Here is a 69,796-nt window from a genome sequence, read left to right as displayed (position 1 = left end):
CATCGAACGTAAAAAATAAATCAGATAATAATAATGATAATATGGAGTTAGAACAAAAATAAGGTTGTTAGTTGGAGGAAAAATCAGACAAGCATAAAAAAATGAATTCATCGGCGTAAAACAAGCTTAAGCTAATCGTATGACATTATTTGGCTGACAACAATTTTTCATTTTGTCAACAATTTTCTTTTTGGACAAATCATGCAGCAATTTGTCCCAGGACAACAGCATGATGACAATTGTATTTTTGTTTGATTTTGGTGGAAACAGAAATTATATGATCGTAGAGAAATAAAACAAAAAATGTTCTGAGTTAATTGTATTTTTAATCCTTTTAATTTGAATTATGTTTAATTAAGATTTTTTAAGAACTAATTTATAAGTGCATGATAAAAATATAAAAAAAATAAGGTATCCCACATGGAGAAGTTCATTATTTGAATTTATTATTTTATGAGTTGATAGGATAACATAAACTTATCTTACATGTTCATTAATTTGAAAAAAGTTATCCTACACGGGGAAGTGCATTATGAACAAATAATATAAAATAAAAAAAGAAGTTACATCTTCAACCTTTATTTTATATTATTGAATTTATTTTTTCCATTTGTATAAACATTACTTCCTTCGTCCCAAAATAATTATTGTCTTATATTTTTTTACAAAAATCAAGAATAAGTAATAAATAGATGATAAAGAATAATAATTTTATAAATAATTTTGTATCGTCATTAATTTATTTGTAAATTTTATTGTTCACTATTAATATTATAAGATATATAAATAAAAAGATAATTAATATTACAATAAAAAATTAAAATAATAATTATTTTGAAATTTTTTTCTCTTACACGATAACTATAATGAAACAAAAAAAATACTTACTATGATTAACACCACCATCATGTTATCATTCCTGTACATCATTATCATTATAATGACAATCATTACTACTATTATCCTTATATGTAATTATGACTACCATTATTTCCAACATCAGAATATGTAATTATGACCACCATTGTTCACATATTTAATTATATTGCACTTCTTCTGAATAATAAGGTTTAGTGTAACACTTACATACGAAACAAGATGAACCATTATACGGATTGGGTTTCAAACCCAAGATAGAGCAGTTCATAACAGGTCTTTATTTTCATCACAGTGCAAATATTCTTAACTTCAATAAAATTAACTTCTGTGAAGAATATTCATAGCCCTCGATCAAAACAAGACCAATAAAAGAGAATTACGGATCCACTATGTTCACATCAAATATCTATTAGTATGCAGTAAAAAAAAATCTATTAGTATTGTAATAAATCATTAAATTCTAATGTACGTACAATTCAACTAGCTTCCCTAAACTCGATGTACATCCCCCACATGTCTAGTACCCTAGGTCAATGGTATGCCGACATACAATTTTTCCACATTACTCACTATCAGCCCACAAAATATTATTCGTAGAACGCATTAGGTTTATGGAATTTGGAGGTATCTCACACAATGTGGTAACTGCTCGTACAATGAACCTTGCGGGTTCATGGAATGGAAAATGATGAATGGTCTACGATGCTTTACTTTTATTGGCATTAATTTGCAGTAGTATGCCAATCCAGTTTTCAATTCTGATACTGCAAATTTAAACCCCAAACGTATCTGCAAACAAGGGTACGTCAATATCATTTCACACAGGAGTTTCCATTGATACGGTCATAGCACAATAACTACAGTGATCAATTGCAACTAAATCTCACGTGCTAATAATATAGCTGCATGCACCGGCCAGGCTACTCTTCACCAATTTTTCTTGCAAAAGGAGTTCGTTCAACCACATTTAAAGCCAAAATAAACTTTGAGAGATAGTTAAGGTTATCAAACTCGAAAGTTTACATAAACTCTTAAGAATTTTATAAATTCGACTCATGAACTTAATTAGTAGATTCGTAAGAGTCCATTTCATATAAAAATAATAATAAAATATTTATAAATAACATATCAATTAAATATTTCAACAATATAATAAAGTAAAATAGTCAATTGTAAATTTCACAATACTTAAATAACTAAGTCTAGTAATGCATTACTACTAGATAATAACCTGCAAATATTATAGTAGTGGTAAATCATTCTCATGGAAGGTTTGATGTTATTAAAGGCGAGAATTTTTGTATTTGAGAATAACACACTAATTCAATGTATGTTGAACACTAAACAAACAGAAAACAACCTAAAATGACTTACACTTTGGTCTAATTTTTTAAACTTACTTATTCGTTGACTCGGTTGTACGATTGAGAGTCTACCGAGTTTACTTAGAGTTCATAGAGTCTACCCAGAGTCCACTAAAAAAGAGTTTACTCAAGAGTTAATTCAGAGAGGATAAATGAACTAGTAAACTCATAAGAATTGACGAATTAACTTGAGAGTTTGATAAACATGGAGATATGGAGTTTGTCTTCTTCTCATGTCAAAGTATATATGCCACAAATTTAATTAATAAAAGTCTATGATCGATGTTAGGGATATTTTATAATATTCAAAATAAGAAAGGAGATATTTTATAATGAAAAGGGAGAGAAAAGATTTAATGAGGGGAAGAGGAAGAGGATGAAGCTATAATTATTGGAAAAAAAAATCTTATTACTTTTGGTGAGGAGGACAAAGTGAAAGTAATATATTTACGAGTATTATAATATTTTTACTAAACTCTTTCAACGGAGTGATAATCAAATAACTTGAGGAAATTTCAATGAGCGTTGTGAGCTAAAAGATATTTCTCCAAAATTGGAGGAAATCAATTTTGTAACGGTGGAGCTAAGAAATATTTATGAAGTAGCAATACTGTAAGAATATTAATGAAAGTCCAAAAGGATGAAAAGAATATAAAAACAATCTAATTTGTGAATGATAATTAATAATATCATAATATATGCTTGTCAATATTTTACTTTTTAAGAAATATTGTTAACACTTTGGGGTCGGCCAATCATCCCAAGCCATTTTGACTTCGTCCCTGAGATTTTGATTCCTTTATTTTTTTCCTCACCTCCTTTTATTTCATCCTAATTAAAGACTATATTGATCAAATGACATTCCATTATATGTATAATAAACCTTTTTAAAGATAATTTTATAGTATTTTACTAGATCTTTGGATCAATAAAAATCAATTAATTATATTAGGGCTTTTTTATTGTGATTTTATCATATAAAAGGCTTTTAATTTAAAAATAAATAAATTATATTTAGAAATTTTTTTTGAAAAATTAAAAATATAAAAAAAAATCTTTTAATGAGTTTTGTATGCTTTTGGGGAAAAAAAAACCCTCTTAGATCCAATGAATATTCTGTATTGAGAATTCATATGCACCCTAATATTGTAGCTAACACCCAAAACTATAATTGAACTGAACGGAAGGTTAAAGTTGATTTTATAATTGAACTTAAATTGATTGATTTATTTAATGTACCAATTTTTTTTTTAATGTTATTAAATTTGTTTCGTTTTATTTTTTGTGTCATGAAAATCACTTTCTTACCTATCTCTAGTTTTTTGGTCAAAACATCGTTCTCATTATCTTCATGTTTTAAGTTTGATCCTAAGCAAGCCATTATCCCAGTAATACCCCTTTTGTACTGTTTCTTTCATTTTCTTCGTTGTCATTTTTTAATTTTTGGTTCAGCTATGTGGTTCTCTGAATCATATTAATATGTCATGATTTTGGGCTTTCCCAAAATACAAGTTCTATCACCGTTGTGACGTTTTGGAAAGGGCCGTAGGGAACCTCAGGCCTGGTCCATCGTAGCTAAGGGGCTTATAAGAAAACATTTAAGTATTTTACTTTCTGCATATCCTTTTTTTCTTCCTGCTCTCCCCATTTTACAGATGGTGCAGAAAGTAAAAGCCGACTTTTAATAGTAAATATTGGGCCTTCTTATGAATGATTATTAAGGATTGTTATTCTCACACTTGTTTTGAAAAGTTCGCGCACAATATTTTAATGAAATTCTTTTTTTTTACCAAAATATCCTTGATGAAAATAATTATATTGACAAAAATATTGTGAAATTACACCCCTAACAATAGAATGGAAATACTTGTGCGTTGTGTATGTGGACAAGATCTTTGTCAAAGTACACAACATAAATAAGTTTCTGTTGTTGTGTATTTTGAAAAGATCATATAGAGAAAACAAGGGAAACACATTTCCATCTCGGGTATCTTGGTCAAAAAAAGTTATTTAAAGGCTTGGGTGAACTTAGTATCCTAGGAGGTGAGATGACGAATCCCTGTGAATAATACCACATGAACCACTTCAGGACTCTGTCCACGTAGTTAAGAGGTCTATGGTAAGACCTTATTAGAGAAAATTAGGCTTTCTGACGTATGAAGCACTACTGAACTCTTTATTTGTTATTACAAGACAAAAAAAAAAAAAAAAAACAAGAAGAGGTTTTATATTTTTTTTGTACAAAAAAGAATTTTATTTTATAGGATAATTATATTTTCAGATCATGATAGATACTATATATATTTTTAGTTTTGAGAAAAAATATTGGAAAGTATATTATTTATTTTAAATAATAAATAAATTAATATTTTTCCAAAGAGCATGATTTCACCAAAGCAAGTCTTCAAAACATCCGATAAAAAGTGCTATTTTGATAAAGAAATCAAACAAACAAAATGAAATACCCTTTAAATAAATTTATGAAATTTATTTGTGATTGAAATATCCAGATTGTCTATAATTTAATTTATGAATATTTTAATTAATGTCTAAAATTTTGCTACTCATGAAAAAAAAGAACCATCCTCAAATTGGAATCATATGAATTATGAAAGAAGTAATTTAACTTTTAGTAAAGACTTTACTTTCAATAATTAGTACTGTAGTAAATAACTTAAGACTTACTTTTGTTCCACAACTTTGTACAAAAGTATTTTGTTTTTTAAAAAAAAGTTAATAAATATAAACATTATTTTTGTCAAAATAATCTAAATCAACCGCTCAACTGAACTATTTTTGAAAAAATCGGAATAAAACCAAACCATAGTCACCATCAGCGGCGACAGTACCGAAGAGTTTAACCTATTGTTGGGATTGCTTGTTCCTTTGATATGAAGGTCACAAGTCTCAAGCTTTCAATTGATCATTTGACTTCAACTGAGTCCCTGTTTCTGATCTCTTAAGATTCACTTATTTAATTGTTATTGTACTTCCTGATGTTTCATTTCTTCAGATTGAGTCTCTTCACCATTTTTTGCAACTGAGATTTTGGGTTTTGTTGATCGTGCCTAGGTGAAAAGCTGAGATCTTTATTTTGAGAATAGCAATTATTCATCTATTTGGACGCTGGGTTTTATCAAAATGAGGAAGCGTCAAGTCTTGAAGCATTCAATTGCTATTGTAAGCATGCTGGTGTGTGTTTGCTGCTTTTTTATTGTGTCTGTGACTGTTTTCAAGCTCCCAGAGGCCCCAAGAAAAGATAGGCAAATGGGGTTTTACCCAACAATCAGATCCAGAAAAGTTTCCCTTCAAGATTTCAACTTGGGTAAGTTTGGGGAAATGATGATTGACATGTTGCCTCAAGATCTTGCTTTTACCGTATTTGTTCCGTCCGAGGATGCTTTCAAGCGAGATCTGCGTCTGTCGGTGAGTGATAGTTTGAAACCAGACAAGTTCAATGATACTTACGCGATTGTGACTCGTATTTTGGGGTTTTCAGCTGTTCCTAGGATACTTTCTTCGGCTAATGTGCAATCGGGTGAGCTTGTGAACTATGATTCGTTATCTGGGTTTCCCTTGTATGTCTCAAAAGACATCGATGGAATGCTTGTTGTTAATAGGATTCGATCAGAAATAGTAGATGTTAGGAAGAAGGAGATTGTTGTCCATGTCATGGATGGGGTTATTATGGATGCTGAATTTGAGCAATCGGTTTTAGCTGAGGATGATACAGAGGAGGATTGACTTGACTGTATTCGGGTTTTGCCCTTTGATTTTGGCTTCATGTTTTGTTGTATTCAACGGTGGCATAACAGAATTAAAAAAAAAACAAACAGTGCCATTGTCTTTTCACTTGTACATGTTACAATGTATCTCTTTTCCTGTACACGGCCCTACTGTTGGCTAGTCCTACAAATCCTGGAACTTGCCCCCATTTCAAAATAATTGTTAAAAAGGTATCACGAATTACTTGTAACGATATATTTAATGGGGATAGTCTCCTCCTTTGCTGTCCATTTTTTCGTTAGAAGTCTTTACCTCTCAATTGTATGTTAACTGATTTTACTCTCTTCATATTTTATCTGAAGTTTTATTTCTCAATCACACATTCCCATTTTTTTAACTTCCTCCATTTCTCTGTTTTATTAAAAAAATGTAGAGTAACATCGAGTACCTCCCTTTCCCCTAATAGATTTATAATTTTAGCTCATCTATAAAGCTGTTAATGATAAGGTAGTCTTAAATTAGTAATAGAAGTAGTAACAAAAAATATACTATATCACAGTCAAATTTATCACCTAATATTTTTTTAAAGATAATGTATAAAAAAATGAAGGCCTTGAGTAATTCAGGTTCAGGCCAAGACATGTGTGTTGTTAGCCTTTGCAGTTGTCACAACTCACAACCATGTTTGAGAGAAAATACTAAATACTGAATTTAAAAACAAGGAGTTGGTTTTCATACATACCACATTTTACATGGCCTGTAATGTGGCGGCCAGTGTCAGAAAAAACTGAAACTTTAATTACGCATTCCTAAGGAATAACTGATACATTAACCTTAAATCAAACTAAAGAGGTGTTAGCATTCTAACATTCTCACTCTTAAATTATATGCAAAAGCATTTAGCTTACTTTTGAATCTTCAACCATTTCAAGCATGCTACGAAGTTTCAAGAACTATCTAACTTGACGAGCTTTGTCATTTTGGTTAGAAGTTCTTGAGAATTACAGTAGCTCGATACAACTTCATCTTTTACAAATTAAACTATCCATAAAACAGTTCTTGTTATCGATTGTTCAGTCTTCTTATTTTTATAATTTTTTTCATTTAATCAGTGTAAATATTACAGTTTTTTCTTAGTACCACAAGTCCTTCGATTTTTGAGGAAAAAATTGTGATTTTTGAAGAAATTAAAAAATCATAGAATTTAGAAAGAATAAATGAAAATAAAAAATTACTAAAAATAAAAATGCTCTAATAGATATTGGTTTTAAAAAATCAAAAATAAAAACCAAAGAAAAATTATACAGTATCTTTTTGTTATTAAAACAGACTTATTTATAAAAGTACAGCAATATATAAAGCATTTATGGAGCGTTTGGTAGGGGAGACACTCAGCCAGCGGAGAAAAGGATTTCACTTTTGTTACTATTGTTTTTAAAGACGCGACAGATTACGTGAGTACATAACAAGTGAACTAACCAGTCTAATACGTAACGGCCTCAAAGGCTCAAACAAGAAACCTACTTAATTACTTATGCAATATTATGCCCAGCATTTTACAGAGTCAATAAATAAAATACTGATATTCCAAGATTTTGGGGTAAATCACAAAAGGTAACTTCCATAAACAAAATTGCATTTCCTCATGAATAGACAGAATCACAAAATCTGAGCAGCCGTATTCAACTTTTCTGCCAGGCTAAGCTGTGTCCTAGTGATGCTTGATAAATATAGCAAGAGCAAGTGGTCCTGCAAGGATTAACACTCTTGTAAGCCAAAAATAAAACTGAGAAGATGTGTTGAATACTTGATCAAAACTTATCAACAACATCGCAAACTGATTCAAAAGATAGATTTTATATAGTGAAAACATGATCAAAACTTTATCTTACCTGCAAGCTGTCATTCACAAGCTTCTCAAAAGCTGATGAGGGCAATTTGGGAATGGAGCCTACAGCATCTGATATAAATCTCCCAATTTTGTTGTCAGGATCAATACGCCCTTCCTGATATGAAAGAATAAAAGGTTGAATGCAGTTTAAAAGAAATGTGACGAGAAACAAGAGAGAAGGCAACGCCAGCATACCACAACATCATCAACATATTTGTAAATGTCATCGATCAAGGCCAATAGATGTCCCATTAATGCTTCCATCCCTTCTAAATCAGAGGGGATTTTGTCGACAGCAGTTGCCTTCAGAGTATCAACTGTCATCACCAGAATTAACACAATCAAGTTTTCAATTATTCAAGTTGAAGGGCATTTCTTGAATTCTCATTAATCTCAGATAAGTTTATTAATTAATTATAGAAGATTTAAAAAGGCGGAAAATAAACCAATAATTATATTGACAAGACACTGATAGTAAAGAATGAGAAAAACCTCACATAAAAGCCAGAAGCTTTCTTACAAATATAAAAAGTTATATAAATGAACACAACTATAGATATAATATTCATATATACTTCCACTCTGTATGGAGTCTTTCAACTAAAGAGGCATTGCCCTGTAGATCCCAAAAACATTTTTTTTCTGAATAAAACATTCATTTTATCAACAGAGAAAAGGGAGAACACAAAGGGGAAAGGTGGGAAGGAAATCCTCCTAAAAATTAAACAAAAAAAAAATTAACAAGTAACAAATACATCAATGCAACAAAGCTAGTCAATCTCCCCCCAAAATATTTGTAATGGACAGTTGGACACCCCTTAAAAAAAGGCCACGTGGTTTCATTGGTTTGTAATCCAAAATTCTAATCTTGTCAATTGTCATAAAGCAACTGTCTATCTGAAGAGATATTCTAAAAAATGCAAGTTATGCTCCACTGGATGCACCAGAGGCCCATGAGGTAACAATACAGATAGTGACAAAAAATCTGGCTTCTTTACTTCTATCAAACTAGTTATCAAAAACTGGTCCAAGGACTTGGAGCACACCCAAACATATTGCGGACAAGAAAGTGGCCCACAAGTTTTCAGGGATACATTTCACAAGAAAAAAGGAAAAAGACCCATATACCAGTGTTCCCAAACAAAAATGAGTATAGATTGCCTTTTGCTTTAGGTCATGATCAACGAGCAACAAATACAATATCTTTTACAACTAATTTCTCAAAATACCACAGATTTTACACATACGAAACAGAACGAAAACCATCTTAAAAATAAATTACCCTTAAATGAAATCAGCAATTAGCTTTTGACATGAACTGTAGACAAGTTAGTTGATCTAGTTAGACTTCATACTCTGAAATTTATGCAGAACAGCATCAGTAGGCAATCTAATGTCAACAATCAACTTTTGACAAAAACTTCGTATTATTATTTGCAGGAATTGTAATGTAAAGAAGGGCTCAGGTAAGAAATCTAAAAGATGATAAAGCAAAAGAGATAAAAGAGAGTTTTTACATTTAGGTTCTACATTACATAATTAAGAGCTAAAGCCATGCATTATGTCCAAATAATTTTTATCTGGCAAGATTTTCTTGAAAATGTAATCAAGAGCAATATTAATAATTGACTAAGGAAAAGGAAAATATAAGCACTTCTCTCTGCAGCTGCATTCATGAATTGATGAAAGCAAGTACATAAGCTTTTGCAAGTATTTTACCCAAGAAAACAGGAAAGCTTTATAAAAGGAAAACAGAAATATAATAGAGATGAAGTCCAACAATACATACATCCAATGCGCTCAGCTTCAACCATACGAAGATCTAAAGGAATTTCTTGAAACTGTGCAGCAATTTGATGATCTCCAAGAGATAAATTGTGTGAAACATATGCTTTTATGGTGCCTGCTCCCTTTGTGAATCCTGTGTCAACGGTCAAATGGATAGGATTGGGTACTTCTCGAGAATAAAATTCATGGATTAATGCACTACCACCAGTTACTCCAAGACCAGTTGAATACCTGCATGAAATAACCATAATTAGCTACAGTGAAAGGAGGTTCATAAACTGGTATAATAGAACATTCTCTAAGAACATAAAGAGTAAGAAGGAATAAAAGGGGAAAAAAATATACAAGCTTAAATGAGTTCAGCAGTCCATTTGCACTCAATAAGTGAATCCCATTAACAAAAACCCGTACCTAAAACCACTAGGGCATCAAGAACTGAATACTATTCCTAGAATTTGGATTTGGAACTCACTCAACCTCAAAAGCTAGTTCATATGGTGAAAGTTGTCTCCTATTTAAATAAACTATTTTGGTCCTATCATTAATCAATGTGGAATTGGACATACACGAGGAATCTAATAGCAGTCCGACAGCAGGTGGCGGATAGGCTCAACAATAAGCACTGGGATAGGTTTGGATACCATCTTAAAATTTGAGTTTGAGTCCCACTCAACCCCAAAAGCAAAGGGTTTTCTCCACTTGTATACACTACACTATTTTGGTCATATCATAGTCAATTTGGGACTACCAACAACCATCGCATAAAAACAATAAAGGTTTAAATTGCATTGAGAGGGTTTATTGATTCCACATCACACAACGCACCATGCTTCTTAACAAACAATGATCACCTATTGAATTCCACATTCCCATTGACAACATTGTGAATACAATACACGGAACTTTAAAATAGTAAAGGGTCAAAAGAATAGGACTTACCACCCAACTATAACTTCCTTTGGGTTCACCTTCTGGTGGGATAATAACATACTATGGTGATACTCAATATCCAAAGCGACCTGTGAAAAAACAAATCAAAAATTAAGTAAACTCCAAAAACAGAAATAACGGACTTCTACACGTAAACATCATCCATAAAATAAAATCGTAGAAACAAATCAAGAATAAAAAAAAATAAGGGTAAGGAGTGTAAAAATCGAATGTAGGCGAAAGAGTGTGCAGGACCTGGTCGACGGACTCGCTGTGCGGAACGGCGTAAGAATTGCGGACATCGACGGTTCCGTCGGGGAGAATGGAGCCGAGTAGCGTTCCGATGACGCGCTCCGCTTGGTCGAGACGACGGACGTAGCAATCGCAGATGTTGAAGACAACGAGAGGGTGAACTTTCGTCGAGAGGCTCTGCGAAGAAGAGAACTGCAACACCGTGCGCTCCGTCGCCGCCATGCTCGGAGCTTCCATTAACCAAGCACGACGTATGTTTGTGTGAGTGAGCAACAAGAGAGCCACAACTTTGGCGGGTGCGAAATATGTTAGGATTTTGAGTATGGGCCAAGCTAGGCCCAAACAAGTGGACTTCGGTGTTTTTGTTTTTATTGGATCGGGCATGCTCAAAAAACAAGTTAGGAGTGGACTTACCAAACACAAAAAAGTGAGGAGGTGCACCAGTTATAAATGTTAATTAAAAAATAACAATTGAGATCTTTATAATAAAATCTCATATCTTTATAATAAAAATCTCAATAATATATTGGGATTCTACTTTGCAATCATATGTGACACAAAAAATAGTTATAAGATTAATCCAATGGAGAAGAAAAAGAAAAAAAGGTTGTGAATTTAAATTTGTCGTTAACAAAAACTAATAATTTTAGTAATATAGAATTGACATAATAAGTTGGTTGAACTTTGAATGAGAAAAGGAATTATCTAATTTAAGGTGATAAACACCTATCAATTTGAAAAAATAAAATAAATAATAATTAGTTGAAGAAAATTGAACTAAAATTTAAGCTAAATATGTGTATGCAAATAAGAATTGACACATTTTGTCAAGTCTTTAGCTTATGCTCCCAAAGAAACATGTCTTTTTCCTGATCTAAACTTTTTATTACCAAAAAAAAATTGACACATCTTCTCAAATCTTTAGCCTGTGCTCCCAAATAAACATATCTTTTCCTAATCCAAACTTTTTATGTACCAAAATAAAGCTAGAAAACTGTATTGAGCACAAAATCAACCTATGGCAATATGCTTTAAGTTTTGTTAACTTTATATGCATTCCCACAAAGCTTAATCATCGTCGTACAATTTGAACTTAATAGTTTAGGAACAGAATTTTTCAAGTTTTTTTTTTTTTTTTTACGTTATAATGTAAAAATGTGTTTATAAAAGTCATGTGACAATCCAGCATGTCTGTTCCATGAACATTTGGGGGCCAAGAGCAATCATATAGATTCAAGACGACATAAAAACAAATGTGCAGAAGAGCACCTTTAGCATCTCCAATAAGATTCGATATTTTATCATCAATAAGAATATACATATTTGTTTCTTTGTTTTATGGAACAAGACAATGTCATGTCATATTATTAAAAACAAAAATGCACAAGAGCTTTATATATATATATATATATATATATATATATATATATATATATATATATATATATATATATATATATATCATTATCTGTAAACGGGTTCGTCATCTTATGCATAAATATAATTTGCGTTGTCTCGTCATAACATGTGATCATCACTATCATGTTCTTAAAATAAAATCAGAGTATATATATCCAAATAAGTCAAGTCATTCAAATAAGCATTTCTAAAACCTACCATTAAACAAGTTGTGTATAATTTTCAACACTAGCAGCACTGTAGTTATACCTTATTCTTTTTTTATATATTTATATATAGAAGTCTTCAATTATAATAACTGATCACCACATTGGAATATGAATATGAACCATTTTCTATATATAATATATAAAAACAACTTGTATTACTTCTTCCAACTTTTAGGTTATGCGCAAATATGTCAATTCATGCACCTTGGCTACTTTATTAGTTGTTAAAATCCATCGCACTATAACCATTATATTCAGCGAAACAGAAAAAGGACAAAAGGATACAGGAAAGAAGTAATGCTTTACGTACGGTTTTAGAAGTAAAACAGTTAAATTTGAAAGATAAACAAAGGAACAAAAGAAAAAAATTCAGATGGTAACAAAATCAACAGGAAAAAAAAAACTAGAAGACACGTCAAGACAGCTGGGAATAGGCCAAAAGGGAAATATCCCAGCAAGAGGTTTGGATGAGGACGGTGTTGAAATTTGTTGGTGTTATGGTGAAGTGCTGTTTTCGGAATGAGAAATTACATAAGAAAACATATATATATTATTCATTTTAAAGCAATTGAGATTGAATTCTGTGGCTGAGTTTCTTGTACAAGCAAAAGGGAGTAATATCATCTATCCCTTTTCTTTTCTCTTTTCTGAAACACGGATATTTTTATAACCTTTTTATAATTAAGATAGATACATAAATTAAAAGACAGATAAGTATGAGATAAGATAAATTATGTGATAAAAAAAGTAATATAAAAAGATGAATAAAAATAATATAACTATGAATACTAGAAAAAAAAATATAACTCTTTTTTCTCTATTTCTCTCGCTATAACATAAGACTTTCTTAAAATAATTTATATAATATTTATTCATAAAATTTATCTTTTTAATCATATTTTTTTCATTTTTAAGACTTGAATTCAATACTTTATATAAGAGATCTTAATTCAGTATCATTTGAAATTTCAAATGAAAGTAATTTTGATAATATCTATTATAACACAAAATGTGATTAATCAAGAAAATAATTTTAAACATTAAATATAAATATTTGAGAAAAACACTCTCCTTAGTGACATTTGGACAGGATCCGTCGCAAATTGAGTTTTTTTTTTGTTTTAAAAATTGAACTTAATTATTTTTATAGTTTTGATACATATTAGATTTCGACACATCATTTGTTTATTAAAAAAATATTTTAGTAATTAAAATTAAAAAATACAACCAATAAGTATCTTAAGAACATTTAATTAAATTATAAAAATAGAAAATACTTAACAAAATATTATATTTAATTCATTGAGAATCAAGAAAGGTATTAAATTTTTAATTAATATTTTTACACTTGCAAAAGCTTTTTTAAGAACACTTGTTAGTATTCATTTTAAACTAAAAATATTGTTAAGAACAACGAGTAATTTTTGTGTGAAGAAATAACGAGTAACTTAAAAGATATTTATTAAGTAACAAAAAAAACTATAGTACTCAATATAACCAAAAAAATATTATGTTTTTTTTTACAAGACCACCTTCACTTTTCACAATAAATAATCTTTCTCAAATCAAATCAAGTAAGAATATTATAAATGATAATTTTTTTAATTATTTAATACAACTCCGTATAAAAAGATATTATGTTTGATATATTTTTCATTTGAAATTCTTAAAATGGAACTCAAAAGACCTCATTATATTAATCTTAAAATAAAAAAATGAAGAATTTGTTAAAATATTAATAAATATCAGTGTAAAATTTATTGTATATTATAATCATGGAGTTTGGGATGCGAGAGATATCTTAGCAAATAAGGAAATAATCTCGTGAATTGTTTTAGACTTTGTTCTAATAAAAACAAATGGAAGGAAGTAAGGTGAATGAAGACATAATAGCCCATTTGATCATACTTGTTTGGCAATATATAGAAATAGGGATCAAAATAATTATACAATATTGAGATCGAAGGAAAAAAGTTTTTATCCCTTTTTCCAATCGAGGCATTTGTATGAAGAGTAGTGGGATGGATGTTTTTTATCATTTTACTTTTACCCACGAATCTTTTTATCTTCTTTCTCGTTCATTATCCTTAATCATTATTGTAGGAAAAAATTATTAGGTGGTCCAAGATCATCAGGTCATCCATGGTCTCGAACAGTAATTATATGATACTTATACAATTAAAGAATTGGTAGGACATGAAGAGGATAATTTTCTCTCCAGCTTCAAAGCCATATACAAATGGCAAAATGGCATTGTGTCGTCGAACCATTTGGCATGGATTTTGTGTACAGCTGCTCCTCTAGACTTGTAGGATAAGGAGTGTTTCGAGCAACTAGTGATCTTCTAAGGTGAGTATGTGGACATGGTGGATGAGACGAGGACATTTTCTCGAATAGATGCAGCGCCAATTTTGGTGTACACCTTAAGTCTTCAATCAATCAAAATAGAGTTGCAAATTATGATTAATGGAGAAATCTATCTTGTAAGGATGGTAGGAGACACCGGGGGGGGGGGGGGGATATGTGTTGTTGTTATCAAAAAGGTGCTTTGGGGGGTAGAAGAGGATTTGTCCAATGGTAGTGAAGTGGGTATTGATGTTAAATCTCACATGTCTAAATGCTTCTTAGAGGATATGAAGGGTATGGATTTGGATGAACGAGGGAATGGACAACAGATAAAGATAATTGATGGTCGGAGGCTTGCTTGAAGGAAAAGAAGACAATTTAGAACAGGGGCAAGTGATGTAAGGCACGTGGGGGTGACACATCACTATCATAAAAGAGTCTATGAATGTCAGGATTCCTAATCTGGTTGGCCGTGATAGAGTACTAGAGGAGGTGACAAGAGGATTGGAGGGAAAGAATATTGATCATGACAATGGAAATGAGGAGGAGTAGGGGACGAAAAGTGTCATCACATAGTTCTATGAAGGAGCTAGTGAAGATAGAGGTCTCATGGTCATTGGGCTTGAGAAAGGTTTGGTTGTGATTAAAGAAGAAAGGGATGAAGTGGTTAGGCATAAAATCATTGGACTAGGAACTTTGAATTGAGGGAATGTTGGGCCTGGACTAGACTTAGGCCGAGGAGTAGCACTAGGTCATAGTAATACCCAAAAGAAAAACATATATACAAAGAAGAAAATGATTATTGATGCTGAATTTATTAGGCTAACTATAGGGAGAAATTATTTAGGCTAACACAAATCTTTGAAAAACACTAAAAGTGCACAATAGTACTTTAGTGATGACAATAGATTTAGGCTCCTTTCTAAGAACGGGCCCTTGTCTTGCATATGGGGATATAAGTTAGATGGTGAGGAAGATAGTATCTCGGTTAGAACAAAGTAAGGTGATGAGGTAGATAACAATCAGTATGAAGGTGCACAACTGAAAGGAAACATCTGGAATGAGCTCATAGGAGTGAGTAAAGGGCCAATTCAAAGTGGTTTTTCCAGCGACAAATGTAGCACTTTAGTCAGTAAGAGGGACTCTAATCAGCTTTCAAGCGTTAAAAGAAGGTGAAAGGTATTTAGGCATGGTTGTTTCTCATCCAACAACTCGATGCCAAATGACAATATTAGAATTTGAAATTAAAACTACTGGCTAAAATCGATTAAGGAAAAGGAAAACAGAATTATGGAGGTAGATGTCATGATTAGTGTAAATCTAGAGGGAAGGGAGAAAGAGATGATACAACAATTATTATTGTTGGAAAAAAAGATTATTTGATGAAAAATAGGAAGGAAAGAAAGGGGTGGAGGGACACCAAGATAAGTTTTAATGACGGTGATGACGTATAATGTTAAGGGTTTAGGGGGACATTGAAGGTAAAAAATGTGAGGGAATTTTTAGAAAAAGAAGAGACACAATTACTTATTTTGCAAGAAACAAAAAAGAAGAAATAAAGGATGAGTTGTGCTTTGCTTTGGGGGGGATCAAAAAGTGTGGTCAGAGGCAAATCCACCTGCTAAAGCGGCTGGAGGTTTCTAAGTTTTTGGAATAAAGAAGTTTTCTCCTTGAATAATGTGTTTATGTGACATGGCTTTCTTGGCTTTCTTGGTTTGGAAGGGGCTTGGAAGGATAAAAATGTGAAATTTATTTTTGTGAATTATGGAGAAGAGTAGACTTTGGAAGGATTTGAAGACTTGTAAGGCTAACTCGAATGTGTCTAGATGGTGTGTTTTGGGAGACTTTAATAGTATACAACATGGAAGATAATGAGTTAGGGAAAGGTAAGGTTCTCAAAGAGGTAGAGATACAGAGAAATTTAATTCATAAAAGAGATGGAGCTTTGTGATATACCCCTCGTTGGTAGGAGCTTCACTTGATACCAACCTAATGGGAGTGCAAAAAGTATAATTGATAGTGTTGTTATCTAGTGAATGATTGAACTCTTGGCAAGGGTGTACTCAATATGTATTAAATAGAAGCATTTCCAACCATTGTCCTTTGGTGATGTGAATTAATCTCTTTGATCAGGGCCCTAAACCTTTTAGGGTACTCAATTTTTGGTTTCAAGTTAAAAGCTTCCATGAAGTTGTGAAGGAAGTTTGGAAGGACCTTGTGGTGCAAGGTTGGGGTGCCTTCGTCTTGAAAGAGAAGTTTAAAGGTGTTAAGGTAGCTTTGAAGAAGTGGAATGTGGAAGTGTTTGGTTTTATGAACACTAAGTTGAGACAAATAGAGATAAATCTTAATGAGCTTGACATTCTTGATTAAAGTGATGGCCTAAGAGAAGATAATTTAAAGAAGCGACTACAACTTAAAAAAGATTTTTTGAGAGTTGCCAGTTTTAATGGATCTTTATTATGCCAAAGGTCAAGAGAAAAATGGCTAAAGAAGGGAGATTGTAATTCAATTTTTTTTTTTCATTCCATTATCAATTGGAAGAGAAGAAAAAAATTGGTAAAAGGCTTGCTTATGGAGGAGGGTTGGGTTAAGGAGCCAAGGGTGGTTAAGAAGGAGGTGAAAAAAAATTCTTTGAGAGGAGATTTGAGGAGAATGCCATGTGGAGACCCAAGCTAGATGGAGTTGACTTCAAACAAATATCAATAGAGGATAATATGGTGCTCATTGTGGAATTTGAAGTTGAAGAAATGAAAGAAGCAATATGGGATTGTAGCAATGATAAAAGCCCCATCTCGAATGGATTGATTTTCCTTTTCATCAAAGAATTTTGGGAATTATTGAAAGGAGACATCTGGAGATTTCTAGTGGAATTTCATAAACATGGAGTTTTTCCTAGAGGTACTAATTCTTCTTTTATATCGTTGATAACTAAATGTGAGAATCCTCAAAATTTTGGTGACTTTAAGCCTATTTCTCTTATAGGTTGTCCATACAAAATATTAGCTAAAATGTTAGCTAATAGATTGAAAAGGGTGTTCAAGAGAGTTATTGATGAAAGAAAAATTGCATTCCTTGGTGGAAGACAACTATTACATAGTGTGGTGGTGGCCAACGAAGTGGAGGATGATGCAAAGAGAAGAAAAAAGAATTGACTCATTTTTAAAGTTGATTTTGAACAGGCTTACAACTCAGTTTCATGGGATTTCCTTTTCTACATGTTACACCAACTGGGAATTCATAAGTCATGGATCAAGTGGATAAAGGGGTGTCTTGAATCATCTTGGACCTCAGTTTTGGTCAACGAAAGTCCAACTAAAGAGTTCAAATGTTCTTAAGGGCTATGTTAAGAGCATCCCTTATCTCCTTTTCTATTCTTGGTGGTGGTGGAAGATATAAATGGCCTTATGCGCAAAGCTAAAAAAAAGAACTTGTTCGAAGGGTATAAGGTTGGCAAAAGTGAGTGAAATTAATGTTTTGCAATATGCTGATGACATGATCTTTATTGGTGAGGTGAGTGCGAGGAATGTAACTTGTGTCCAATCTTAGAGTTAATTTTCACAAAAGTTATTTTAGAGCTATTAGAGTGGGTGGTGATATGGTTGCTAGATATTCTAATTTGTTAAATTGTATAACTCTCTATACCTTTTGTATATCTAGGATTACATGTTGGGGCGAATCCTAAGAATATTGACATGTGACAACCCATTGTTAAGAAATTTCAAAAAAAGGTTGACATTTTGGAAGCATAAACATATTTCCTTTGCAAGAAAAGTATGCCTTATCAGATTTACCTTTTTTCAACCTCTCATTCTTTAACAATCCTAAAGAGGTATGTGCAAGAATTGTAGGGATCCGAATGAAATTTTTGCAGGGAGGGGATGATAATAATAGTAAAATTTCTTGGATAAAGTAGGAGGATGTTTGTAAAAGTAAGATAGGAAGCCTTGGGGTGAAAGTCATTGCGATTTTCAATGGAATACTTTTAGGCACATGGAGGTGGAACCTTTTTCATAATAAAAAGGGTGTTTGGCTTGAAGTGTTATTTTCAAAATATGAAGGATGATAGATTTTTTAAGTGATCAAAAGTCTGCATTGGAAAATAATTGGTGGAAAGACTTGAAGAAAGTTTGTAGAGGTAGTTGTGGTGACTTATGGTTTGATAGAGGGATTTGGTGGAAAATGGGTGTGGGAAATAAATTTATATTTTGGAGGATGTTTGAGCATAAAAGGAATGTTTGATAAGCAAAATTTTGAGATTATATCTTATATTGGAACAAAAAAAGAAAGTCATTGGTGAGATGGGGTTTTGGAGGGATGAGAAGTGGTGATGGAATCTTTTGTGGAGGTAGCAAGTGTTTGAGTGGGAGGGTGAGCTAATTTTTCAACTAACATCTTGTTTGGCAAATGTACAAGTACTTGAGAAGGGTGACTCTTGGATTTGAAAGTATGGTCCCTTAGGTTTATATACCTCAAATTCAGCATATACTTCTCAATTCCTTGAGGCGAAGGAGGTTAATGTCATCTTTGAGGAGCTATGGTGGCAAAAGATTCCAAGCAAAGTGGCCTTTTGTTTGTGGAGAGCTTGAAGAGATAGATTACCTTCTAAGGATAATCTTAGATGATGCAATATCACTGTTGAAGAAGTTGATCTAAGATGTCCCCTTTGTAATCAATGTAGAAAGACATTTTATCATCTTTTTATAACATGCCACATTGCCAACAGGGTATGGAATGAATGTTATGGTTGGATATCTCTTGATTTTGCAATGGTTCATTTAGGTTTCCTGTGTAGTCATTTCTGGTTGCATTCGGATTTTGGTAGGACTAAGAGGGAGGGTAATATATGGAAGATCATATGGTGTCTTTTGCACTGGAAGAAACAAAACAACTGTATTTTTTTAACTAAGATATTGTCAATTGCTCCCTACTGGTACAAGATATTAAGTTTTGTGCGTGGGCTTGGCTTCGCTCCTTGGCAAAGGATTTACCACCTCCTGTGCACAATGAAGCAAGAACATTCAAGCTTGCCTAATTTGCTAATATTGTTGTTGCTAATGTCTCAAGTTTGTTGCATATATAATTTTTGGTGGCCTTAGATTAAGTGGTGGTACTCGATGCTCTGATATACTTCTACAATAAACAAATCGTGGGGGTTATTACAGGGTTATGAGGTAGCAAGGCTAGAATTAGAGTATTAGAGTATCTAAGAGCACATATGGTTTTGATGAATTTGTTTTCAATTACTTTGATCATGGTCTGTTAACACTGGGATAATTAGTATTTATTTATATCGTAGGTGGTATTATTACCCATTAATCTAATTGCTATGCTTTCAGTTTGTTACCTATGTTATGTAAAACTTGTCTAAGTTATTAAACTTATGTGTAGTTTCAATGAACTTATCTCGAGAGAAACACAAGAACACATTAAAAAATGATCAAAAGTGAGAATTAAAATTCGAGAAGTTGAATGCGTCATCGAAAAAATCTATTTCAATCAAAATTGATTGTTTCAATGACTTCATTAAAGCATGTGGAATTGGAAAGTGCTAAAAAGCAAGGCTTTTTCGAAAATCAAAATATTAGTTGAAGCGATTACAAAGAAGTTACATGAAGACATCAAATAACATTAGATTTATGTATTTACAAATATTGTTGTACACATGTCAAAATCATAAAATTCAATCATTAGTATTAAAAGTTTATAAATAAGACTTACATCAGTCAAATTTCGGTGCATTAAATCGTATGACGTACTTAACGCCTCAAACATCGATAACATCTCACATCAAAATTGACTACTGGTCCAGAAGGTCATCATGTATGTGCTCATTCTCATCTTTTATGAATTTATGTCTATTCACTTTAGTGCATCTTTCTAAACCCTTTATTTTTTTTAATTTTTATTTCTTCTTGAAACTTTTACTTTTTCCATCTCTACTTAAGATTACTCATAAAATTACTGTCAAAATTGAAATAATTATAAAAATAACATTTTAATCAAAAATACTATTATATAATTTATTACAAATCATCTTATTGATCATTATACGTATTATTATAATTAAAAATAAATATTTTTATCGAAATTATTATTATTATTATATGCATTAAATATTAGATAATTTTTTAATAAATTAAAAATTAAGAAATTATTTATTTAATTAAAAAGAACTTACAATCAAGGTCTCATCTTTTGAATATTTATTTATTAATAAAGTCATTTAGTGAAAATTACTCAATTTATTATGAAATATATTCCATTTAAATAAATAAATAATAATAAAATATAAAATATCTTATTTGAATAAAAAGATATTTTAAAAAATAAATTTAAAAGAATGACCCTAAATCTTGATTCCTCAAAAAATTGAGGAAATTTAGAAAGAGAAGGATTTTATATTACTAAACTAAATTATCCTTGTTTTAATAGTTAATTAGGAGTGTATAACCCTTTTTAACTTATGAGAATTCATCATCATTGATAATATAAAATTATTTTTTAATCATAAATTATTATAAATAATAAATTTATTAATTTTTCCTAATGATAATTTTTTATTAGATGACGATATAAAATTATTTTATCTTATTAATATATATGACCATAAAATTCATTAAATAATAAGAATTTTCATTTGTTTTCCCCTAAAATATCCCTGCATTTTGTTAAATTTCCTCCCTTTCAATAAAATTCCTTCCAATTAAACTAACCAGTGTATTAATGAAAGTGATTAGATTTTCTTAAAAAAAAGTTAAAAGTTAAGTGACTTGGGTTATGACTTTGAGAATTCACCAAGATCATATCAAGACTTGGTACTTATAAGTTATTTTATCCACAAAATTCTCGTAAATCAACAATTGAAACTCACATTTTTTACAGGATACAAATCCAATCCTGACAAATTAACTGAACCTTTAATTAGTAAAAAGTAAAAAGGGTTAGAATCTGTCAATCGAATTCCCTACATTTTCTCTCCAATCCAACAAAGTATTTGTTTAGTGATTAGACATCGGTTGAGGTCTCTTTTATTCTCGCTAATTCTGAAGTGGATTATTTGAAGAACTTTTGAGGCAATGTTATCAGTGACATTCACAATTAGAAAAGCAGAAATCACATTTTATTCCTAGTTGGCATTTGATATTTTGATAATAAAAAAAAAAAAGCAAATGCTAAATCACAAGAATCAAGCATGAGTATATGATAATGATTTATACGTGTCAAATTATTAATGCTTTCTCCTCAGTTACCCATCCCACGAGTGCCACGTCTTTTCCGTGAGAGGATTCCATGGAAGTAACTAGAAGGAAGCGGCATTCCCGTTGAAGCTGATAAGATCAAACTTGTCTTAATTTTAGCACAAAAAAAATATAAAAACAGTGTACGTTTTTTCCCCAAGGCTATGATCACAAATCATTATTAAATGGACAACACTAGAATATGTGCATTATTGAGGAAGAAAAGTGGTCCCATATTAAGCAAGAGACATCATTCATCCACCCACCCACCCACCAAGCCAACCCCACTTCTCACTCTCACCGGATTTCAATTATCCATAGCAAGTGATAACGGGCACAGGCGTGGATAAAAAGAAACCCAACCTTGTCATATACTTGGGGGAAGAGGGCAACAAATATTACATAGAAGACATGGTGGGGGCCAGAGAAAATAAAGAGATGCATATATATGACTCTGGTGTTATTTTTGATTTTGCAAATTAAATTACACAATCACAGCCGTACATCACACATGAGTTGGGCCTCTTCCAACTTAAAAGCAGAGGATAACATTGGCCCATGACGCGACACATGCACCACCTAATAATAATAATTTTACATCTTTACATACAAAATACAAAGACTTTAAATTTTAAAAAGAAGAAAAGAGATAAACAGATCATCTTAATGAAATGAAACCAAAACCCACAAACATTGGCTTGATTTTTGTTGTTGTTGTTGTTCCCAACTTGATTAAGCATGAACCGTTTGATTGAATCACTTGGACTTGAAGGGAATGGCCCTGATTACGACCTGGTGGTAGAGTGCTGCAAGAGCAGCACCGATGAATGGTCCCACCCAGAAGATCCACTGCACAGAAAACGACAAACAATAAGCGTCAGAGATCAAACGCTCCAGATTCGTTTTCCCGAAAAATCTAAAATTGGTTCAAATATTTCTTAAAATGATTTTTTTTTTTACCAATTATGAAATAAATGAATTAATTAACAACTTACGTGTTCATCCCAACCAAGGTCCTTGTTGAAGATGATAGCAGCACCAAGACTACGAGCAGGGTTGATACCAGTTCCGGTGATGGGGATGGTTGCCAAGTGAACCAAGAACACAGCGAACCCAATTGGCAAGGGTGCCAAAATCTACTCATATATTCAACCCACACAATTAGATTTAGTTCATAATAAATGGTTTTTTTTTTTTTTTTTTTTTGTGTTTGATGGCTATGTAATTTACATATCATCTAATCACAAATTCCTCCTAGATAATTATTTTAAAAGATAACAATTTTAACATATATGGAAGATTATGAAATCTCTGTTTAAGCATGGGGAGTACATAATCCTTTTTCTTAATTTTATAATAAAAAACAATTAAAGGGAATTTCGGAAGGGAGGGAGGCTTACGGGGACGTGGGAGTCTCTGGCGCTACGTTTGGCATCGGTGGCGGAGAAAACGGTGTAAACAAGGATGAAAGTGCCAACAATCTCAGCACCAAGACCATCACCCTTGGTGTAACCAGGGGCAACAAAGTTGGCACCACCATTCAACGCACCGTATTTTGTTTTCCCCTCGAAACCCTTCACCACGCCAGCGCCACAAATAGCACCCAAGCATTGCATCACGATGTAGAAAATCGCCCTGGGCAACGACAACTTCCTCGCCAAAAACAGCCCAAATGTCACCGCCGGGTTTATGTGTCCCCCTACACATACAAACAAACAACGTTGTTCAACTTTACATTAATTTTTTTTTTCTAGCTTTTGAGAAATTAAGAAAAGAAAGAAAAAAAAAGCGGACCTGAGATGCCAGCGGTGCAGTAAACGAGGGCGAAGATCATGCCACCGAAGGCCCAAGCGATTCCTTGAATCCCAACGGTACTACACTTAGACTTAGCCCCGGCGACTCCCATAACGGTTAAGACGGTGATGTAGAGAAACAGAAAAGTGGCCACAAACTCTGCTATCCCTGCTCTGTAAAACGACCATGACGTAAACTCCGTCGGGTCAACCAGCGGCGCCGGCGCCGGCTCCTGGTAGTCCTTGCCGTCGTCTTGGCTCTGCGCCGCCGTCCCAATCGGCTGTCTCTCGGGGAACTTGTTCGCTCCCAACGACACATCCTGCTCCTTCCCCTCCATCTTTCTCCTCGCCTGGGATTCTTTCTTTTTGCTTGCGAGTGAGTGAGTGAGTGAGTGAGTGAGTGAGAAGGAGGGTTGCGGATTTATAACCCGAATGTGTTCGAGTTAATAGAAGTGAGGGTGAGGTGTAGTGGGAGGTGGGTCCCGAGGCGTAATATGTTGAATTTTTGAAATGTTTTGTTTGATAATGACCAATGATTGATGGGGTTTGTCCTAGCTGGCGTGATTCCAACCACTCCTAGAAAGACCGACCATGTTCCGCGCAGCACTGGAACGTGGATTACTGTGGTTTCGACGTGGTCCTTGGCTGCGTTCGATGCTGGGCGGTGGTGTATTGTCACGTTCAACTCGCGCCTGCAAATGGACACGTGTCGCTCTCTCCTGCATTCGCAGTTTGGCACGGTGGATTCCAGAGTTGGAAACCAACACGCAAATACTCCTACTGCTACTTCCCAGTTCCCTGTTACTGCTGTCAGGTGTCAACAGTTTTTCTTTTCTCCTTTTGTTAATGCTTTTCTTTTTTAGAATAGAATTTGCCTCCATTCAACCACACGCGATTAATACAGTAGTTTTAAGTTTTTTTATTATTATTATTTTGGCACGTTAAAGGTAAAGCAATTAATACGTTGAATATAAATTCAAGTTATTCTCAATAAGTATGGTTGGAGAAACCAACAATACTTCCCACATGTGGTATAAATTTGTAGCTCTTTCAAATTATGATTTATTTTTAAATATAAAATAAAATTATATTAAGAAAAAAATATTTCTTATATTTATTTATGATTGAAAAAATAATAAATTTAAACTACGACAAGGTACACAGGGAAAATTAATATGTAGTAATAAATAACAAGATGCTCTCATCTAGGTATTTCGAAACCAATAACGTAAGGTAGGAATCCATAATCATTGAATGTGTATGAACCTTTCTTAATTACTTATTCGTGTTTGCAAATCTTTACCTACCAAAGTACCTATGTTTTGCGAATATTTATCGTGAAAGATGATAGTATTCTACTAATTGCTAATGTTGATATGAAATCCACTTCTCAGTCAGGAGTTGGAAATGGAGAGAGAATAGAAATACACATCAATGATTGGAGAAACAAGTTTTTCGGAAAATAAAAACAAAAAAAAAGATAATGATAATTATTAACAAGGTTCTTGTGTCCGTTAATTATTATATACGAACATTTCTTTCTTTTCATTTATAAAAAACATGGTCGGCACATGGCTGTCAGCGATTAACTTCTCTCACGTCCATTATTAAATGTTCATTCTACGTACTCATTTTCCTAGCTTCTTGATGAACTAAATAAGCATAATGAGCCCTTTTATATATTTTGTTTCTATCTCGTGGATGAGACAATGATCAAGTCTACGTAATATTGTTAATAGGCCATGTCCTTAACTGTAGCTTTCATTTGTTTAGTTGGATAATAATAGCAGCTTTTTTTCTCAAGTAATACGTAGAGATACAAAAGTCGTTAAGCAAAAAGCAAAAGAAACCATTTGAATATTCTTGGGAGCGTTATTATTTATTTGCATTACCTAATATGCATTAGTTTAGTACCAGCTCGATTAGCCTGAGTGACTTGTAAGGATAACGTTAATAAAATGAACGGTTCTTGATCAGTTTGAGTTTTTGAGTTGTGAGCCAAAAACATTAGGAATCTTTTGAAAATTTTCTTCGTCATTCTACTCTGGCAAAAGGCAAAAGCCACAAGCAACAAGGTTAGGGACGCATGCATAATATCCAGGCAGATTTTGGGTGGCAGGGTCCTACACTAACCTTTATATCTTTGTCTCGTGGCTCTTAATTAAGAAACACACGTAAAAAATAGCCAAGGCAGTTCTGGACCCCTTTTAGCAATTCGCATTATGCTTTCTGTTTGAGTGAGGGATCACGAGTCCACTCATTGTTTTAACAGCTAGTTCACTTCCCCATACAAGTTTGGTTTTCTATGTCTCATTAATTGTTTTTTTAGAAATTTTATTTGGACACGATAGAAAACCGAAAAAGTAGAAGAAAAGCCTATTTTAATGTTTGATCAATATTTACAGACCTCGTGTACGATATTCTTGTATGACCAAGTATTTAGTTTAGAGATGTTTCATTCGTTATCTTGCGTGGATCTTACAAGTTATAGATATAGTCTTTTTAATTTCTGCATATAAATAGTATATTTAGATATGTTTCACTTACTGTTAAATAATATGAAATTTGAATGTGCAAACAAACATAATTCATGGATATTCTTAATTTTATTATTTTAGTTTATGCGATACCTAACACTTATTTAATTACGATTAAATTGGCGAGCCGCGAATTAATACCATTATAAGTTTAATAACAACTCCAAACGAAGCTAGCTAGGGATATAAACTTATGATAATATGGAGATTTATCATGATATGTATTAAATTTGAAATCTTAGAAAGTGGTTCTCGTGTCACTATTTTGACAATAATATATTGTTCTCGAAGTAATGGCTTTCTGTGGTCACCCATTAGCTGTCCTTTTCGTTTTAAGAGAAACAGACCATAGATTTGAATAAATGTGTGGATAAAACTTTACAAAGTGGGTGATTATTTCTCTCCTGCGCTGCGTTCTTTTATTATTAATATTATTATTATTATCATCAAATCAAAGTACAACAACTAATGACAGAACACCAATGTTAAATTATATGATAGATAATCGCTCGAGACCGTCTGCAAAATTAGGGCCACAGGTTTATATTGATAAAGCACAGACTCATGTCATGCCATAATTTTTAATATGCTCAATGAGCTAATTTTTATTCCAAATTTACAAAATTCCTTCAGTCCATGGGATTGTTAGCGATGCCTGCTTACCATGTCGTTGTTTGATTTAAAGGAATAAAAAAATATAAAAGTAAATTGAGATTGAAGAAGATAAAGCATTTAAATTAAAATAAAATATAAAAATATAAAATTCACATTAATTTTTAAAACTTTCATCTCACTTACATCCTAATATAATTAAAGCAAACACTATCGAACTGTGCAAATAAAAGACGGTTCTGGATAAAAAAATAATTAAACGTACATGTCCTGGCTAATTACACTTTTGTCCAGCTCTATCTATTTAGGAGGAAAGGATTGGGTTCATTTAATAGTTGCTTAATTAATGATTTCAATCACTATACCTTTAAGTGGAAGCAAAAGGAAAGTAATTTCTTGCACTTGTCAACATAGTATATTATTATTATTACTATTACTTCAGCAATAGACGTACATGTCATATTCATTTTGTATCGGAGCATTTTCGCAGAGCACCACTTTTCCATGATCATTTTCTAGTTCACTTACCCTTTATTTATTTACGAGTAATTAGCTAAGGGAGGAAGATAATTCAAAGAATGATATGGGATATAAAATTTTCTGCAAAATTTACTAGAAGAAAAACATATTTTCTAATTTGGCACAAAATAGGTGAAGGAATGGAGATCTCTTTATCATTATGGTAATGTGGTAAAAAAAAAAACACTTTCAATTATATACTCTATAAAGTCAAGTAACGTTCATAAAATCATGATTTATCAATGAAATATAGATAATTAATTGTTGCTTAAATACTGGATCGGTGTTAATTAATAACTTAATTGAAATGCAAAAAATATAGTAAAGATGACACTTAATATATTTAGGTTGAAATGAGCTAATAGGTTGACATGTAAATTATGAGGACTCTAGGTACGAATTTTTAAGTTGAAATGTGACAATAAAATTATATTTGACAAAACTAATTTAAAGTTGAAAAAATTAGTTGGTAACTGAAAATTATTAAATTAATTTATTAAATTATAAATGTTTAGTAAACATATTTATTAAAGTGATTGAAAAATATAAAATAACAAAATATGTATATTTATATGATATTTTTATATAAAATTTAATTTAATTTTATGAATAAAAATATATTATGAGATATTATAATTAAATTTTTTAATTAATTTTAAAATTTTTAATTTTTATTTATATATAAATTATTTTAGTTACATTTTTAGTTTCAATTATTGTATTTTTTTCATATTATGTATTTTATTATTAATCACCGTATCTTAATTTTTTTTAAAAAGTTTAAAATAAAGTAAAAAAAAATACTTAAGTAGGCATTATAAATTTATTATGTTAATTAGTGTAATAACTAAAATAAATAATTTAATATAAAATTATTGAGTGATAATTGAAAAATAAAATAAACCTGGTAACACTCGGCCTAATCGTTATAACATTCGGTCATACATTTCCTATATCTTATAAGCCTACTCCACTCCAATGAATATTGGGCCTGAAGTTTTGAACATTGGATATTTGCTTCCATTTGTTGTAAATATGAACATTTCTATATTTTGTAAGCTTATCTCACTCACATTTTGAACTTTAGGCCAAAAATTAGCACAACCATTAAAATAACCTATGACCCATGAACCTCCACGCCGCATGAACCACCATTATGCCATACCACTCTTATATACTGAGTAATCCACAATATATATTGAGTAGTCCGTAATACGTATTACGGGTTACTCAATTCTTAACTCCATGGGAGTGGTGCAACAAGGATATTCATTTCATGGGTCATAGTGATGCTCGTGGCAATTGTGGGTGGTGGTGTGATGGTGGGTTTGGTGTAGCGTGGAGGTGACGTTAGGTGGTTGCGATGGTGGTGTTTGAGTTTGGCAGTGGTGTTGGGTGGAGGTTGAGTGTGGTGGTCATGGAGATTTGGGACAGAGGTAGGTAGGTTTGCTTGAGAGAGGAAGGGTAAGAAGGGAATATTCACAACTTTAGGGGTGTATCAAGCAAAAAATGATGTGCATTAATTGCCATTTGATTCTCATATTTTGTATCAATTTTGGTTCGGATCCTAATTCCTTGTTATTCTCCTCTTGTTTTTTTGGGCCAGGACCCAATATAAAATCAGCCTCTTCCCCCAAACAAACAAACACACAAATTAGCATACACCTCGGCCTTGAGTAATTGCATAATAACATACTTATCTTCTCTTAAATTTTGTATGTCATGTGTACTTTTTTATTATGATATTTCTCTGATATCCTAAAACTAATTTCTGCCGGGATTATTAACCTTATTCATAGGTACAAACACTTTGTATTGCAGAGAATCCTAATTACTAATATTTTTTTTTACATTAACAAGCTATTCATATTGGTCCTATAAAACTTGGATTTGAATTGTTTAAATAATTGAGTCTAATTATAAGTTCGAACTTATTTGTTTGACTAAAAACAAATGAGAACATAGAATATCTCTAATTAATAGAGAATTCATCCATGGGTTCTTAATTTATTTTAAGTAGGTCTTACATTGTTATATAAAATTTAAGAATTTGAATTAACAATTTTTCGCTCAAATGATAGAATTTTTAAAAACTTATAATGGCCACGCCCACATCTTTATATATTTTTTGTTATTAATTTTGATAAGCAAAATAACTTTTTAATATTAAGAACTTATTCTTAAATAAAAAATTGGCTTAAATATATTTTCTGTCTATATAATTTAGTATTTTTTCATTTTTATTTTTGTATTTTTTTTTAGTCCTCATAAAATATTTTTTTTTCTTTCTTAAAGCGCTTTAAATAATAGCACTATGAACATTTAAAAAGTATTTTGAATAATGAAAAAAATGTTATGTAAAGTATTTTAAAGATAATAAAATACATTTTAAAAGGATTAAAACGAAAAAAAAATTATAAGGACAAAAATAAAAAATACTAAATTACAGAAACAAAAAATGTGTTTAAACCTAAAAAATTTTAGATCTTACATAAAAAGTTTTTATTTTAATTTTAAGAAGTCGGTTAAAAACAATAGTTAGAGATGGCCTTAATTGCATGCAAAGAAGGATGTGGTAGATATATGGTGAAGCTTCGTTCTTGGATGTGGTTCGAAGCAAAGACACAAGGATTTCTACCTTCTCTGCATGATTGGTCTAGTTACCCGAGATTAATACTGCACTATGTATGAGGCACTTTGTCCAGAGTTTTCGGGTTGGTTGCGTAGCTGGATGATATATCTGTCGTGAGTGTCTGGGTTTGGCTAAGTTGTTCACTATATATGCAGAATTATGAGGCGCAGTGGGGAAGTTTTTTCTCACGCAGCCTATGAGTCAATAGTATGCGTTGAGTAACCAATGCACAGGGATGAGGGACCTATGTTGGTGGTGGTAGGGGATCATTTTTTGGCATCATAAATGCTGTACAACTATGTTATATATGCTGGGTTCTGATGGGTTAATTTGTTTCTTTTAAGCACTCTTATCTCCAGGGAACATAAGGCTAGTTTGATGATGAAGAAAGAAGAGAAAAAAAAGAGGTGTTGGATTTAAATCTTCCTGTTAATAAAAATTAATCACTAACATTTTTTGATAAAAAGAAAAACACTGTTATCTGTATTGGGTTGGCACCCCTTGTGCCTTTATCGATATACCATTTGGCTAATAAAAAAAAAGATGGCCTTACATGCTTACAACATAGGTCACCTATGTTATAGTTATTTGTTACCCACTGCCACTAGGAAAGTAAAATTATGTTAATTGTTAAATGTCTATCTCAATTTAGGGTGAATTGCATGTGTAGATCGAATGAGATAGATAGAGAGGAAAAGAAAAAATTAGAAAAAATAATAACAACTACGATATGTGATATGATGAAAAGATGGAGGGAGATAAAAAAAAAAAAAAGAGTAAAAGTGAATTATAAGAGGAAGTCCCTACTCAAAATTTCTCACAAAGGGAAACTCAATCGAGATGGTCATGATGTATTTACATCAAATCGTTGCAGAATATTTAGAAAACACACACACACATATCAAGAGGGTTATTTACTCAGCTACACTGCACACACACACACATATCAAGAGGGTTATTTACTCAGCTACACTGCACACACACACACATATCAAGAGGGTTATTTACTCAGCTACACTGCCCACACACAATTTGATTCCAAAAGACGAGCATCACCTACAACGCGTAATTGACAAAAACCGTCCAAGCAAATTATGGAACATTGATCCCAACTCATCAGATGGTGGACAAAAACTCAAACGGGAAATTGAAATTAAACCCAGATCAAAGGATTATTAAGCAAAAGCACTGCCACAAAATAAAGCATTTCATTTGTTTTTTTTCTTTTCATTTTTTAACATTATGGTTGTGGCACTTATGTTTGATCCCCATGACCTAGACTTGAACAGTCGAACCTGATTTCTTACGTGTAGCTCAGCAAGTTCAATTGAAAGAAAGATTAATGTGTATGTCACCAAAGCATAGGCAAATGGACACGGTTTCAAGTGCAATGAAAAAGTCCAAATTGAGCTGCAAATTCACACGATTAAACTAGTTATTAGAGAGTGACGGCGACGACCAACCGTACTATCTTAAGAAATTTCTCTTCACGTAAAATAACAATCTTTCTTTTTCAACTAGAGAAGATTCAACCCATGCTTCTTTTGTGTTGATTTGTCCAAACCCCCTCTTTGAAGTCTTCATTCTTTATAACCCATTCCCCCCTCTTTGAATTGTCTTCGAGAAATTAATGCTTGAAACAATAGTTATTTCGGGGGATTTCTGTTAACCATGAGTCATAACTAACAACGAAATACTCGTTCAACTGAAAATGTTGGTAGAAACAAATCATTAATTATTAAAACCTACCAAAAATACCTGCCAAATAAATCATTCTTAAAAACAAAGCAAGTTTTTTTTATGAATTAGTAATTGTTATTTTTATATAAGGACATATAATTGGTTATTTTTAAAAAAGTCATATAAGAAACCAAAACAGAAAACTAGTTTACTTCATTGATATTTTATATTGTTTAACTTTAAGAGTCAATATAAGCAACTCCATTAAAAAAATACTCTTAGCTACTTGTTGGTTAATGATTAATTATTTTCTTAGTATATTACATCTGTCATGAATTTATTTCTCCAATTTTATCTGCCAATGACTCAGCTGATCCATATCAGCAAATTATTTTTAGCTAGTTTCTATTTCCATTAAAATTAAAGTATGAACCTATAAGCAGGTGTCATTGTTTCGTAAGTTGTCATTTGTTTTTCTATATTTTTGTTAATCTTCACAATCGATTATTATTAAGGATGGTGGCAGGTGGTTTTGAATATGATAATATTATTTACATATTTATTTTTTAAAAAAATATTTCTTTTTAGTTTCATATTTGTACAATACATTTAATTTTTAAACTCATTATTATATCGATCTTATAGATACTTATACATTTATATTCGAACCTATTTCCTGTATTTTAATTAAACAAAACATTTCGATTTGTCGTTTTCTAAAGAGCTAATAAAATGAAGATACTATTAGTATTAAAATTAATTATTGATGTAAAAAAATAAAAAACATAAATTTTAACTCAATTTAAAATATCTAAAGAAATTTCAAACTTTAATTATTTTTATTATTATTATTATTATTATTATTATATATTTATATTTATACAAGTGAAGGTATAAGATGGATGAGGTATTTTGATATATTTAGCTTATTCCCATATCCGTAAAATTTAGTAAGTAATTATCCATATAACAATGTAAACCTATTTGATAAATAAAAAAGTTAATCAAGTTTTATAGTTTTCAATTTTTAGTTTCTTAAATTTTATGTTATCACTTTTGGTTTCTTTAAATTCTTTTGTTCATTTTTAATTTCTCATTTGTTCTTATTATTCAAAATTAGACTTAAATTTAAAATAAATGAAGTACTAAAAATAAATAAAACAAAACTAATTTTGAATAATAATAATAAACAAAAAAAAATTAAAGAGACTATAAATACTTACACTAAAGAATTAATCAAATTTTTTTTTCCAAGATCTTGCAGCATCCATGGTTGGGTGTAGGAACGAAATGTGTGAAGGGAAGCATGAAGCACCAGTCTCAGGAAACATCAGAGTCGCGAAAGGACAATCTGATAAATCAAGCGGCGCAGAAAGCGTCCACGTGTCACGCAGCACCTGAGTTTTGTGATCGAGGCGATCGATACACACCCCAACGTGATGTCGGAACCCAACCAATGGAAAGAAAAAAAAAAACACGAATCCATTTGGTTTCTGTTAAATATGATCTGCGACTGAGACAGAGACGCACGACGACAAAGGCGAACAATCAGTACGCTAAAGCTATAACGTTTCAACTTTCACTTTCACACGTCAAAGAAAGATAGCCATTATTAAGATTTTAAGCGATTCTCGTTCGGCTCGGGATGGCTGGCCGCTGAACCGGACCGGTTCGGCTTGGAGAGATCTTGTTGGGCTCGGAAACACGCATTTGCGGCGGTGATGAGAGGGAGCTGCTGCTGCTGGAACCGTCGGACAGAGCAGCGGTTCCGCCTCCTCGCGATCTCCACCGTTAAATCACTCAAGATCAAGCTTCTCCTCTTTTGCTGCGTCGCCTTCACGCTTCTCGCCTTTTCCACCAGCGCTTCTTCCTTCGTCCTATGGATCAACAACCAAACGCCGCCGCCTCCGCCGCCTCCGCCACCTCGCTTCCCCGATTCCGGGTTCTATTTCTTTCTCTTTCTCTTTTATACTTCATTCAACTACTTAATATGTACTCCACTCCGATAATTCCAAAAATAATATAATTAAATAATTAAGATCCGTTCGTTTTTGGTAACAGATTCTTTTTCGGAAAGCCGGTTTCCTTTGAGGGATTTCCATATACGTGCTGGCTACTTAGATTCCGTTTGATTTTCTTTTGTCGTTTTCTTGTTTCTTGCTTATGTGAAAAAAAAGAGGAAAAGAGAGAGATAAAGAAAGGGATCTTTATGTGTATAGGTTTTTATTTGCTAGGTTAATTTTGGATAGAATTTGTTACCAAATGAACTTGTTATTTGGCTATAGTCGTTTTGGAAACAATCTGTTTAAGTGATCGGTGTTGTTTAGATGGAATTTTTGCAAGATTAGACGTTGGGATCTTGAAAAATATTGATGTTTGGGAATTCTGATGTCACTATTATTATTATTATTATTATTATTTACACTTTGTTCATTACCTGTATTTTATTGTCAAGTGATGAGATCATTTTAATGGTATTTGGGTTGATAATTATGTATCAGATGGACTGTTTGATATTACGAGATTCATCATGATGAGCTTTCTAAGTCACAGGATCATCTAGAATTGGAAAACGGGCGAACCAAACCGAATTTTGGGTTTGGTGGTTTAGATTATTAACCTAGAACCTAGCTCAAAGGAATGTTTAATTCGAGTACTAACAACTCCGCCCTTCTTTATCATATACCCTTGATTTATAACCTAGTGGGATGAAGTTTGGGGATTGTTTTTTTCATTCAAGTTTTGTTTTCTTAAAGAGTAATGAGTTTATGTTGCTTGTGATGTTAGAGGACTCATTGTATTTTTATATTTTGTTCACAGGAAAGGGTATTCTATAGTAATGAACACATGGAAGAGATATGATCTTCTAAAGCAGTCCATCAAGCATTATTCATCATGTCCTCGACTTGAATCAGTACATATTGTGTGGAGTGAACCTGATCCTCCATCGGATATTCTTTTAAAATTTCTGCACCACGTTGTAAAGTCCAAGTCTAAAGATGGAAGATATGTGAAATTGAGGTTTGATATCAACAAGGAAGACAGTTTGAACAATAGATTTAAAGAAATTAAGGATTTGGAGACAGATGCTGTCTTTTCTATTGATGATGATGTTATATTTCCTTGCTCTACGGTGGAATTTGCATTTGATGTTTGGCAAAGTGCACCTGATACAATGGTTGGATTTGTACCTCGTGTCCATTGGGTGGATTCATTGGTATGGTTTATCTATTTTTTTTTACCAAATTATTGTCCACTATCCTTGTTAATTTTGGTCACATAATAATTTTTTTTATGCCTTTGCTTTTATTGTCCACTATCCCTATTAACTTGTTCACACACTCTTTTTTTTATGCCTTTGCTTGTTGAGCTCAAATGTGAGAGGAAGTGAATGACTAATTTACATGGAGGCGTGGAGCATTTCTTGTTTGTTATTTGCACTTAAAAATTGGCTCTATAACTGCCCTGATTATTGATAATGTTTACCTTTCAAGGTGCCATTATAGAAAACATACTTTTGTGAAACATATGGTGTGGAGATCCATTTCCATTTTAAGCGTGATTTCTGACTGACATCCTATGATGCACAGATACGATAATAGGTATCCAATATGGCTATACGGTTATTCTAGAAATATATATGGTATGTTGTGTGTAAGATATATACCTAGAATCCTAGATATGTATAAAAGTTCATAAAACATAATAAATATATAACTGCAATTATGCAAATCCAAATCAAGAACAAACTTCTTGGACATTACTAAAAAATTTTTTACATCATTGTTGTCACAAATCATTTTCTATTGTCTATAAATAGGAACATTATCAATGTCATTTCTTTCTTGAAATCATCTATAAAGAGGACAAGGACAATAGTTCTATATTTCTATTTTATACTATGTCTCATATGTAGTTGTGTTGGATTTTCATGACTATTTTAAAGGCTGGATATTTCACTGATACATATAAGCGAACTATTTGAGAGTATCAGTATCGGATATAGATATGTGAAGCAAATTAAAGTATTGGTGCTTCATAGCTGACATAAAAAAATAAGAACAATATATTTTGTATATCTTATTTGTAATTTAGTTTCTAAAATTGACCCTTATCATAAACTGGAGACATGTAATTTTGTTCTTGATGAGTATCTAATTTAAAGGAAACGAAAGCTGAAATTCTGTCATAGAGGAAAAAAGTTCATCTATTAGTCTTGTTTCATGCATCTTTGAACCTGGTGTGAACCTCAACGATTATTGTAAATTTGTAATGTTTGATCCTTAAATCTGAAACCTTTTAGGTTTCCTTAATTAGTTTTCCCGAGTATAGTTCTGTGACAGGAAAAAATATGAAAAATATCTAAGGCTAATATTTCAAGTTATTGATTTTGCTTGCAGGAAGGTAATGACAGCAAATTTATATATGGCGGATGGTGGTCTGTGTGGTGGACGGGTACATATAGTATGGTGCTTTCCAAGGCAGCATTCTTTCACAAAAAGTATTTCAATATCTACACAAATGAGATGCCATCATCAATTAGAGAATATGTAACCAAGAACAGGTTTTCCCCTGGACTAACTAATTATTCATTACCTTTCTTTTTAATCAGACTTCAATCTCTCAACTTTAATTCTGCCTTTGTTTTATTATTTGCTTAACAACTCAATTTTTTTACCAGGAATTGTGAAGATATTGCAATGTCTTTCCTTGTTGCAAATGCTACCGGTGCACCCCCCATATGGGTTAAAGGTATTTGATTCATAAATTTTTTTTCTTCTTCTATTTACTGATGAATGCACTTAGGAACTCAGCAATTCCATATCCTATAACCATTATATAACAGCCACATGAACTATAACCATTATATAACAGCCACATGAATTATTATTTTATTCTTTTATGCTTGTTTAGTTTAGAAGTTCCTTAGAGGGTGAGCCCAGGTGCAGCGGAAAAGTTGTGTCTTGGTGATGGGTTCGAATCCATAAACAGCCTCTTTGCATATGTAAGGTAAGACTGCATATAATGACCCTCCCATATGTAAGGTAAGGCTGCGCATAATGACCCTCCCCCATACCTTGGCACAGTGAGGAACCTTTTGGCACTAGGGTACGTTAAAAAATAAAGTTCGGAAGTTCCTTAACTTCACTAACTCAAAGTGCATAATGCCCTTGTTTTCCAGTGAACGGTCTTTTCTTTTTAGTGATAAAGTTATCTTGTGTAGGGATTCAGCACCTTCCTGACATTTGTATGATTGATTTGTGGCCGGGGAGCCAATAAATGATACATGCATATCTTTACTATGTTAATAAAACACACGAAAGCAACAGATCTGTGCTACTTAAATTACTAGTAGTTTGTGTTCATTTAGAGCTATTTCCTCTCTGCTCTCTTTCTCATATCTACAATAGTATTAGTATTTGATATCTTGTTAGCATACATTAAGAGGTATACCATTAGCAAACGGAAGCATCTGTTTTTTAGATTTTAAGTGAAATTAGACCTTGACTCCTTGCCTCTTACCTCCTGCCCCAGTCAAATGGTAGACAGTGGATTGACGGAGTATGTAATGCATATTGCAGTTGAATACAACAGTGTGCTAACTTAACTAAAATTGAGATGGAAATTATCTCCCACTTATTACAACATATATGATTTTAGTATGGAATTAAGAAGTTACAATATGTAATTTTTCTTCCTTTTCTATCAACATAATTGTGCAGTGAAAGCTTAGCTATAAATTCATCATAGTATGATTTTATTAATCTGTAATTTCTCTTGGTGATCATTGAAACAACGTGACAATTCATTTTCTATTTGACCACGAGATTTATTTTTGAAACTCACGACAGTGCTGGTATTTTGTGACAAATTTTGTATTATTATCAAGCCGGTGGCCAGTACACTGCTGTTTGTGGGGTTAATTAATAGTACAATCTCAAGGAGCTGATTGTGAAGTTGAATTGATTTTATGTTGTGAAGTTCATTCATGGTAATACAAATATTGCACTCATTATTTGTAAACTACCATGTTAAACTACATCGATTTTGTTATTTTTGTTACAGGTAAAATATTAGAGATTGGATCGACTGGAATCAGTAGTTTGGGAGGTCACAGTGAAAGAAGAACAGAATGCGTCAACAGATTTGTTGCCGCGTATGGGCGGATGCCCTTGGTATCTACTTCAGTTAAGGCTGTTGATAGCCGCAATATCTGGTTTTGGTGACGCTGGAATTTTGATTTTCCTTGCATTTCTAGAAATTCTACTGCCGTCCTTTTATTAGCTAGTTGAGTTACTCAATTCACGTTAGTCACAGTTGTATAATATATTGGATCTTATACTCCATTCATGCGTTTTGCCGCTAATCGATCAAATTCCTTAGGTTGATTTCTTGTATTAGATATGTAATGCAAGGCAGCATCGTGTGGTGCTTTTTCCCCCTCAAAATATTAAGAATTTCATTGTAGAATATTATTAAAGGGTTATTACACCCTAAGAGATGAAGCTCTACCTGTGATATAGTTATTATTTATATTATTAATAGTCCACTAGCCCAATAGATAACGCTATTGTGTTGGAAGAATGAAAAATGGGATTTAATGGACGGCAAATGAATAGCACCATAGCAAGTTGTTGAAACAAAATTTCCCAAAGAAAAAGAAACGTTTGTAAGGTTGATAAATAACAAAGCAAAAACTAACATTTTCACTGGATTAAAAGTCATTTCAAACAAGAAATTGTCTTAAGCTGTTCATTGATTTGAAAAGAAGTTAAAAAACTTGAGTCAGTAATATATCTCGTTTAAGTTGTGTTTGGGATGGAGAGATTGTGTTCTTTAAATTTTATAGAAATTTGTTCCATATAGCTATTGTTAATGGATTCATAACTAGCGGGATTAACAAAGTCCTTTCACAAAAGCAATATTTTTTCTCTGTAAACTGTAAACTGTAAACAGGATGATAGGATGGAACAGCATTCAGGTCTCAAAGTTAGAGTTGGTACTCATGCCTCCTTCCTTCATGAAATGAACTTTGAGCTAAACATCACTCAGGCTAAACACATCTTCATATTTAAATATGAATAAAGATAGTTGTTCCACGAATTACTTACTACAATGGAAAAAAGAAAAACTGTAGTAACAACTATCCAGGAAAAACCATAAATCAAGGGATACAACTTAAATGCAAGTGGGATGTAACAGTTGGTCGGAACATTGTACCAAAAAGTACCATCACTTAGCCATGATGAATCATATGACCATCATAGGAAAGCTATTAGTATCTTGTCCACCGGTGTTCCAAAGGAAACTGGCGTACTTTGATAAATAATAGGCGTTCCCAGGATCTGCTTCCAATGTTTGCAGATATCTCAGTTCTGCTGCCCAAACATCCTTTCTTACCATCAACAAGAAGTCAGCGTAGCGACTGAATGCCTCAGCTTCCGATGATTCTGCTAGCACTGATTTCTTGTAGTACTCTTCTGCCCTGAAAACAAATCAAATGTATTAAAAAGGGAAAAATAAATCAGCAATAGAATACCCTCTAGAAGGAGCTAAAGAAGAAACTTGAGGATACATTTACATTATCTGTCATTGCTTCGCCCGTGAAAAGTTTACCTATAACAAAAGTCAAGTCAAGTAGTACCCTCGTTGTTTGTCAATATTGATATCACTTCTATACACTCTACACCAACACAAATCTTCAAAAAATGACTCATTTGAGCTTGACAAAGAAAACAAAAAATTAAACACCCTTCTTTGCATAGAGAATAAACAAGCAACATGACTCTTTCCTCTTATTCTTTTGCTCTTTCTCACAAATCAAAAGGCTAGCTAAAGAATGCAGCATTATCTAATACTAATCAGATGTGATAACAAAATTGGTTTTTGAGAACTCACCCATCAATATCATGAAGGACAAGGAAGAGAAACTGTGCATAGTTAGACAGCAGAAGGGAACAATGAGGTGTCCGGAACAAATGCTTTTTGTAATAAAGCTCAGTTTTGACATATTCCTCGTACTGATCCCCTTCAAGCTCCACAGACACTGGGGCCACTAACCTTTGCCTTGTCTCATGGTCCAAAACCTCACCACTCAATTCCTTTTGCAACATTGAAGCCTCCTCTAGAAAGGAGTTCCACAACATGTGCTCCTCTTCTGTCAACTCCCTATTCACATACTCACCTTGATCAACATCAACATGTGAATGCTGTACTTTACTCTCATTGCTGGTCAAGGTTAGAGCCTTTGTGATCATGGAAGAAGGAGTGATTACCTTGACAGTGTTATCATTCATAGAGAACACTAAAAAGTTAGCTAAGAGGACCATCACATAGACCATGAGAGCTGGGGTCTTCCAGAAAACCTGCTGGAAGAGCCAAACAAATGAAGCATCCATCTCTCTCTCTAGCTTGGTCATGACACCTTGCAAGTTTTCACCACACAGGCTCTCCCTTGTTTGCAAGGCATGACTTTGCAGCTCATGCATGATTAACATCATAGAGGAGAAGGTCTTCTTCACAGAACAGTTGGTTAATTCGGTCAACTCACCAGCCTCTTTGGAACCCTCTTCCAATTGTAGCTTCTTCTTGATCATCCTAATGGACAAAGAAATTCCTACACTGTTCACTTTCCTCTCAAAGGTACGTCTCAAGATCTCATCTCTCTCTGGCCAGCTTGGTGGCTCAGGCTGGACTCCCAAAAGAGAAGGCTCCAAAACTTCAGGCTTCATTGTCCCAAATTCCTCAGAGGAACAACCTCCGCCTGAGAAGTCATTTTTGAGTTCTTTGTTTGGGGTATTATCAGAGACAGCACAAGCTATTTCATGGCCATTTTCATCCCAACAACCATCCTGAACCAGATTCATCCTTTCCTCTTGGTGAAAGTCATCAAAAAGTGATGAGTAAACACGTTTTCCTCTTTGCACCCTCAAATTCCTTGACCTATGGACCAACCCACATGGTGGCATAACATTGTTCCTCTCAGTCACATGCCTCAGTATAGAAGAAGGAACTGCACGAGGTGTCTTCCATGAATCACAATAATAAGGGGTTCTGAACTGCCAACATTTGAGATTGGGAGACACCCTTGAAGCCATTTTCGATCACTAAGTTCTTCCGGGGATCACAGAAACAATGAACAACACTGAAGAAAAAAAATCATACCACCTAAAAGACAATCATAATTGAATAAACCCAAATGGAAATCAATTAAAATCACACAAAAAAGTTTATTGTTTTCTGTATGAAATATCAATAACACAATCAGATCACTATAACTTTTTATAACGGGTAAACAAAGACGATCGGTGAAAAAAGGGGGTGTGAAAATCACAATTTAAAAGGGGTGTGTCTGGGATTTACTAAAAATATATTTAAGAAGGACACCAACGAAAGAAGCAGGTTCATGAGACTTCAAAATTAAGAACAGATGGCAACAGAGGAGGGTACTATATTTGCTGAAAGAGTTTCATGTTTGATGAGTAGAAAAAAAAGTGAAGAGTGGATAAAAAGTGGGGCCTGATTAACGTGGCAATGAGATAAACTTTGAAGATATTTAGTTGGTTTTTGAATATTAGTTTTTCTTTTCCAATGGATTTTGTATGATATTTATTGATTGGTGGATCATACGCACCGGATCATCATCACTTTGGGTGTGTGCATTACAAGATTTTTACACCATTCAAAAAGTGGATTTGGATCACCTCACCTGTAGCTCAAGTTTAGCAGAGATAGATGCAAAATATTAATTTTATAATTTTTGAAACTATTGAGCTTTATGTTTAAATCTCTTCTGACTACGGAAGGTGTAAATCAATTCATATGGATTGTTATAACTAATTAATGATTTCGAGTATTAATATTGTCAGTCAAGACAACTCAATATTCAGAAGACCACATAAAATTAAATAATAAAAGATGAAAATTTTATTTTTATCGGTATATATAACAAAAAGATAAAAATTACCTCTAAATCTGGAAATGATTTATCATATAAGAAAACAAATAAGATAAAATCATATTTTCTCTTAATTATGATATCTAACAAGGAAAATAGATATCATAGATCCGATTTCTATAAAATGGGTCACTAAGGTTCCAAGTAAATCAATTTTACTTTAATCTATCATTGATATTTTGTTCATATTTTTAGGCCACTAACTTGAGTATTGCAAGAAAAAAAAATTATTATTCATTTTTCTAACTCGAATAAAATCATATAAGCAAATGATACTTAATATTAAATAAAAATAAAAAAAATCTTCACAATGCATCTATACTATTGTTGAAATGTGAAAGCATCGTGTATGATATCTAACAATGTGAGGCCTATTGATAATGCTGGAAACTCTTCCAATAAAACCAAAAACCAGAAAGCACTATTCGCTTATCCTTAATTGCTAAGTTCATCCATGATTCACCCTTTTTTTTAAAAAATAAAATATTTTTTTAAACTATCCTAACCCTTTCTCCTCCCACACTCTCAAGTCTCAACCACACCCATCCTGGATCTCTCTCCACTTACTCTCATTCTTTCCTCTCCAAACCATTTAAACCACCCTTCATTCTCCTCTCCTAATCCCCTTGCATGCCTTTACCCTTCTCGGAAGTGTTGGGATGCCACCATTGTTGCACTCCTCTATAAGCCATCATCCTTATAGTGAACCGGGTCAGTTAATTTTTTTGGAGTTGCCGATATAACAAAATACTATTCTGCTGTGTACCCAAAGCTTTATTTTAGTTTTGGAGTTGCCTATAAACTTATTCATGAACTCTACTTTATATAAAAGTAATAACAAAATACTATAAATAGCAAAGTCTACTATCAGAAGGATTTCAACATCTCCTATAGGCAGTGGACCTCTAATCCTGTTGTGTGTATCCGAGAATGACATCCGCGTAGGATTTTGGTTTGGTTGCAGGCAACTCGATATTGATGCGGCAAGCTAATTGGCTCATCTTGTGATCGTGTTTTTTGTGTGGTGGACAAACTTTCATGCAGTATTTGTGATCTGAGTTTTGATTGGTGACAGGGGGTATTCTAGATGCTTAGTAGTTAGTATCGTGGGATTTGTTTGTATGGGGATCACCTGGTAGTTGAATGTTCCCATGAATTACTATGGCTGGAATCTTTTTGTATCCACAAATTTGCTGTATATATCAAGATTCTAGTTGGTGGATCTTGGGTGGGTCTGAGTTAGTAACTTGATTTGGATTATCTAGGAGGCCCATGCCCATATTAGTTACATCCTCTATTCATCCTATGTAATTTCCTATAATATATATATATATATATATATATATATATATATATATTATAGGAAATTACACAAATTTTTTTGACTTAGATATGTTGGAGATTCCTCAAATATACTTGAATTTCACAATTCATCTTTTAAAATTTTTTGCTTCTCGTTCCCTAAAACTTCAAAAGTTTTGCAAGAAATTCATATTATTAGTTTCCATTCAAAACATGATGATATATCTCTTAGTTGAACACGTTAGCAATACACATGTGAAATGGTCCCAAATTATGGTAGCTCATAGATACCTCAAAATCCACTTAACTCCTTCCTAATGAGCTTTACGTGGATTTGACATAAACTTGCTTACAACTCCCAATGATTGAAGTCATTGCGTACATCAAATTTCCAATGACAAAAGCATATGGAACCTTAGTTATGTACTCTTTTTCTTCATTCGTCTGAGGTGACTGATCCTTAGATAGAGATTGTTTAATTCATTTGGGGGAGTTTTAACTACCACAAACTATTCAATTCATTTTTAATCGAATTACACATGTAAGTCTTACTAGTCACGTTAGATTACCATCTAACGAAGTTTCTATGGAGGACCAACAAAGATAACTTTTGTGTTAAGGTGTCAAATTAATATAAAAAAATTTATGAGGATGAAATTAATAACTTTCAAATTTTTGAGAGACCCAAACATATTTTTTCCTTTTTTTTATTTTTTAGTTTTTCTCTTATAAGTGCCCATGTGCTTATGAACAAATTTATCCATATCCTATGTATAAAGCATGCAATAAACGAATTATCTGCATATTTGATTGATATACTAACCATGCGTTGAATTCGTACCAAACAAGCTAAAAATAAATGTATAGGACAAAAATGGTTTTGACAACAAGGTTGTTGCCGATGTCTTGAGGAGGGTGTAGGGGTTGGCGTGGTGGAGAACAAGGTCATTGCTGTCGTGGGAGGGTTAAAGAGGTGGCACGATGTGGAAGACAAGGTCGTTGCCGTTGCGGGTGTTAGGGCTACGGTTAGTCTGAGGGATGTGTTAGGGTATTTTAGTCTTTTCAAAGATTTCTCAGAGGTGCATGATACAATATGAGAGGTGCATGATTCAAATGGCAACAATCCATTCGAGCACAATTTTATGAGTTCACAATGGCCCAAGTGGCCTAGCCCAATTTTGTTTAAAAAACTATTTTTACTAGTAAGTATAAAATTTTCTTCTCAAACACAAAAAAACCTATATTAAGTTAATAAAAATTAACAACCTTAAAATTTTAAAGTTAAATGTCATTTTTGATCCATTATGATTTAATATTATTTCATTTTAAAGTTAAAAGTTTCATTTTGGTCCTTTATATTTTTTAAAATTTCACTTTGATCTTTTATGTTTTCAGATGTTTCATTTCGGTACTTTATGTTTTTAAAAAATTAATTTTTATCCTTTATGTTTTCAAAATTTTTATTTTGGTCATTTCTTCTAATTTTTGTTAACAAATATTAGTGTGTTGTTAACTTTAAATTTTGAAATAATTAATTTAAAATAATGACGACTAAAAATCACTATTATCTTTTTAAAATGTATTCAATCACCTACTTTCCTAACCTTTGACATCTTTTTTCTGCAAGCTTCGTAACCACTACAACATAAACAATGTTACCATTGTACACTTAGATCTACAACCTCCTCAACATTACAACCATCATTAATAAATAAATCAGAATCGCAACATCCATCCAGCAAACAACATCATCGCACCATCCCATATGGCCACCACGACCCAACATCAAAATAAATTAAAAATATTGTGTCTCGACAATGATGAGAAGTTTCAAATCTCATGTCGTGATAGTGATTTTGGGTCTTGCTTCATTTTTTAGTCACACTATTTTAAATTAATTATTTAAAAATTATCAGAACATTAATGTTTGCTAACGGAAATAAGAATAAAAGACCAAAATAAATCTTTTGCAAACATAAAGGATTAAAATAAAATTTTTGAAAATATAAACGATCAAAATAAAACTTTTAAAACTTAATGTATCAAAATGAAACTCTTAAAAATATAAAGGATTAAAATGAGACTTTTAAAACTTAATGTTTCAAAAGTAAAAAAATATTAAAATATAATAAATGAAAAGTGACATTTAACCCAATTTTAATGTACTCTTTGATTTAAAGGATAGAAGAGGATAAATTTTAATGATGGAGAAAAAGTCTTTATTTGATTTACAAAGAAAGGGAGAGAAATGAACAAATTCACTATAATGTATTTAGAACAGTCAAATAAAATTATTTAGTCAAATTAATATAGAAGTTTTTCTCTCTTTTAAATTATTTAACTAAACAAGAAAAAATATAGAAATTTCTCTACTGTCTTTCATTTCCTTCCAATCAAATACAATATTAATGTCAAGTAAAATTGAAAATAAATGTTTGGTTAGTCTTTGACTCTTTGTTATCCTATCCGTCTATTTATTCAATTTTTCTAACGTGCGAGCACGATTTGTATGTGGCGTGCCAGTTTTCAAATAGAAGGTTAACATTTTTGTTTTGTTTTATACTTGTGAACCTTTTTATACGATACGTATAATTTATATTTATTAAAAAACATTGATACGTATGACGTATCATCCACACAATTAATTTAAGTCATAGAAAGAATTTCTTCTAGGATCATCACACTGAACATATAAAAATAAAATTTCAAGACCTAGCTAGCTATGTTGTCTGGAAACTTTGCGAAATTGTCCCGTCCAAGGTATTCTCCAGCCATATTTGACCAGTATTTATATCCTTAGATTCTTCTGCTTTCCCCCAATTACAGGACACTGCTTTACTTCTTGTTTCTTCAGGGCAGGTGTGAATATCGTAATAGCTTGATAGTCAAGTCCTCTTTTCTGATAAACCAATCATGCCTTTTTCATCAAATGTAAAATTAATTTTAAGTTTACCAAGTCCAAGAATAAATTGCTAGGGTTCAGCGTAATACATGCATAAAACATTGACTCAATTTTCATATATAATAAATGAAAGTCTAGTTTTTACAAATAATTTAGTTTTTAATGACACATTATTTATGATTTTTTAAAAGCTGATTATACGTGTTTTTATAATATTAGCATTTTATTTTTATAATTTACCTAATAACTTGTTCTATTTTTTTATTATTATTTGAGATGCTACAAAGATATGATTAATTGATCCTGCTGGAGTAAGGGCGCGATAACCAATATGTATGCCTTTTTCTTTCTGCGATATCACCAACGATCCCTCATCTCTTTTTCTGCCATTCCAGTTCAGGCCTTTAAACTGTTGCACATAATGCATTATGTAGGGAAACATTAGAGGTTAAAATGGTAGCGTTTGTTAATCCAACCTGTGACTTTTTGTTTTGTTTTTTCCTCTTTTAATCATCATATCCATCTTATATATCTGGTATATGATGTATCATATTAACATCATATATCTCTTGTATATTTATCATATTAGTTTGCATCACCGTATACACCTCAACTATCCATAGTACAACTGCCACACCTTTGAAAACAAATCACATACAAAGAAAAGGTGTTCAGCAGTTTCAGATACAGCTCCACATCCTACACACAAGCACTGCTCCTCCTGTTGTAAAACAAAGTGGTTTGTTGAATAATTGTTGTAATGCATTTTATTACTCAGCCTTAAATCATAGTACTTCAACTTATATTCCTCAGAACCCATGCATCATAAAACACGAACCCTTTTAAAATTCAAAAGCGGGGATCAGGTCATAATTTAAAGCAGCCGAAAGAACATGATCCAAAAGAATAGTCAAATAAATATTATTTTACAGACAAAGATTTGTTTACACCAACCTATTACAAAAATTTAGTCCTTTTTTTTTTCTCTTTGTTTTCCCGTTTGTGTGAGTAAGTATATATGACTAGGAATTAATTGATTAATTTTTTAATTAACTAGCAGGGAACCACATTTTGATTATTATTTTCCCAATAATAAGCGAGAAAGGTCTTGGCAGCATCTAAGCTAGGGAAATAAGTGGGTTCAAGGAATATCTGAGTGAACCCATTATCGGCCTCGGAGCTCCCCATCATAACCGCCACAACCTGCTTATAGGCGTAGAAGAACCTCTTCATCGCCACCTCAATCGCCTGCATCCCCTGCAAAACATGAACCTTCTCGAACCCGTTCCTTTTCTCTTTCTCCGAGTAAACCTTCATCGCCGCCTCCATCATCCCGGGCCCACCCGTGGGGTCCACCTCCACCTCCAATATCTCCGGCACCTTCTGCCTCAGATCCCTACACATCCTCGCCACCTCCACGAGCTCCCTCGACCTGAAGCAAAACGCCACCATTTCCCCGCAATTTCTCATCATCCCCAACTCCTTCTTCAACCTCAAGAAATCCTCCGGATCCATCATCACGTGCACGTCCTCAACCTCCGTTAACAACTTCCAGATCCGCTCCACCGCGTGACACTCCCTCGCCGCCTTCTCCAACGTTTTTCTCTCCACCGACTCCGCCACTCTCTCCAGCAGCTTCCTCACCGCGCGCGTCCAACACTCCGCGATCTGCTGCGTCGCGTGCAGCGTCTTGTTCTCGCAGTTCCCCACGTAATCAAACGGCGTCGTCTCCAACGAGTGAATCTCGCTCGGCCTGCAAACGGCGTCGTAAAGGAATATCTTCTTACCCGCGAGATTCGCCTCTCCTAAACCTAAGGTGTACGTGCACCTCATCATCTGGTACTCTACCGAATCGAGGATTCTCCGCGCCACGTCCTTGGATTTGTGCCACGTGGCGAGGCGCGGGAGCAGGCTCTCCTCGCTGTAGCTTCTGCTTTGAGCGATAAAGCCGTTAATGTCACTCACCGGTGGCGTCGTGCCACGTGTCTCGGGGTTTTCTTCTTCGTCTTCACACAGCATAGCTATGATCTGAATTTGGGCCGTGGCGAGAGACTCCACCCGCCGGGTCCACTCGCGCTTGTTTATGTACGGCCTCGGGTCGGATAAAACGGTTGCGAGTAAGCGGAAGGTGATTTCGAGGGCGTGTAAGGTGGGCTTTAAGATGGGCTCGTTGGCCCAATTAGGGAAGTCGTTGGAGGCCCAGAGGGCTCTGAGCTCAGGGAGGCGGAGGTAGTTGTCGTAGGCAGCGCAGATTGGAGACGACGCTGCGGTGATGTCGTTTTGGCGAAGGGGGATTGGAATGTTATTATCCGGGAGAGAGAGTTTGGGGGACTTTGGAGGCATGTTGGAGTGAACCATCTTTGTTTGCCAATCTAGATCAACCATGTTTGGTGAATTGGATTTGGAGAGGAAATGGAAGATGGTAGTGTATTTATACGAGAGGGAGACACACATGAAGAACAAGGAATTTGAAAGTCGCGGCTCCGTGGAATCATCAATTTAATTAATTATAAACGCAAAATCTGAAAACTATTTATTTATTTTTTTAAAAAAATTATGTTAGTTTTCTTGAATTTGACATATAACGTGCGCATGGATTTTATTTTTTATAATAATAATGAATGAATGAATAAAAAAAGTAATGGAGTAAAAAGAGGGGAACATGGAGCTTATCCGTTAACGTAAAAGGACAAGGAAGGAAGTTGTAGGAAAGAGTGTTTGGAATCAAATAAATTGTGTAGTTAGTGGAGTCGTTCAAGTTGGACCTTCTAAGCTAATACGCGTTGAACTTGAACCCTACTCATTCTTTTCTTTGGTCTCAATAACCTTTGGTCCGCGCCCATGCTACTACATCAGCGTAAAATCCGTTGCCTTTTTGCCTCCAAATGTGCCTTTCGTTATTTCTTGTAAGTACGTAATAACAATAATCCTCCTTTTTCCTCAACCAAATTATCCAAAATTCCAAATGCTAATTACTCTTTATTTATTTATTCATGTCCGATCAAAAACTCTTCTAAAATATTTTTCGAACAAAATTATTAATTACACGTTTCTATCTAACGACACATGAGTGGGGACGGAATAATAATAGTATTTAACTGGAGCGGGTGCAATTTTTATTATTATTATTATTTGGAATAAACGATTTTTAACAACATTCTTTTCTTATAGTAACGATTTTATGATATTTTCTGGATATACTTTTTCATTTTTAGCCATTAATGATTTACCAAGCATAAAAGGTTTCCTGAATTTTTGTAAGTATTGCTAAGTTAGTCCTTTTATTGATTAATTTTAATTTTTTTATAGCAAAAATGCACATGTGAAAATTGAAATATAACTTCATTAATTTGTGAAATATATGAGATAAGATTGTACAAACTCTCTTATTTTAGACTTCTATATAAAATGTGTGAACTCCTCTTTTAACGTGCAACCTTAACTTACTTTACCTTGTGTATACATATATCTCTCGTTTTTCTAAGTTAACTTTATCAGTAAAACATTAGCGCAACTGTTGCTTTTACTATAATTGTTCTTCTGATCAAGGATGGAAATACTGACTTGTTAATACTTTAGACTTTTGAAAACTATTTAATACGCACAAAATCAAACACACCTAAACCCTTTAGTTTTTATTTATTTTTATAGGCAAAGAAAGTATTATTAAAGAGGTGAATGAACCCGCGGCACATTTAATTAATCAAAATGCATTTAAGCTGTTGTAGTAATATAGAGGACAAGGAATCTAGTTTCACAGATTCCTCCTTCCCTGCACCGGCTCCTCCTAATTCAACAAATAAACCTAAACCTAATAGTCGTTTGGGAGTTGTAACAGCTAAATAAAGCATAATTACGGATCGTGCCATCATTAGTCGGCTAAACAAAATTAGATGCCAAGTTTGTATAGACTATATATAGTCTATAGATAGACTAGAGCCTGGATTCAAAATTTTGCATTAATTCATCTCCATTTTCTTTTCAATCATGGCCATATATATTGACACTGCCACTAGTTAGTAGTATTAATTATACTACTTTGCTAGCCAGTATCATGGAATTCTAATGTTGTGTCCTCAGCAATATTCATCCATTCAAGTCTATGTGCTAGTTAGATTTTTTCTGTGGCTTCATTTTGAATTCGAATTTCATCCACCCAAGTCCCAATTCCCAACACTGTTGTGGATAGTATGAATACGATGAGATATAGTAATAGTAATAATAAAAAGAGAGAGATAAAGTTATCCTTGATTCTCTCTTTAGGTTTGTCGCCGTTATGTATGGGTAATGGGTTTGTCCCATTCCCATTGTGTGGTGTGTTTTACTAACAATCCAATCCAACTCAGCGGTGCTTTTGTGCCACCTGTTTGGGCCCATACACGTAGTGTGGGAAGCACGTGCATGCACCCACCCTGTCAACCAGAACAGGTTGCTTTGGATGCTTCCACGTGCAGCCACCGCAACATGGGGAGGGAAAATATTGTACTCACAACTCATGTAAGATCAGCAATGGACCCTCAACTCAAAGTTAATCCCCTTTACCTAAGAATTGGTATTGGTAACTTTATGTACATACTGATAATGGGAAGTTTAGCAACTACCCAAACATGGGGTGGATATTTGTTTGACTTAGATAGTTAATGGTGTCCACATAAATTAATCAGCACCTAAACAACAGGCTATTGTGGAACAAGTTCACGCACATTTTGAAACTTAGCACAAGATTACATATGATTAATTAATAATACAGAATTATCGATTAAAAGTTAAAAATAAACAATTATATTTTTTTCAGAATAATATTCTGAATAGATTAAGTTTATTAGAAACTTACTATTACAATATATGATTTCAACCGTATATAGTGATTGTTGGAAATGAAAATAAGTCAGGTTAAGCTAATTAAGTCTTATCTTTATCTAAGCTTGATCTTACATGCTTCATAATCCTATAGCTCAACTCTTTTTTTTTTTTTTTTTTTTGAGGAGCAAGTCCATTTTGTTAGTATATTGCATACATTTTTTAATTTAGCCTGGCTTGATATCCTATGGAAAAATATATTTTGATATCTACTATGTTATTTTACATCTAGCGAGAGAAAGACAAAAAAGAAAAAATTATAGGTATGAATGTATGATAGGTAATATGATATGATGATAGGAAAAGAGAAAGATGTTGAGTGTGGGTAAAATATTTAAAAGAATCAACTATTCAAATATCATGATTCATTTAAAATATACTTCATATTAGATTTTAAATTAGTCGATGGACTTATCAATATACCTGTCTATCGCTATACAGTTCAATAAGCTTACAAGCTAATAGACCCATCACATTAAGAACGTTTAAAACGGCAAATCATATTACATTTTATTGTCGTCAAAATAAGCTCAAGTTAAAACATAATATTTTAGTTGTTAAAGTAGTGATATAATGTTATATTATATATTTAATATTAATATATATATATATATATTTTAAAATACTGTATTATTTATAAATAAAATAACCCGACAAATTAATCAATAGGCTTTTTCTAAAATTCCGTAACTTAACTTATTTAACTTAAAAGACTTTTTAAGAAGTCGAAACCTATTTTTTTTCTCTCTCTAAATAAGCCAGGCTTGACTAAAACTTAAATGGGTCAAGATGTAAGCCTTTAATGAATGGTGTATGCTATTTTCACTCTTAAATTCTGGATGATCCTTTTTTTGCCATCGTTGCCCAATTTTTTTTATAAAATTGAAAAATAAAAAGAGAGTGGATTTTAATTAGAATAGATGAGGGAAATGAAATTAGGACACTAAAGTGGAAGATAACATCAAACCATATTAGAGATAATGAATTAATGATTGTAGATGATCCATGAAAAGAGAAAGAGAAAGAGATGGTATTGGAGATAGGGTAGAATCTGAGGCTTGGGTAGAGGATGTTTGGGTTTTAAAAGAATACGAAACGGGGGTATGCAAGAGAACATCTCATAAAAAAGGAAGATAGCGGCATGCACTTGTTTCATTACCACTTTTTATGGATATTGGACTGTATGGTGTCCAAAAAGTCTGGCCACTACAGATTCGATGGCGTAGACACACGTTTCCATCCCCCATCAACATTTAGTCATTTACCATAAATAGTTTTAGGAAAAAAAAATGTAATTTCATCCTTATATTTTTTATTGAATTTGGTTTTAGTCTTTATAATTTTAAATTAATGAAATTAATTCTTCAACTTTTAAAAATCTGATTTTTCTCTTTTAATATGTGATATACGGGTCTGTTTGGGTGTAAGCTTCTCTAGAAGCACTTCTAAAAGAAGAAAATAAGAAGAAAAAAAATGAAATGAGATTCTCCATTAGCTAAAATGAATTTTTCATTAGCTAATTTGTAGATATCATCTTATCTTTTAGAGAAGGTATATTTGTGAGCTTATAAAAATTAACTCATGGAGAATTTATTTTTGTTTATGAAAAATCTCATCTTATCTTTTTTTTTTTTTATTTTCTTCTTTTAAAAGTACTTCCAAATAAGCTTACCCAAACAGGCCGTGGTCACTTAAAAAACAATTTTTTTTCTACACTTCTATTATTTGAGCCGTGGCCTGCAATAAGACATTAAGAATCATTTTTGTGGACTGACCTTTCATGCAAATGTCGTCTAGGGTCATAAGCACCGCGTCTCTCTTTTTGATTCACCAACAATCCTTTTCACTTATTCAAATAGGCAACACAAGCGTTGAGTTTTGAACTTTGAACCATAAGAGCCGTTTCTTTTCTAATTTTGTTTTGTGTTATAAAATTAACTGAACTTTTACTTGTCGCGTGCCTTGACAAAGAAAAAGTATTTATTGCAACAAATAGATTTTGTTGTTTAATTAAAATTAGTATTGAAGCAATCGTTTTAAAAATAAGTATACAAATCGTATGATGTAAATTGTAAAAAGTATTCAAATGTGCCAACAACGCCACTTGCGAATTCAACATTTTAGAGTTGTCACTTGTCACTAGCCATTGGCTATTTCAATAGGGAAGTTATTAAGAGATTTGACTATTACCGTTGATTATTGAAAAACATATATGTATTAAATTTCTTAAAATATTAAGATTATTTCAATATTTTTTTATTCTATTTATTTATCAAACGGCGATGTAAATAATTAAATTAAATATAAATCAACATGTAAATAATTAAAGTAAATATATATGAAGACTATTTTGGCTAAAGATATTTTTAAAAGGATTGAATAATAAGTTATCAAGTATTGTTCAATTTCTATCTGGGTATATCTGCCCCTACCGTTTCAAAGAAAAAAAAATCATGGCAGGAGACAAAGAAGCTCATCAACCAATGAGTACTCTTAATGATTACCTTGTCAACACTAGGCCAAAGTACTTCAACACCATTGCAAAGCCTAAAGTGCAAGCTTGTAACATGGAGATAAATTCAGAATTTATTCACTTGGTGCAGAAAATCCAATTTTCGGGATATGATCATGAAGACCCCTATGCTAACTTGGCCATTTTTGTGGATATTTGTTGCAACATGGTGAAGATCTATTAAGTGCATGATGGTGTCATATGAATTGTCCTCTTTCCATTCTCTCTTAATGGGAAGGCCAGAGCTTAGTTTTGATTTTACCTCCAAATAGTGACATGACTTGGGCTTAGCTAGTGAACAAGTTTTTGCATCAATTCTTCCCTCAATCCAAGATCAATCAAAGGAGAGCAACAATTTTGGCCTTTACACAAGGATTAGATGAGGCATTGTGCGAAGCTTGGGAAAGCCTTTGAGAAAATGTCCACCTCACGGTCTTGATGAAGGAGCACAAATCAATACTTTCTTGGTGGGGTTAAGGGCTCAAACTAAGCTTCTGCTTAATGTTTCAGTTGGAAGCAAGATTATGTTGAAGACACCGGATGAAGCTAAGGAGATCATTCAGAATATGGCTTCAAACGATTATGAAACCAACATGATAGGACTCTGGTGCAAAGAAGAGGTGCGCTAGAGTTGGATTCCCGATATGTATTCTTTGCTCAAAACAAACTTCCCACTCAACAGTTTGAAGCACTCGCCAAAGAAATTTCAAGAATTTCACAACAACTTCAAAGCCAACAATATCAACCTCTCCATCATGAGCCTACTTCTGAGTTGGAGGAGACTTTTAATCAATTTATGCAGGTCTCCATCACCAATCAAGAGAACATTGAGGCTTCAATCAAGAGATAAGAAATTCAAATGGGGCAATTGGCCAAACAACTAGCAAAGAAGTCTAATGCTATCATTGCCACGAGTGAAGTGAGTAGAGAGAAAAATGAGTGAAAATGTTGTTGATGAGAGAAAATATATGAGAATGAGGATAATAAAATTATTGAGAGATGGTAGGAGTGAAAAGAAAAATGCTAGTGAGTGTGAGAAGTTGGTGGTGAAACATAGTGACGAGACAAAGACAAAGAACCAACTTGTTGAGGAGGAGAACAAGGTATCAATGAACCCTGTCATCAAGGACCTTCCTTATCCACATGCTCCAACAAGGTAGGATAAGGAGAAGCCACATGCATGGATCCTAGAGATATTGAAGCAGTTGCAATTTAACATATCATTCTTAAAAGTTGCTAAACAAAGGCCAAGTTATGATGATAAAAGTGTTGATTATCAGTTGAATGTGCTTGACGAACTCTTTGTTGAGCCCAAGCTGCAATTGCATATTCCTCTTGAGTTGGCTCCTATTGATGCATGAGTACCTTCAAATTTGTACTAGGTTATTCAATTTGATGAATGAAATTTTAGCAGATTCGCTGAGCAAGCTAGCTTACCTAGCAATTCTCTGTGCCGTTAAAGTTCAGACTACTTGTTAAAATTATAAAATATGGACTTCGAACTCTACAAGTTTGTTTACACCAACATTACACGGTTAGCAGCATTAGTAACAAGAACACATCTTAAAAGAGCTTCTAATATTATTTTGTTTGAATTTCATAATCACCTTTCACTTCATGTCTGTTTGACTAGGTGTAATTTGTAAGTTTACAATAGCAGAGTCAACTATGAATTAGGTCCCACTATCATATAGAATTATAGTGTAGAACTATTCAATATGTAGAAAATAAATAATTATATTATGCAATTTTTAAGATACTTAACTGACACAATCTTATAATATCAGAACAATATTAAATTGAAAATAATCAGTTAACAATTCGAATTTCAAGAAAAAGAGAAGCTGCAGGTCGAGGCATTGTTAGAGATCTCATTTTATAGCGGGAAGTAATCGCGAAAGCTAGAGCAACATTGCTTGCTTCAAGACATTTGAGGTTGAAGTTTAATGCTATTAGGCATCTTATCATCACTCCTGCCATCTTCACAAAGATGGGGAATTGTAAATTTATCAGGTATCACAATTTAAAACCACAAGAGACAGAAACGTTGAAGCTTTAATTAACTATGGAAATTAAAAGTAGTTGCAATGTAACATGAATACACTAAAATAACACCTGAAATGAAAGGCAAACACAACTTCAATTCTAACCAAATAAACTCAACAAAAGCATTACATAAATTAGTCAAACAGACTGAAACCCATGTCATCATCAGATTCTTCAGCTGGTTCTTCCTTCTTTTCCTCTTCCTTGGCTGCAGCAGGAGCACCAGACTCAGCAGCAGGAGCCGCAACAGCAGCGACAGCAAATTTACTTGGATCCTGCATTCAAGTTAAAAATTCATAAATGAAAAGGAAAAAAACAACAGAAATATTTTGTCTCAACCGAAATACCTTCAGATACTCCTTGACCTTGTCTGCCTCAGGGAAAGAATAATCTGTCTCAACCGCAACAGCAAGAACATTCTTGTAGGCATTGACAAACATGTGTGGTGCAGCAGCAAGTGTTGGGTATGAGATAGCTAATGAAAGTGAAGTAACCATTGAGACACCAGCAGCAAACTTCTCAATAAGGTCATCCTCAGTAAGATCAAGAACCTCAGGGCTGAACACTGAACCATTATCATAAACAGAAAGAACCACAAGCCCATACGAGAAGGGCCTTATCCCTAGCTTGGCAAGCAATGCAGCTTCAGAAGATCCAACCTTGTCTCCCTTCTTAATGAGCTCCACAGGGGTAATGATTTCAACAGTACCCTTGTTAATCTTGGTAGGAATGTTGAGCACCTGAAATACAGAAACTAAGCATAAACATGACATGAAAACAAAATAATCTTGACCTGTTTTTCCTTGATTTTAAAAACAGAACTCTTTTATAAAAAATCTGTAAATTTGTTTTGGTTCCGTTACTAATGTTTTTTCTTTCCCCACTTCTACTCAACCTAATATTTAAAATATTAATAGTTTTTAAAAACCAAAACAAATCAACCACCCCCAAATTCTACAAACAGAAGATTACCAACCTGGAAGAAAGAGGTCTGGGAGGGATCGAGCCCTGTGTTGCCAGGAGGAACAACAACATCAATTGGGGCAACCAAACCAACACGAGCAGGAGCTCCAACCTGTTCAGATAAAACACAAATGTTTTGATGAACAATAAATTAAAGCAAATGATATACACAAATAACATAGTTGCAAAGTAGGAAAAAAGCTAGCTATTGTATTGCATCAAACCCACAAAACATAACGAACAACTGTCACAATCTTAATAACTCGGCCTAATATATTCGGGTAGAGCAAAACATAAGTCATAACATGGAAAAAAAGTAAACAAGAATTGCAATCACTAAGTAAATCAGAGCACAATATAACAATAACAATAAACAACTAAAATGCTCGAGAGATACATTCCTAGCATCTGTCCCCAAAACTTAACTAAAAAGTCATCACAGAAAAACAAGGTAAAGTACGGCTTTTTATGATTCAAATTAAAAATAATACAGGCAAGGCAACAAAGGTAAACGACTAAAATCATCAAATAGTTAGTAAAACAATCAGTTAAATAGCAATAATATAAACAAATCGAAAAGTATGCATATATCAATTTACCTTGTACTTGGCAACCTCCTCACTGACCTCCTTCAGGTCACCTTTGGTGAAAATCAATCCCACATTGCCCTGATTCAACCAAAAACACATTCTCTCAAAATTCAGTAATTAAAACATTTTTTTAATACTCGCTAATAAAACAGATTTAGAAAGAGTGAAACTCACAACAAGGAGCGGGATAAGGTTGAGATAGGCGTTGTTTCCGGTTTTCTCAGCGTGCATCCTGACTGAGCGCTTCATCATGGTGTTCTTCCCCATGAGGACGACGGAGTCGCCACGGAGACCCTTGCGAATGTTCTGGAGCTGGTTCGATCCCACGTTATCGGAGTTCACAACGAGGATCTGGCCGTACTCCTCCATTAGGTCGCACAGCTTCGCATCGTAAGCGATCTTCTTCTCAGCCTTGGTCTGCTTCGGTGCCATTGATGATGACGACGACGACGACGGTGTCTGTTGTGACTGGGAGTACTTTAGGGCAAAATCGAGGGCCAAGACGAAGCTCTGCTCGGTCAAGGCGGACAGCAAAGTGTTGCCGTCTCTTTAACCTCTTCGTTGAGGTATGGAGAATGAGTAGGGTTTAGGTTAGGAAAAGAAGCGAAATAGAGAAGTGTGACGAACGGTGAGTTTATATAGTGGCGCAGGGCAATGTGAATAGGTTTTGGGAAAAACCTAGATCCAACGGCTGCCATTCGTTTGTTGTAAAGAATCAGACGGCTGGGAATTTGTTAATGGCCCAATGGGCTTCGAACTTATATTTTAAATTGGGATTTCTTTTTTGGTTTGCACTTTACTAGTGCTGTTCGGGGTTTCGGTCTCAGTTGTTTTCTAAAGGGCTGCTAGCTACACTCCCAACATGCTTCAGAGAAACATTTTGTTCCCAAAGTACCCTTCTTTATATAGCGGAAACATATTTTTCTTGAGTAACAGAGGGTGTGATATACATTCGTTGTGTAAAGTACACAACAAAAAAAACATTTCTACTGTGTATTGTTTGCACCCTTCTTACTCTGCTAAAATATATGTTTCTGTTTTGTTAATTTTTTAATTATTAATTAATTGTAAAATTTTATCTTTTTAATCATTTTTCAGTTATGATATAAATCATTTAAATGACGGCTCATATTATCCTTTTTTTAATACTAACAGAATTAATTAATTATGATATAATTACCTTTTTAATTTAAATTTGAAATAATGATGACTCAAGTTACCCATTTTAATTGTAATTGGATTAATTATGGTACAAATTAATCTGATTATTACTAATAAAGGTAATTCATATGATAAAGATTGAATACCCGGATCGAATTAGAGTTGACGCCGCCCGCCCTAAACAAATAGGAGGCGTGGGGTTTGGGGCTTCTTGGTTAACGATGGCTTTTGTTTTTGTCAAATGAATGCAGTAAAAAAAATTATTCAAAATTAAAACATAAATGACTTAATATTTTAAAATTAAAACAAAAACTAAATATAAATATGAAGTAATTTACGAGATTCATTTTAAATTCGTAAATAATTGAATCATTGAAATAAAAAGTTGCTAATTTTTTAAAAACTAATATGAAATGATGGGCCAATAAAAAATTAGTCAAACAACTCAAAGGTATGAAGAAATAAAGAGTAAATACACAAGCAAAATAAGTGACAAGTCCTACTTTAGTCACTTTTGTGGGTATTTCTCTTGTGACAACAAAATCTAACATGAGAGAATCAAAATTTAAAATTATCTAACTCAACATATGTGTTGTATGTACACTAAATTATATATATAAATTTTCTAACTCATCTTTGACTTCAAAATTGAAATAGTGCTGAACTGAAGATGAATCAACATAATAAAATCATCAATTTATGAGCCAATCCTAATAAAGTAAAAGGTTCTGAAAAATGTGAAAGTAGTGCTGCTGATAGCCCCCTTCACAAAAAACAGTAATTATGAGATAAATTAATAAACAAGCAGATAACACATATGCTGCCATATCCTTATTCAAAAAGAGGATAAAATTCCTGGGAAATTAAAGATCCTTGTATCAGAAACCTTGATCTAAATCATTTTCATTTTCCATGATCCCGTGAGACAGAAGAATACAATTACATTTTGAAAGCCAATAGTGCTCAAGGAAAAGAGTAATATAAACCATGTGATCCAAATCAGCATACTTCATCCACGTCACAAGTTACCAGCCAAAAGGAGAAGAGGAGACCATATACTCGTCATCAAGAACTGTCTTGATCTCATCAAGAAACAATGTTGGTGTGGCAAGAATTTTGAGCATACAAGAAAAGGCTCAGAAGCCTGCGAAGATTGCTGATTACAACACGTGAGGCCCAAAGGTATCTGTCCAGATTGCATATAAGTACAATTCTGGTATGTGTCATATGACGTGTACTTGGGGCACATGAGAATAGGTTGAACAACCTGCAGATAGTTAGTGAAAACATAAGGCTTCTGATAAGGAAGTTTTCTAATAGCTTCCTTGATAGGGAAGCAAGTCTTCCATACTGTACTCAATAAAAGAATATTTACCATAATGCTTAGTCCTAATGCAAACTATGGCATATCCACATCAAAATTTTGTGCAGTGAAGATTAGTAAAAAGTTCATAAATACTGCAACTCGAAGCAAACTCATCTAACTTGCAAATAATAAATGTGGTCAGCAAATGATGTAGCTAAATCTTAACGTGTAGAATATACTGTAGAATCAACAAACAGTGACAGAAAATTAATGCTTTAGTCTGTTTGTTTAGCTGTTTCACCCTCCATTTCCTACATTCCGAGAAATTGAATGTGACTAAAAAAAAATTGATATATTCACGTTGAACAGAGAATGGTTTTGCAAAGACACCCTTAGTGAGGCATTGCCACATTGAGAAGTGAAGGACTCTTTCTAGCAGACCTAAGTGTGTGAACTTAGCAACATACAAAACTTAGTTGTAATAACATGGCTTCTCTGCTACGTGACTCCTAATGATATCACCTAAATTGCGATTAATAATCTCACTCAGACAATCAACTTAGGTCAAAAGCCATTTTTTTTTAGGTGAATGGAAAAAAGAATCGCAAGTGTGTCATACAAAGATAGGGGTTCCTCCACATATATCATTGTCCTGCAAGAAACTGCAGTACAATTAAAGACTAAAAAGAAACTCCCAGGAGATGTATATTTAGTTACACGTTCCTTTTTTTTTTTTTGTGTGTGTGTGTGTGTGTTAGTTCTTTTTTAATAAGCTTAACTATCAGTTGTGGAGTAAAATTTTGGCATTACTTAAGCATAGATATCATGGAAAGCTTGCAAAACAAGGACCAAACTACTACAACCAACATCCTTTTACACACATAGCAACCTCACAATTACATAGCAGTAATGTAGAATATTATTAAACATAAGAAAAACAGAACATGTTACTTGACCTTGTACTTGGCAATCTGTTCGCTAACTTCCCTCAAGTCACCTTTGGTGAAAATTAATGCCACATTTCCCTGATTCAAGAAACAAGCTTAAACATTAAACTGTCTTCAAAATTAAATGAAATTGCTTCTTTTTTTACTATTATTATTATCAAATTTATTTTCTGGTACAAGAAATGAGGTAGCAGAGTTACCACAAGAAGGGGGACAAGGTTAAGGAAGGCCTTGTTGCCAGTCTTCTGAGCATCCAAGATGATAGAGCGTTTCATCATGGAGTTCTTTCCCATCACCACCACCGAATCAGCATTAAGTCCCCTCCGTATGCCCTGAAGCTGGTTGGAACCCACATTGTCTGATGAAACCACCAGCACCTGACTGTACTCTTTCAGAAGCTTCAGCATCTTTGCATCATAAGCTGCCTTCGCCACTTTCCCCGCCATTGCTGCTGATCACTAGAGCTATCAAAGAGAGTTGGCTCACTACAGGTTGTCAAAAAATTCAGCCGATAGGAGTTGGATTACTTTGGTAGTGAACCAAAATTGCAGCAACCCAACTCAACCCACTACAGGTGGCGGGTTAAATGGTTTGGCTCACCATAATAAAAGAAAAGAGAGAAAATTTGAAAAACAAAATAAGAAAACATAATAAAAAGTAGCAAAGTATAAAATCAAACAATAATCGTTAACATATAACAGTACAAAATTTGACAAGGGCATATTCAAAATAATGCTCTGATTGGGGAAAAAAAAACAAAATCAGAACAAAAAATAGTTTGACAATATAATAAGAAAAAAATAAAGAAAGAATACAATACCATAATTTTCTAATAGATTCTTAGACTGCATCATGTAACTTAGACAAAGTTTACTAAAATGAACAAACCTAGCCTAGCCTGTGTATTTGACATGATTTTGGTGGGAAACAGATGTAGAACCCAACACACGCATAGTAAAATGATCATGGTGCTGAAAATGGACATTTTAATAATTTTATGATTATACTTTACACGTGAAAGTGCTAGAAGTGAAGCATGTATTTTTTTTGTACTGTCACTCATTATAACCAATGTCCATTTCTCACAAATCAGTTGCAATGAGAGTTCTGAACCTTTCCTGCCCTGCTGCAATAGATGTAATGTTATGTTTAGTCAATATACCACTTAAATTAGTCACTTTGGTCAAAGAATAACCACAACACTACATGAGAGACATTTCATTCTATCTGTGCTAATCACATGCTGCTGGGTTTAAACAAAAGGTCTAATTTCAAGAACTGAAAGCACAAGATTTGACTCTATTGTGAGTGTTTTGATCTTAAAATCAACACCTACAATGCTTAATAACATATAAGCCCATCAAAATCATAATAAGGAGAAAAACAAAAAAACTCACTCTGGTGTATGAGAAATATTAACTAACAAAATCTGATAAGATTACTTGTATCAAACCCCCACCTTTCCCACACTCCAGTCCAGAATTATCATTACTATAACACCCTTTTAATAGAATAATGCAAGGCTGATAGATGGTGATTTTATTGAAAGTAACCATATATGTGCATTTGGATAAATCATCAACAGAAGATTGAAAATGTTGGAAACCCAAAGTAGTAGAAACTAAACTTGCATGGACCCCCCAAGCATCTATATGAACTAACTCAGAGAGGAACAAAGCCTTATCAATGGTGCACTTTAGAAACAAACTAGAAAATATGTTTTTCAAAGTTAACACAATGCACACTCCAAGGATGACAAAGCATTAGAAAGTAACAACTAAAAAAGGTGAGAGAGAAAAGCTAAATGCAGCAGAAGATGATGGCAAATATATATAATAAATCCCCTACAACTCACTCCTTGTTCCAATCATCTGTTCTGTTATCCAATTAAGCACAATAGTTAACAACAATGTTATTAAAGCTAACACAACAATTAAGAGAGCTAGTGAACTTATTAATAGAAGTGATATTAAAATTAAAGCTCAGTACATAATGATCATTATCTAGAGTAAGAAGAGGGAAAAGAAAAATTTGAAATGGAGGCAGTGGGGGATGAATAGGCAAGGAAACAATCATATTCAGCAACAGTGATAGTTAGTAACGACATATTTGAAATGTCAGAAAAGGGAATATAAGATTCTGTTTGGGAAAAATCAGTAGTGCATTGTAGAATCCATAGAAACTTTATACAAATATATTGAATATGGCCCAAGTAGCTAGTCACTGATCTTGTTTCTTAATACTTAGCAAATCTTGGGCCATATTCAATCTTTTTGTATAAAAGGCTTTGCTTTTTCCTATACTTAACAAGTTTGCTAAGAACTGAAAGGCAGAAAAAGGTCAATATGAATGGTATTCCAAAAAAGAATGCAGAGTTGACCATGCATATCCTTTTTCTCTTCTTTTTTACTGACAAATAACATTAACCAACTTGATTTGAACCACAATAAGTCTATAAGTTTGTTTTGCATTTTTCTATCGTATTTCTCATTACAGAAACACAGAAAATCCAAACAGTTTCCATATGACACAAAAATCAAATCCACATTAGCACTCAGCAAATGAAAGTGATATAGTGACCATAACTAACGATAAACAAAAAATTCCTTGTATAAATGCCAGGTTATTGACTAAATTTGCACACGAAACCAAACAACAAAAGCATAAAGGGGAAAAAAATTCAGTGAGTTAGTGAGTAACTGAGTGTATATCAGCGTTGATACATTGCCCAGATAAAAAAAATCCCCTAAAGAATGACCTGTTGTGTTGCCACATAGCAACAAACATGTTCGTGTCAAAACCCGAACCAGTCAAGCTCTTATGTTGAAAACTGAAAGCAAGTAGAAATTGGAATTGAAAGAACAAAAGCTGAAACAAAAAATAGAGGATTTTATTGTTGTTGTTGTTTGATGTTCTAGTCGCAGTAAAACATTGAACGAACGAGAAGACAGATACAAGGAAAAAAAATATAGAGTACAATAGAAACAGATTTACAAAAAAAAAAAAAACAAAGAAGAAGAGAAATTGAGTTGCGCAGGATTTACCTGAACGGTGGTCGGCGACGTTGAGGAGGCAGTGGTGCAGCACTGTGAAGAAAAGAAGATCTGAAATGAGTCATAGTGTGGGTCTCGGTGTGAAATAATAGCCCAATAAGCCAGGCCCAAATAAAATGTGCATGCGAGTGGGGCCCAATTAGTTAAGGTGTCCACTGAACTGAAATGGTGTCCTTCATGGGATCTTGGAATTGAAACGAACGGGACTTGTCTGTCTCCGATGGCTTCCTCATACCGTGACCGCACGTCGGAGTTCCGGTTATTATCGGAGACTCTGAAGAAGATCGGAAGTCCGGTGCAACCCGAGAATGCTCCTTCGACCTCTCATGGCGAGTCGTATTCGAGATCCGAATTCAACCGAAAGGCCTCGCGTATCGGGTTGGGGATCCACGAGACCTCGCAGAAGATCGCGAGGCTCACGCAGCTGGCGAGGAAATCGTCCATGTTCAACGATCCCGCAGTGGAGATTCAGGAGCTGACTGTTCTGATCAAGAACGAGATCACGGCGCTCAACTCGGCTCTCTTCGATTTGCAAACCGTTCAGAACACGGATATGGCTGACGGCGGTTACTCGCAGGATACGATTGTGCATTCCACCGCGGTTTGTGATGACTTGAAGAGCAAACTCATGGGAGCCACCAAACACCTTCAAGATGTCTTAACTGCTAGGACAGAGGTTGGCCCATCAATTACACTATTTATTGTTTTTTCTTCTTTTTTTTATTATATGTGTGATTCAATGTATGGAAGAATATGATAATGAATATCCGTATTTAGAGATATTGGGCTCTGGCTCTGGCTCTGGCTCTAGGCCGGGGCTACTTAGGTAAGAAAATAATAGTTTCATCCTTTTTAGGATCGAAAATGTTTGGTTGAAGAATGTTGAGGAAGGTGCTGATTGAGTCTGCCATGTTGGCAATTCTGAGTTTCCTTCAAAGTCAGTATGAAACGACGGCTTATGTTTTGCATGGCGGCAGTGGCTACCTGGACACTTCAACTCTCAAGTCAGTAAGGAAGAAAGTTTCATACCCAAAAGGTGGTCCACACTTCTGCTATTTATAAGCATTGATGAGGTGACAAATGTGGTGCTCTTATAAGAGCCAGGACGTAACTCTGCTAGCCTTGGTAGCCTTAGCCTTTTGCAGAGGAATTTCCTGCCTTGTATGAGTCTAGAGCGAATTTGGCACCTTATGGCGGGGTTCCGCTAGACAGTGAGTGACATCCAGCAAGGCTTCTGTAGTTATTGACTTCCAAGTGTCACAGTTGAGACCCTTAAGTGGGCTGCTTCTTGGTCGAGCCAAGGAATCCAATTATGTTCAGCTTCTATTGGGCCATAGTGCATGGATTCGTTGGGCTCTTCATGGTCTGACCATTGGTCTAGAACAAAAAGTATCAAGACTGGAGCTACATAACCGTTATATATTTCTTCAATTGTTTTTTTTTTCTATGCTTGTCATCTATGAAGTCTAGATATTCCAAAAATGCAAAAGTATTGGTGTTCGACATGTATCCAAAACCGATACGTCTATTCAATAAGTATTTGTTAATTTTTTTGTTTTTTTAAAAAGATAACAAGAGATTACTTGATACAGCTGAACAGCTCAGGATATGGCTTCATTTTGAAAATTTGCATTAAAACTTTTGTGCAGCCTAGTTCTTCTTCATGCTGTGAGAGGAATTGGAGTACCTACTCTTTTGTTCATTCTCTGAAGAGAAACAAAACGGACTCGTAAAGGCCATGGGACTTGGTTTATGTGCATACTAGTATACTACCAATCTTCGACTTTTGTCTAGGAAAGATGAAGGATATAGTAGAGGAGAGACAAGGTTGTGGAACATAGTGGAGATGCATATGGTCCACTTGATGATGCTTGAATTAGCAGAGTTGTCCCTTGATGAACCAGAGTTGGAAGCCATGCTATTTCTTGATGATGGGAATGAGGGAGAGGAGAATGAAACAGGTAGTGTTAGGTTGTGAATAATAAGAAATTATATAGAGCCAAATTTTTTGGATATTACTAATGATTTTTTTTTATGATATTCTAACTTGGGTAGGGAAATTATATAATTTTTGAAATGTTCATAGTAAAAAAATATATTGATATCTGTGGAAGAAAGATATGCAAAACTATGCTTACTTGTTATGATCACAAACATTTCTTTTGTAAATTGATCATCATATGCCTTGCTATATTTATCACTCCCATGCAATTAATGTTGTGCGTGTATGCATGCTCCAGAATATAAAGGCTCACGAGAACAGGAAGCAGATATTTTCCAAGAACGCATCAAGAGAGAATCCTTTGCAGCATCAGCCAAAGCCAACTACTGAGCCGCCACCTTGGTCAAATTCATCGAATGCATCTGAGAGTTTGCATCAAGAATTGGCGTGAGTAATTTTTTTTCCCTAACGAGTTATAGGTTAACATTTGTTAATATGCAATGGCATGAATATTCCTTCCCAACTTCCATAATGTAAAATAATATTAGGGAATTTAGCACAATGTTCAAAATGAAAAACCTGGCTCCTGTAGTAGGCTGGTAGCTACTTGTTACTATTCTTTTCTAAATAGTTGGGACTTGGGAGTTAGCTGTTGGTGTATCCAAATTTTAAAATTTAAAAGTTTTTTACTCTTGAATACTCTTGTCATATTTTGGATGCTGGTAGGTTCGGAGTTCTGTGTCTTGGATTTATTTGTCTAACCATAAGTGTGCATGGGTCTTATCTAGCCAAACTTTTCTTGTTTAACATTATACCTCTTGACATGGTTTATAATTTCATATTGCAGCTGAAATATCATTTTTTGGAAAAATTTATTTACCCACTATCAACACTTCATTTCTTTCCTAGTGCACACAATGGCTTACCAAATATTGAATTCTTGTACCAGAACGAAAAAGCCTGGCAACTTTGGTACTTTTGTTAAAACTAGATAAGTAATAGACACAGTGATAGTTGAGAGAAGCATAACACACACACACACACACACACATATATATATATATATATTGCATATGTTGATAGGAGATCCTTGTTCCTCCTGCTGAGAAAATTGAATTTCAGACTCATCATTTGAATCCTAAATAATGCAAGGTCAGGGCCAGGCTAATCTGAATAGTAGATCTAAAGTATACTCTTTAATATCCCAAAGTGAACATGCTAATTACATAAACTCAAAGTCCCGAACTGTGCTACACTAGCCATTTTTTGAATTCCCTTTCAGTATGCTGCCTCAGTAAATATCAGCCAAACCTGGTGGAACATTGTTTAAATCTCTTAACTACATAATTGTGTCCATTTCCCCATTACTTTTCTACCACTGAGGCACTAACTAGTTTTAGGGCATCTTTGGAGTGTGACAGTTACAAGTCTTGGCATTGTTCATATGTGTGGGAACCTTAAATGAACTATGATATAGCAAAACACAATTTTCTATTTATTGATGATACTTATAAATTATAATGTAGTTTGACTGGGAAATTTATTTGCTTTTCTCTCTTTCAAAATGTAATTTCTGAAGCCCCTCTCATTTTGTAAATTATTAATACTGGGTTTGTGTATCTTTATTTATTTTATAAAAAAAATGATAGACCTCTAAAAGTTCAATTGCTGCAAAATAATATGTATCTATATCTCTTATGCAGATTACCGTCAAATGGAGCTCCTGTTGGCAATCAACTAAGGTTTGTTTAAATTTCCTTTTAAAGCTTTAAGATCAAATTGCCCCTTTTACATTTCTATATAGTATGGTTATATTTATATCTGAAAAATCCAAATATCACCTTAAACTAGAACTTCATGTAATAGCATGTGGCTGACAATTGGTTCTCATGGATCATAAATCTACAACTGTGTTTACTGTCGAGTTGTTTTTGAGTGCATATTCCTTGCTCAGTATTATGTGATGATGGGCATTGGGTACGAGGCATCCTTTAATCTTTCCCTCATTTCGCTACAAGCACAATCAAATACAAAAGGGAATGGCTAGCAACTTTGATACGCCTTTTTACAGTTCTTAATAGTTTACCTTTACCATAGCATCTATTTAAAGCTTGGAACATTTTGATGTTTACATTTCTGCCATTTATAATTTGCTTGCATAAATTGAGTGGGCAATTACCAGAATGTAATAAAAGATAGTTATTTAATGTATTCAATTCAGAGCCTGTTACAATCTCAATTCTCCCCCTAATGCCTAACCAAGTTTATGAATCTCTGGTAAATTTTTACCCTTTGATTCTTGAGATGTGTTGCTTTAGGGGTATGATCTGCTCAAATTTTTACAGTATGCTTAGGATGTACATTTTTTCTGTGGATCTTGTTAACCAGTGCCCTCAAGGCATTGGTTAAGGAACTTCAAGGAAAAAGTATTTAATGTATAAATCATAGAAGAGCGTAAAAAAGATCATAGAGTAGTGCAATTTTCCGCCTCCCAATAAAAACATTTCTTCTTTAAGTTCCTTAACTAATGCCCTTAGAGCACTGGTTAACATTTGCCTTTTTCTATAACTTAAATTACAACATCTGGTAAATTTGTTTTCACAGACGAAGGTTGGCTGTGGACAGCACTCCATCCCAGCAAATGGAAATGTCTATGGTACAGCAGGTTGTGCCTCGGCATGACAACTATGCACAAAGTCGGGCAACTGCTCTGCACAATGTGGAATCTACTATCACTGAGCTTAGTGGGATTTTCTCACATTTAGCTACAATGGTTGCCCATCAAGGGGAGCTTGCTATCAGGTTTTTCTTGTTCCACCCATATACTCGACAGACACTAGTATGTTACTACAGTTCACTAAATTTTCCTCCACTTATGGTGTTAGTGAATTGAATTACAATACTATTGTATGCAAAGGCTTGGATGTTCATGTGTTCTAGCAATTAGCTTTAAATCTGCCTAACTTGCATGGGCAGGATTGATGACAATATGGATGAGTCATCGGCAAATGTTGAAGGAGCTCACAGTTCTTTATTGAGGCATCTCAACCGAATATCATCAAATAGGTGGCTTCTAATAAAGATATTTGTCATTCTGATACTTTTCCTCATGATCTTCATATTCTTTGTCGCCTAATATACTTCAATATGCTAATCATGGAAGTTTCACTTCGTGGCTTACTTGGATTTGTCTTCGTTCTTCTGTGGAGGCAAAAATACAAGAGCAGCTAAATGTGCGGATGTATTCTATTTGAATGTAGATAGAGCTCCGTCATCTGTAAACATTTTACAATATATTCTTTTGTTTGGCAATCATTATAGGTGTTATTAAAATTTTGTTGGCATGTATGCCCCAAATTAAGCAAATTGAGTAAGAAATATACGAGTGTTTGGTAAACTGATATAGAGATTCACAATATTTTTGTAGTTTCTAAGATACAAATAGAGGGAGACAGAAATATCTCGTTTCTAGATACTGTAGTGGACAAGGTACCAAATTAATGGTAGCATACGAGAAGTCCTTTGTTCGCTTACGTGATAATGTAAGCTTTTTGATATTGTAATATCAAAATTGATTGTTTTTAAAGTTTTATGTGAGAATTTTTTTAACAACTAGAATTGTTTTTTTAACCATTTTCATTATTCGTTTATATTAGAAAGATCTTCAATGTGTCTCATGGCTTACCTACTTGTGTTATTTGTGAAGCTTGCAATATAGTTTTTGTGGTTGCATATGTAAAATTTTCTGCGGTTTGCCTTTTCCGTTGCATATGTAAAATTTTCTGTGGTTTTGCCTTTTCCGAATCTTCTTCTGGTACATGTGAGTTAAAGAGGGATTCTTTCTTCTGCTGATTTAATATTTCAAAGTGCTTCTCAAGTAGTCTTTACTCTTCGTAGATAATGCCCTAATTTATTCACATGAGGATGTTTTGCTGTACATAGATAAGGATTCAGCCAAACACATAAAGCGGGTTATGTAAATATTGGGTGGGAATCCACTAACTCATTCGCTGCAGCTATTGCTATTGCTAAGAATCTCCTTTTTCGGGCCAGATTTTAAGTGGTTTTAACTAGTTCTGTTGTTTGCTGCCACCTGTCTGGCTTGGTCCAAGGTATTATTTCCTCCATCCCATTAATTGTCCTGTAAGAAAACTATGTTTGTTTCAATTGTCATTTTAATTTTTCAATGTAACATTACTTAAAGATGATGTAGAATTAATTTTGTAAAAACAATATTTTCTTTCATTTATTTATTATATATTTTTAGTCTGTGAAAAATAATTTAAAATAATTATTATTTTGGGACCGAAGAAGTATCTTATAAAAAAAAGACAAAGAAAATAAGGATTTGAAAGTGTAGCCAGATTGATGTCCTCAGTTCTGACTGTTAATATTCAAAGAAAATTTAGTGGGTCTCTGATTCGCACTCAAGCATCCTC

At 33.5% G+C, this 69,796-nt stretch overlaps 9 protein-coding genes across 13 annotated transcripts; 3 read left to right on the top strand and 6 right to left on the bottom strand.

Annotated features, from left to right (window-relative positions):
* Positions 1 to 5,053: 5,053 nt before the first annotated feature.
* On the top strand, positions 5,054 to 6,076 carry LOC114383589. The gene is made up of 2 exons (XM_028343284.1): positions 5,054 to 5,140; positions 5,316 to 6,076. The coding sequence occupies exon 2, from the start codon at positions 5,385 to 5,387 to the stop codon at positions 5,985 to 5,987; it is 603 nt and encodes a 200-aa protein (XP_028199085.1). The 5' UTR covers positions 5,054 to 5,140; positions 5,316 to 5,384; the 3' UTR covers positions 5,988 to 6,076.
* Positions 6,077 to 7,369: 1,293 nt separating this feature from the next.
* On the bottom strand, positions 7,370 to 11,125 carry LOC114383443 (eukaryotic translation initiation factor 3 subunit F-like). The gene is made up of 6 exons (XM_028343121.1): positions 10,834 to 11,125; positions 10,588 to 10,667; positions 9,650 to 9,879; positions 8,056 to 8,177; positions 7,862 to 7,975; positions 7,370 to 7,718 (listed from the first exon to the last, which is right to left on the bottom strand). Exons 1-6 carry the CDS (start codon positions 11,065 to 11,067, stop codon positions 7,629 to 7,631), a joined length of 870 nt encoding a protein of 289 aa, XP_028198922.1. The 5' UTR covers positions 11,068 to 11,125; the 3' UTR covers positions 7,370 to 7,628.
* Positions 11,126 to 22,461: 11,336 nt separating this feature from the next.
* LOC114385089 (probable aquaporin PIP-type 7a) lies at positions 22,462 to 24,247 on the bottom strand. Its single transcript, XM_028345060.1, has 4 exons — positions 23,837 to 24,247; positions 23,443 to 23,741; positions 23,038 to 23,178; positions 22,462 to 22,891 (listed from the first exon to the last, which is right to left on the bottom strand). Exons 1-4 carry the CDS (start codon positions 24,171 to 24,173, stop codon positions 22,799 to 22,801), a joined length of 870 nt encoding a protein of 289 aa, XP_028200861.1. The 5' UTR covers positions 24,174 to 24,247; the 3' UTR covers positions 22,462 to 22,798.
* Positions 24,248 to 33,136: 8,889 nt separating this feature from the next.
* LOC114383464 (glycosyltransferase family 64 protein C4-like) lies at positions 33,137 to 38,354 on the top strand. Of its 2 annotated transcripts, XR_003660513.1 has the most exons (6): positions 33,137 to 33,757; positions 34,636 to 35,032; positions 36,216 to 36,379; positions 36,497 to 36,567; positions 36,730 to 36,825; positions 37,882 to 37,998. XR_003660513.1 is itself a non-coding variant. In XM_028343145.1 (5 exons), exons 1-5 carry the CDS (start codon positions 33,537 to 33,539, stop codon positions 38,040 to 38,042), a joined length of 1,014 nt encoding a protein of 337 aa, XP_028198946.1. In that variant the 5' UTR covers positions 33,143 to 33,536; the 3' UTR covers positions 38,043 to 38,354. The 2 variants fall into 2 exon arrangements, 1 of the variants encoding a protein (XP_028198946.1); XM_028343145.1 differs by lacking the exon at positions 36,730 to 36,825 and having other exon boundaries at positions 33,143 to 33,757; positions 37,882 to 38,354.
* Positions 38,355 to 38,792: 438 nt separating this feature from the next.
* On the bottom strand, positions 38,793 to 41,306 carry LOC114383463. Of its 2 annotated transcripts, XM_028343144.1 has the most exons (3): positions 39,715 to 41,306; positions 39,392 to 39,432; positions 39,179 to 39,301 (listed from the first exon to the last, which is right to left on the bottom strand). In XM_028343144.1, exons 1-2 carry the CDS (start codon positions 40,911 to 40,913, stop codon positions 39,429 to 39,431), a joined length of 1,203 nt encoding a protein of 400 aa, XP_028198945.1. In that variant the 5' UTR covers positions 40,914 to 41,306; the 3' UTR covers positions 39,179 to 39,301; positions 39,392 to 39,428. The 2 variants fall into 2 exon arrangements, with proteins under 2 accessions (XP_028198944.1, XP_028198945.1); XM_028343143.1 differs by lacking the exon at positions 39,392 to 39,432 and having other exon boundaries at positions 38,793 to 39,301; positions 39,715 to 41,301.
* A 5,565-nt stretch (positions 41,307 to 46,871) lies between these two features.
* Positions 46,872 to 48,432, bottom strand: LOC114385457 (nematode resistance protein-like HSPRO2). The gene has a single exon (XM_028345542.1). It carries the CDS (start codon positions 48,429 to 48,431, stop codon positions 47,031 to 47,033), a length of 1,401 nt encoding a protein of 466 aa, XP_028201343.1. The 5' UTR covers position 48,432; the 3' UTR covers positions 46,872 to 47,030.
* Positions 48,433 to 55,385: 6,953 nt separating this feature from the next.
* LOC114384741 (60S acidic ribosomal protein P0-like) lies at positions 55,386 to 57,572 on the bottom strand. The gene is made up of 5 exons (XM_028344502.1): positions 57,123 to 57,572; positions 56,958 to 57,026; positions 56,372 to 56,470; positions 55,743 to 56,135; positions 55,386 to 55,670 (listed from the first exon to the last, which is right to left on the bottom strand). Exons 1-5 carry the CDS (start codon positions 57,378 to 57,380, stop codon positions 55,530 to 55,532), a joined length of 960 nt encoding a protein of 319 aa, XP_028200303.1. The 5' UTR covers positions 57,381 to 57,572; the 3' UTR covers positions 55,386 to 55,529.
* A 1,208-nt stretch (positions 57,573 to 58,780) lies between these two features.
* Positions 58,781 to 63,524, bottom strand: LOC114384693 (60S acidic ribosomal protein P0-like). 3 transcript variants are annotated; one of them, XM_028344424.1, is made up of 4 exons: positions 63,407 to 63,524; positions 60,563 to 60,847; positions 60,372 to 60,440; positions 58,781 to 59,376 (listed from the first exon to the last, which is right to left on the bottom strand). In XM_028344424.1, exons 2-4 carry the CDS (start codon positions 60,806 to 60,808, stop codon positions 59,128 to 59,130), a joined length of 564 nt encoding a protein of 187 aa, XP_028200225.1. In that variant the 5' UTR covers positions 60,809 to 60,847; positions 63,407 to 63,524; the 3' UTR covers positions 58,781 to 59,127. The 3 variants fall into 3 exon arrangements, with proteins under 3 accessions (XP_028200225.1, XP_028200226.1, XP_028200224.1); XM_028344425.1 differs by having other exon boundaries at positions 60,563 to 60,826; positions 63,407 to 63,523; XM_028344423.1 differs by having other exon boundaries at positions 60,563 to 61,488; positions 63,407 to 63,493.
* A 57-nt stretch (positions 63,525 to 63,581) lies between these two features.
* LOC114384692 (syntaxin-31-like) lies at positions 63,582 to 68,943 on the top strand. Its single transcript, XM_028344422.1, has 5 exons — positions 63,582 to 64,091; positions 65,656 to 65,804; positions 67,061 to 67,099; positions 67,962 to 68,159; positions 68,334 to 68,943. Exons 1-5 carry the CDS (start codon positions 63,636 to 63,638, stop codon positions 68,491 to 68,493), a joined length of 1,002 nt encoding a protein of 333 aa, XP_028200223.1. The 5' UTR covers positions 63,582 to 63,635; the 3' UTR covers positions 68,494 to 68,943.
* Positions 68,944 to 69,796: the final 853 nt, after the last annotated feature.

The sequence above is a fragment of the Glycine soja genome, chromosome 14, assembly GCF_004193775.1.
Source record: "Glycine soja cultivar W05 chromosome 14, ASM419377v2, whole genome shotgun sequence".
Classification (NCBI taxonomy): Eukaryota; Viridiplantae; Streptophyta; class Magnoliopsida; order Fabales; family Fabaceae; genus Glycine; species Glycine soja.
The sequence above is the reverse complement of the archived record's forward strand: the minus strand, read 5'-3'. Positions and strand labels throughout refer to the sequence as shown.

What these genes read in the sequence shown, in the direction of transcription:
- LOC114383589 (XM_028343284.1), top strand. Translation starts at nt 5,385, where the DNA reads ATGAGGAAGCGTCAAGTCTTGAAGCATTCAATTGCTATTGTAAGCATG.
- LOC114383443 (XM_028343121.1), bottom strand. Translation starts at nt 11,067, where the DNA reads ATGGAAGCTCCGAGCATGGCGGCGACGGAGCGCACGGTGTTGCAGTTC. An exon ending in ACAGCGAGTCCGTCGACCAG is followed by an intron (nt 10,668 to 10,833) that starts GTCCTGCACACT and finishes GTTTTTTCACAG; the next exon opens with GTCGCTTTGGATATTGAGTA. An exon ending in TTGTGAATGACAGCTTGCAG is followed by an intron (nt 7,719 to 7,861) that starts GTAAGATAAAGT and finishes TAATCCTTGCAG; the next exon opens with GACCACTTGCTCTTGCTATA.
- LOC114385089 (XM_028345060.1), bottom strand. Translation starts at nt 24,173, where the DNA reads ATGGAGGGGAAGGAGCAGGATGTGTCGTTGGGAGCGAACAAGTTCCCC. An exon ending in CTGCACCGCTGGCATCTCAG is followed by an intron (nt 23,742 to 23,836) that starts GTCCGCTTTTTT and finishes TTGTATGTGTAG; the next exon opens with GGGGACACATAAACCCGGCG. An exon ending in CCAGAGACTCCCACGTCCCC is followed by an intron (nt 23,179 to 23,442) that starts GTAAGCCTCCCT and finishes ATATATGAGTAG; the next exon opens with ATTTTGGCACCCTTGCCAAT.
- LOC114383464 (XM_028343145.1), top strand. Translation starts at nt 33,537, where the DNA reads ATGAGAGGGAGCTGCTGCTGCTGGAACCGTCGGACAGAGCAGCGGTTC. An exon ending in CCTCGCTTCCCCGATTCCGG is followed by an intron (nt 33,758 to 34,635) that starts GTTCTATTTCTT and finishes TTTTGTTCACAG; the next exon opens with GAAAGGGTATTCTATAGTAA. An exon ending in TCCATTGGGTGGATTCATTG is followed by an intron (nt 35,033 to 36,215) that starts GTATGGTTTATC and finishes TTTTGCTTGCAG; the next exon opens with GAAGGTAATGACAGCAAATT.
- LOC114383463 (XM_028343143.1), bottom strand. Translation starts at nt 40,913, where the DNA reads ATGGCTTCAAGGGTGTCTCCCAATCTCAAATGTTGGCAGTTCAGAACC. An exon ending in GTCCTTCATGATATTGATGG is followed by an intron (nt 39,302 to 39,714) that starts GTGAGTTCTCAA and finishes ATTTGTTTTCAG; the next exon opens with GGCAGAAGAGTACTACAAGA.
- LOC114385457 (XM_028345542.1), bottom strand. Translation starts at nt 48,431, where the DNA reads ATGTGTGTCTCCCTCTCGTATAAATACACTACCATCTTCCATTTCCTC.
- LOC114384741 (XM_028344502.1), bottom strand. Translation starts at nt 57,380, where the DNA reads ATGGCACCGAAGCAGACCAAGGCTGAGAAGAAGATCGCTTACGATGCG. An exon ending in ACCTTATCCCGCTCCTTGTT is followed by an intron (nt 57,027 to 57,122) that starts GTGAGTTTCACT and finishes TGGTTGAATCAG; the next exon opens with GGCAATGTGGGATTGATTTT. An exon ending in AGGTCAAGGAGTATCTGAAG is followed by an intron (nt 55,671 to 55,742) that starts GTATTTCGGTTG and finishes ACTTGAATGCAG; the next exon opens with GATCCAAGTAAATTTGCTGT.
- LOC114384693 (XM_028344424.1), bottom strand. Translation starts at nt 60,808, where the DNA reads ATGGCGGGGAAAGTGGCGAAGGCAGCTTATGATGCAAAGATGCTGAAG. An exon ending in ACCTTGTCCCCCTTCTTGTG is followed by an intron (nt 60,441 to 60,562) that starts GTAACTCTGCTA and finishes TTCTTGAATCAG; the next exon opens with GGAAATGTGGCATTAATTTT. An exon ending in AACAGATTGCCAAGTACAAG is followed by an intron (nt 59,377 to 60,371) that starts GTCAAGTAACAT and finishes AACTATCTGCAG; the next exon opens with GTTGTTCAACCTATTCTCAT.
- LOC114384692 (XM_028344422.1), top strand. Translation starts at nt 63,636, where the DNA reads ATGGCTTCCTCATACCGTGACCGCACGTCGGAGTTCCGGTTATTATCG. An exon ending in CCTGTTGGCAATCAACTAAG is followed by an intron (nt 67,100 to 67,961) that starts GTTTGTTTAAAT and finishes TTGTTTTCACAG; the next exon opens with ACGAAGGTTGGCTGTGGACA. An exon ending in CAAGGGGAGCTTGCTATCAG is followed by an intron (nt 68,160 to 68,333) that starts GTTTTTCTTGTT and finishes TTGCATGGGCAG; the next exon opens with GATTGATGACAATATGGATG.